Source organism: Arachis hypogaea, chromosome 15, assembly GCF_003086295.3.
Source record: "Arachis hypogaea cultivar Tifrunner chromosome 15, arahy.Tifrunner.gnm2.J5K5, whole genome shotgun sequence".
Taxonomy (NCBI): Eukaryota; Viridiplantae; Streptophyta; class Magnoliopsida; order Fabales; family Fabaceae; genus Arachis; species Arachis hypogaea.
In genome coordinates this window covers 1,719,287-1,780,234 of record NC_092050.1, presented here as the reverse complement: position 1 = coordinate 1,780,234, position 60,948 = coordinate 1,719,287, and the positions used below count along the sequence as shown (strand labels likewise).

The following is a 60,948-nucleotide window of genomic DNA, read 5'->3' as shown; positions in this document are numbered from 1 at the left end:
CTCAATGTCATCTTCGGCATAGCCATCAACAACATGAAGAGACACCTTGCCACTCATCGTAGTTAACCATGGACATGTTGATGATTTCCTCCACACTGTTGCTTTTATTCTGAAATATTCTCCTATTTCTTTCTCTTTAAATGTTCCATGTAATCGCACAAAAGCACCTTAAATGCTGCTTCCGGTCCTCCTTTCTCCGTGGCTCTTCTGTCCAACTAAGAAAGTGGTCTTTCAGCAAGCCCGGAAAAGACCATAGACGGCCAAGCATAGATAGCCAAGCACTCCACACTTCCCAAGTAAAATCACAGCCAAGAAACAAGTGATGGACCTGCTCAACCTCCTTGTTACATAACACACAACTCTTATCATCATGGTTGAGTATCCCAAATCGACTTAGCCTCTCCTTAGTATTCACCCTGCCTGTTAAGACAAACCAAACAAATAGCTCCACTCTTGGCGGAACTACACCTTTCCAAATGGACTTAGTGAAGCTGTAACTGGTTATATCCTCTGGTAGCGTTCCTTCTTGTATCACCTGCACAAAAGAGTTAGTCGAAAAAATACCAAGTCTATCATATTTTCACACCACTCTATTCTCTCTATTATATACTAGCCTCACAGGTCTCAGAGTCTCATGTAATTGACTCAGAAGATCCAACTCTCACTGAAACAGCTCTCGCCTCCAAATAAAATTCCAAATCCACTCTAACCCATCCCAAAACCCACAATCCCCAATAACCGAACCACACAGGTTTGAAACAGAGAAGAGCCTGGGGAACCGATCTTTCAGAGATCCATAATGTAACCATACATCTTCCCAAAACCTATTCCGGCGACCGTCACCAATCTCCATGGATAGACCTGTAATTATCTTATCCCTTATATGTTGCTCCTTTATTTGTAACTGACATATATCCTTCAAAGATCCTCCTCTGGTAGGTAGCACTTGAGTGGACAGTAGCTCATTTGGCTTCAAATTATTACAAGAGCAGACCACCTATTTTCACAAAGGGCACTCTTCCTTCGCAAAGCGCCACCACCACTTAAACAAAAGGGTGGTGTTCCGGACCATAGCATCTACAACTCCTAAACCACCTAATTTCTTTGGACCTGCACCAAATCCCATCTTACCAACGCCATGCCATTCTTCCCATCCTCCTTGCTCCAAAAAAATCTTCTCTGTAAAGAGATCAATTTCTCTGCGACCGCCTTTAGCATCTTATACAAGCTCAAATAATACATCGGCAGGCTGTTTAAAACTTATTTGATGAGCACCAACTTCCCAACTTTGTTCAGCACCTTAGCTTTCCATAGACTTAGTTTCTCTTCTACCTTGTTGATTATAGGCTTCCAAGTCTTTATCAGTCTCAGATTTACTCCTAAAGGAACTCCAAGATATTTAACTGGGAGGGTGCCTGCCTTACAACCCCATAAGCTACACATGCATTAAACCCACCTCTCTTCGCAGTTGATTGGAATCAGACTGGACTTATCAAAATTAATGCTAAGTCCGGACATCAACTCAAATCACCGTAGCAGCCGCTTGTAGTTCTTCATGGTTTCATCTTCCGATGGGTAGAACAGAATAGTGTCATCAACAAACTGAAGATGTGAAAGTTCCACCTTGTCTCTACCAACCATCAATGGAGATATACGCTTGTTTCTGATTGCCTCCCCTACCATCCTATGCAGAACATCCACAACCAGCACAAACAAGAAAGGAGAGAGAGGGTCTAAAGACCTTAAACCGTTGAATTTCGCTTTGCATTTAGAGAGCTGCACCGGGCCTATTAGCAAGAGCAGAGAAAGGCCCCAACAGTGCTGCTAGATGCAGAAGGTTATTGCCAAACTCATCGCGCGAGAAACAACTATCTCCTTGCGACCATGAACACTATGTAGGAGGTTAAACATTTTTTTTGTTGCTATTCAAAATAGGATGGAAGAATATGAATCTCTTGTTTCTATCAGTAGCCCACAAGAGGTCTAGATTAGCTTTCCTTATCGACTCTATGAACTCAATAGTTCCAAACTTCGCCTGCAATATTGCATCATATGCAGAAGTGTAGCTGCGATGCATCAAAAAGAGCAACTCTAATGAAAAGAAAAGGGGAAAGGAGTGGAACAAGTTGGGTGAGATATATACAAGATAACTACTAGTACTAAAAGAGAAAGTTTAGGGGCAGCAGATTTATTAAAATTTGGCCCGCACTTAGCCAGCAAAAAAAAAATGAGTGATTCTCTACCATTAAATGAAATCTCACACCATTAAAAATATTATTGATGGCTAATTAATAGCTACAACTCACAAAATATACTATCTCTAACACTCCTAGTACTAAAATATCTTGTGTGAAATTGTAACCGAAGTTAGACTATTTTTTATTTGTATTTAAAGTTAGTTTAGGGAAGAGGCGAATTTGCTTGTAGTGCACCAAGTTGGCACAAAGTTTGCACAAAGAACAACTATTTTTGTATTCCTTCATTTTTCATTATGTTTTACCCTCCTTATTCTTCCATTTTATACCATAATAAATATTCATTACATTATAAAAAATATTAATAAATATAATAAAATAATTTTTGTATTAATATTTTTTAAGTGAAATCAGCAGAGCGAGAGCCGTAAGTGGAATGGTTGCAAACACCATAGCAAGTATTAGAAACAGATGATCTTCTCTTAGCACTGAAACAAGTGCTGCACAAAACGCAACCATCACGGATACCACGGACAAAAAGAGCGCAATTCCACCGCAGATCCTGAGGAAATCTCTCTCAGCATAATTGCCGTCATTAAGTGGATGGATTATTATAAAGAGCAACCAGTGACTGCTTCCTTTGCAGACCTGTGTCTCAAGTATGGGATTGTGGTGTACATGTTAAGTTTTGTTTAATAATCAAGCCTCGGTTTGTCATCTCAATTCAATGACGCTGGAGTCTGTTCTGCATCAGTAGATAGTTAGTTAATTAGGAAGCTTTTGCTCTTTTTAATAAAAATAATTTTTAAATTGTATTCAACTAACAGTTCTTTTTAGATAAAAAGAAAAATAAAGGATTTAGTTAATGAAAAGTTTATCATTATTAGTAAAAAGTTTTAAATGTTTTTTAATTAATGAATTGGGGTTCGGGGATGGAGAGCGAGGAGGTCTCCTCGGCCCCAACCTGCAATGTGTCCACCTGGAATAATCAATTGTGCTTGTAAACAACCACGATGTGCAGTGGTTCTAGTTTTACCAAGATCAAAGTTACAAAGTTATGAATTAGGTGCTTAACGCTTAGCGTTTTTTCTTTTTTAATGGAACTGCAGACATTAGACCTGATAGTAGAATCGAAAATCCCGACGAAGAGGCGTAGCTGCGATGGGATAAATACAATAATAGGAATACTTGCAAGTACGATGGCACCTATCAGCAGCGGGTGATACGCTTTTCCTTTGAGCATGGCAAGAAGTGCTGCACAAAACGCAACCATCATGCAGACCACCGATAAGAACAGAGCCACCAGGGCTGCTAGCAGTTTCCATGGCAGCACCTGCAGGAAATCTTTTTCCGCATAACGCGACGTGAGGATACCAATGAAGATCAAGACCGAAGTTGAAGAAGCAAAGAGTGATATTGCATCTGCTACGATGAAGACATTAAATGCCCAGTCATGCAGGAACATGGGCTCCCCGTTGTGCTGGTTGTTTCCACCAGGGAGAGTGAAGGCCGCGGCAAAGAGGATTGTAGTGATAAGAGTACCAACAATGGAGAAAGCACCAGCTGTCTCTTTCGCCCACTTCTCCCCTTCTTTCGCCAGCTCCTTGTGTTGTTCCATAAATATTTCACGAGGCTTTTTCCCATCTTGGTTCTTCGCCTCCTTACACTTGGGATGCACAATTTCCTCCACGGCCTGCACTTGCAATAATAGGTGCTTAAGAACCCAAAAAAGATATAGTGCTATTTTAGATTGGTTTTTTTCGAAATTTTTTTTAAATAAAATAATTTTATCCAATTTAAAATTTATTTAGATACATTAAAAAATAATTTTTTAAGAGTTAATAATATTTTATTTTTAAAAAAATAAAAATAAAAGATATTTTTAATACTTAAATTTTTTTAAAAGAAATCTATTTAAATATAAAATAATTTGTCCATTAAATTTTTTTATAAAGATAAAAAATAAATATTTTTTTAAAAAATCAATTTAAACTTATTCATTCTTTTTTATGTTAAGATAATAAGTGAAAAATATATATATATATATAATATGGTGCCTAAAGGTGGCCAAAGATTGACCCACAAATTAGAAGTTGACATGTGAATTGATTAAATATAGTAGAAAACATTTTAGGAATATGTTTTGTGAATTACATTAAAAATGAGAAAAACTAAATTATAAAAAAATATAAATGCATGGAAGAAAAAATATAAAAAAAGTTGTGAAATTAATAAAAATGGGATTTATTTAAATAAATTAAATAAATATTTTATTTATTAAAATAAATAATTATAAAAATTATTATAAAAATACGTCTCTCAATCTTATATCATTTATTTACACTGTAAACGATATAATTATAAATATATTTTATGTTTATTGTAAAAGATATATATGAAATTTGAAAAAATACACATATTTCGTTTATCGTGCAAATAAGATATGTGTATTTATAAATATAAAAATATAATTTTTAAAAATAATAAAAAATATTAATAATTTAAATTAGACCAAATTCTTAAAATGGAACGTTTCAAATAATAGGGAAAACATATTTAAAATGGAACGTTTATTTACATTACCTTGATATCTTCTTAAGCTAACATGTGAAAATATCCAAATTTTCAAGACTCCAATCATTATTTGACATGGTAAAATTCATTTAAAAAAATATAACAAGAATGAATTCTTTTCTAAAACTAAAGCATAACTATAATCAATACTAATATTGTCTAATAACACTAAATATTTAAATTAATACAAATAACATAATATTATGCATTAATTAGTCTAAAATCTTATGCATTTTAAACATAAAACATTAACTTATAGTCTTATAATAACTACTAATACAAAATATTAAGGTTTACAATACTTAAATTCCACATAAGAATAGCCATCATTCATCACTAATAACACACAATATTAATTGTTTATAGGCCATCGGCCGATTTCGGGTGGCCCGAGCCATGGTCCGAACCCGATCCAAAATAATGACCGGGTCTATTTTTAAGACTCTTACCCGACCCCTAAACCCGATAAAATCACACCAAATTAGTCCCTAAAATGTTTGGGACCGGGTCGGGTCTTCGGATCGAGTCAAACCATGCACACCCCTATTCAATATACAGTTCTTTTTAGATAAAAGAGTAAATAGATAAAAATATACGAAAAAGAATTTGGAGTGAATAAAAATACACATGAAAAGTTATCAAGTTATAAAGTTGTGAATTAGGTGCTCAATGCTTAGCGTTTCCTTTCTTAATTGGATTGCACACATTAGAGATTAGACCTGGTGGTAGAATAGAAAATCTCACGGAAGAAGCGCAGCTGCGATGGGATAAATGCAATAATAGGGATACTTGCAAGTACTATGGCAACTATCAGCAGCGGTTGATACGCTTTTCCTTTGAACATAGCAAAAAGTGCTGCACAAAACGTAACCATCATGCAGACCACTGATAAAAACAGAGTCACCAGGGCAACTAGCAGTTTATATGTCCACGCTTTCAAGAAATCTGTTTCCGCATAACGCGACGTGTGGATCCCAATGAAGATCAAGACTGAAGTCGAAGAAGCAACGATTGATATTGCATCTGCTACGATGAAGACGGTAAGTGCCATGTCATGCAGTAACATGGGTTCCCCGTTGCTCTGGTTGTTTCCACCAGGGAGAGTGAAGGCCGCGGCAAAGAGGATTGTAGTGATAAGAGTACCAACAACGGAGAGAGCAGTAGCTGTGTCTTTCGCCCACTTCTCCCCTTCTTTCGCCAGCTCCTTGTGTTGTTCCGTAAATATTTCATGAGGCTTTTTCCCATCTTTGTTCTTCGCCTCCTTACACTTGGGATGCAAAATTTCCTCCACGGCCTGCATTTGCAATAAGGGGAATGCTCCCACACAGTTGCAGAAAATGTCTTTTTATAAAGACACCTACGTGGCGTCATATTATTGGGTGAATTGGTTTTTTTTAATTTTTTAATTAACCAAAATAAAACCAATTTCAATATTTAAAATCTGGTCAGACCGACCGGTCTAACCGGTTCAATCAAAAACCAACTTGTAAAAAGATCTGATCCACTTTCCAAACCTACCCCTTCCCCCTAACAGCCGCCCATTTTCCCTAACACCCACCCATTTCCCCAATACGTGAATCATACATATATCACTATCACCTGAAGCACCTTCCAAACTCACCCTACCAAAACCCTAAGTTCTCCCTGCAACTGTTCTGCCGCGGTGCCGCCGCCGTCCGTGCTGTCGGCGCCTTTGCTTCCTCTCTCCTAGTTCGGCGTCCTCCTTCCCCCTGTCCCCGTCCTCTTTGGATTCTCTCAAACTTGGAGCAGCTCGCCGCTGTGTTGCCACTCGCTGTCGTCTCGCCGGGCGCCGTCCATGTCGTTGTCGAAGGTTAGTGGCACTGCCTTCACTTCGATTCTTCTCTTCCTTTTATGCCCTGTTGTTGATTTTTGAATGTGACGTTGTTGATTTTTGAATGTGAAACTGTGACTGGGTTAATGGAAAATCAAATAATTGATTTTGTGTTGTTGCTCTTTTTTTAATTCCTGAAGCTTTTGTTGAAATTTTCTTGCTGCTGTTAAAAATAGAAATCAAATCATTACTGAAATTTTTGTTTAGATTTATTGATTTTAGGTTTAGTGTGATTAGGGATTACTTGTTACTGATTTGTAACGATTGTTGCTGAATGCTAAAAATGAAAAATCAAATCAAGTGTTGTTTGCCTGAATCTCTTGGTCTCAGTTTGTATGTCCATGAAGGGCTTCTTCTCCATGTTTTCTTTTTCGCATTCCAAAATCCTTTGCCTCCTCACCATCGCCATCGCTGCCACCTTGTCCTTTGGTTCTTGGTGTTTCGCCTCTTCCTGCACGAAACTTCTGTATAAGTTAGGGAATGTTCCGCAGTGTGGACTCCAAATTTTAACTTTGTAGGGAGTACAAGGCTGTCCAAAAGATTTTACTCAGGGACCACTTATTCAAAACGCAGTTGAAGCATAAAAAAGTAAATAACTAAACAAAGCATGAAGCAAAGATCATAATAAACCACACTCAAAAGCCTTCAAATATAGGGAAAAAAATAACACAGGAAAAAGAAAATCTATGAATAAACTATAACAACTAAGTCTTGTCCAGTAGATGTCTAGATGAGTCAGTTTTGGCCCGATTTGATAAAACTTTAACTTTTCAAGATTTGTATTAGCTATGTTTGGTAAATCAAAATAAAAGTAACTTTTAATATGCATAAGCTACAAAAAAAAGCATTTGGTAAAATTACTTTACCATTAGTGAGTACTACTACTCGCAATGCAACAGTAGTTATAATCAACATATCACAAATTTTCACCCCTAATTTTTATCAAGGAAAAAAAAAAGGGGATAAAATACTTAAAAATGGATTAATAAAAATATACATGTCTAACTCAAACCTATCGAGTTATGTTAAGACGACATAACCTTTTTAAACTCATCTTTAACTCCTTATTCATTCACTAAAGGATGGATGAAGAGTGAATCCACCATCAAAGCAAGTTCCACACTCTATCTTATGATGATGTAGTGATGAGTCAAAGTATGAGTTTTTAAAAATTGTCACCCCAACATTTATCGTAAATAAAATACTACTTAACCTTGAGGATTACGACTTCTATCTTCAATTTTTTCCAGCACAAAGATATAATCCCTTGTTGTCCCTTCCAATCCTCATGGTGTCACCAACATATCTATGAGAAAGATTGAAATAAGAAACAAGAAGAATTTTCATCAATGATAGAATAATGATAGAATAAAAGACAGAGAAAAACAAGCGTGAACTTGGAAAAATCAGACAAATATTCAAATCCGATTAATTAGGATAGAGAAAAAATGCAGTATCTAATAGCATTACCTGATCAAGAGTAATGGTGGAGCTTTCAAAGTTAATGTCAACCCTATGTGAATTTCAAGTATTATCCAATTAGGTAGTTACTCAGCAGCAATAGTTATAGATTACAGAGAAATAAATTAAGATTGGTCAAACAAGAAGGTAGAGCTTTAACTGTTGTTGAAGCAATCTTGAAAGAAGCCTCAATATTAAGTTGTCCTGACAACAAACTCAACTCCTTTGCACTGAACTCGACCACGTTAACCGCTTTGCTCTCCATTTTAGAATCAAATGACCAATGCTCAAACTCAGTAGATAAAAGTTACAAAGATGAAATACTGGAAACACAGTTTGCATCTTCTAATGTCAAAGTTATATACAATCTCTCTACTCAAAATTCTGTAGTTTGTACCTTGGCTATGTCAATGGTTTGACAAAAACTCATCCAATGAGATAAAGTCTCTGAGGCCTATCTTGGTTCTCTTTGATCCCAGAATTATGATTGTGCTATAAACAAGCCTCCAGCACCCAGCCACCTTCCATGTAATAGAAATTATTGATAGGGATAGATCATAAATTGCAATCACAATCAGATATCAGATAATTTAGGCAGAGTTAAAGTTACCTTGTCTAGTTCTAGAGTTGGCTCTGGAGTTGATTCTGAGATTCTAGCTGCTGCACCAAACTCTCAATTTCAAATTTCTTGGCAGATGGGAGTCCAAAAATCCCCCTGTTGACTCCTTGAAACATATTTTTTATTGCATTTGATTTCAAACATATCACATACCCTTTCTGCATTGCATTGTTAAACAATGCTAAAAGCTTATAATGAAAAAGAAAAAGAAAAAATAGATTCAATATTGTTGAAATGGGATACCTTCCACTGCCTGGTAAAGCTCCCTTTTCTTCTCAGCAAGTGTGTCATCCTTAACCAAGCCTGAGCCAAAGTTTATTTCCCCAACTTTAACTATGGTGAAGGGTCTAAACCAGAGAGGTCTGTCACCAATTCTCATAGTGTTCATCCTTGAAAGATTCTCAGGCGGAGCCAATATTTGAAGCTTCATTATATCCATGGTTCTAAAAATCACAGGACTCACATGACAAGCGGCCATTGAAGAAGAATTAACTATAAGAGACAGAAAATGAAGCACAGGATATGATCATGACCTGACCCTGCACGCGCCTCTATCTTGTTTTTGTTGATAAAGACTGTGGTTCCTATTATTAGTGCCATCATTTTTGCTCTATCGAAACAGTGAACATGCATTTAGAGCAAGGTTGCGGTTTGTGGATAAGGCTCTTGAGACATGTGGTTCAGAAATCAGAATCATTATATAGCATTATGTGGTCCACGAGATACCTTATCCTTTGGTCTCTCACTTGCCGAACTCATTAATTAGTAATATATATTGAGTTATTAATTATTTGGCTGATGAACTTTAGGTAAAGTTATTATAGGAAGTAATAGATCTAAATTAAATTTAAAAATAGTGCACGGTGTCTCTCTTATTTCATAAAATGTAGTTATCAATGACAGCTTGCTTAATTGGACCACACATTCTGAAACATAATGTAATAACTAATAATATCATCAAGACATTGATATGTATTATAATGTTGATGATCACTTTACGATGATTGTGATACATATAGCATATATTAGGCATGCATTACTATATTTTTTCATGGCCTGTATCCAACTGTATCACGCTTCTTACTTACCCATTTTTTTTATTGTGAATTAGAAATTAAAGTAAGAGAGAAACCTCTTCAATTGCTTGTCTCTTTCTACGTGTACATTATTTGATACAACATAGTAACCCAATCTTCGTGATGTCTCCTCCTAACTCCTAAGTCTTAACTTTTATTTATACCATGCCTTGCTCTTCTACTTGCTCATATATATCTAGCTATAGTTACGAGTTATTACTTATTACTATATCATTAGAGTGCAATGGATGTTGACTCGGAACCACTCAGTTCACAAGACAACGTCGAAGATCCCATGATGACTAGTGTGGAAGAAAATGTTAACTGCACTTGTGATTGTGGTGGCAGCAGTAGTAAGTGTGTGACTGTGACGGCCGATGATATTATAAACCAGACTTTTGAAACATTAGATGCAGCTTATAACTTGTATGTACGTTATGCGAGGTGTCTCGGGTTTGGAGTTCGCAAGGGTGATACAGCACGTGGAAAAGATGGAACACAGCGCAGAAGGAGGTTTTTTTGCAGCAAGGAAGGAAAGAGAGCCGAGAAATACATATCTAGTTTGAGTAGGAAGCGGGAGCATAGAGCGCTGACTCGCACTAGTTGTGAAGCCATGCTTGCGGTGTATCTTGACACTAAAACTTCGACTTGGAGGGTTAAAAAATTAGTTGAGAAGCACAACCACGATCTTGTCCCACAATGCTTGGTACACCTAATTCCAAACCACCGAGGGTTGACTGAGCCACAAAAAGCTCAGGCGAATACCATGCATGATCATGGTCTTCCAACCTCTAAAATAATGGGACTAATGGTAGGCCAAGCCGGTGGTTATGCCAATGTCGGGTTCACAAAGAAGGACCTAGATAATCACTTTCAAAGAGCTCGTCGTGCAATGCTCATTGGTGGGGATTCCAATGCGACGATTAGCTATCTACTTGGGAAAGCAGATGTCGACCCGATGGCCATGACAAGGTACAGTGCTACTGATGAAGGTCGGCTGGCAAATTTATTTTGGGCAGATGGCATTTGTAGGTCCGATTATCAGTGCTTTGGAGATGTGCTTGCATTCGATACAACCTACCGGAAGAATAAGTACAGAAGGCCCTTGGTAATCTTCTCAGGTTGTAACCATCATCGCCAAACATGTATATTTGGTTTTGCCTTGGTAGAGGACGAACGGACTGCAACATATACGTGGTTGTTGCAAAACTTTCTAGAAGTCATGCTGAACAAGTCTCCTAGTGTTGTGGTCACAGACGGTGATGAAGCAATGAAGGCAGCAATTCGAGAAATCTTCCCAGATGCAACTCACCGATTATGTGGTTGGCACATTCAGAAGAATGTAACGGCAAACATAAAAAACAAAAATTTTTCCAACGACTTCAGAAGATGTTTGTATGCTCCATGGCATCCGGAAGAATTTGAAGAATATTGGGAGAATATGATAAAAAAATATGGGTTGGAGGAAAATGAATGGGTTCTGAGTGAATATGAGAAGAGGAAAAGTTGGGCAAGCGCTTACTTGAGGGATAAATTCTGTGCTGGATTTAGAACAACATCAAGGTGTGAGGCGATAAACAACTTCATTAAGAGGTTTATTGGCATTCGCCAAAGTCTTCTAGAGTTGGTCCAAAATCTTGAACATGCTCTTAGGGACTATAGAAACAATGAATTAGTTTCTCAATTTAAGACGCTGTATGGGGAGCCCGTTCTAACTACTGGGCTAGAAGCGTTGGAGCTTTCTGCTGCCAATTTTTACACTAGGGAGATTCTTGGAGATGTAAAAAAGGAGATTCAAGGAGTAGTCGCATTAGATGTAATAAATGAGGAAAACATATCAACCACTGTTGTGTTAAAAGTTAAGGAGTGTGACAGGAGACAACATACTTATAACGTACTTTACGATCGCAATACTGAGCATATGGAGTGTGAATGTAGTCGGTGGAGTAGTGAAGGCATTCCTTGCAGGCACATGTTTTGTGCAATGAAAAGGGTAGGTTTACAGAAGTTGCCAGATAGTCTTCTTTTGAGAAGATGGTCGAAGGATGCCAAGAAGTATCTGGATGAAAGTTCTGCTGGAGGCACTACGCAAGACAGAGAAAGAGAATTTTTGATGCGCTATGGCGCATTGTCAGTGGCAGCTACGTGGATGGTATTCTTAGGAGCTCAAGATGGTCCTTCTTTCCATGACACTATGAATGAAGTATATCGTTGGACCCAAACACTAGAACAAAAATCTGACTTGAAAAGACAAACAACAGATTCTACCACGCCAAACTTTGTTGGTGACCCTTCGGTGGTCAAGACAAAAGGAGCACCCAAGGGGAAAAAGGAGAGGGGTAAACGGAGGTGCACTAAATGCAACAGTGCTGGTCATGTAAAGAATAAATGTCCTATGAGGAATGATGATGACAATTTGGGGGATAAGACTGGTAATGGCGCGCAAGCTAGCTTTGGTACCAAGGAGGTCAGTGAGATACAATATTGCATTAGTTGTTATTTGATTTAAAATAAACTGGTGACCTCTATGTTGTAGTTATACTTGATAGAATTTTTGACTCCATGTATTAATTTTTCATAGAAGCTTCCCAAGGACCCTATGGCTTTTCAAGAGACATTAGCAGTGCCAAATACAGAAGTAAATGTACCTGTGCAGCAAGAGTCTGGGCTAGGTGATTCAGGATTGATTAATGGCCATGAGAATCCCATCCCACCGTATGGAAGTCATCAGTGGCTATTACAGGTATAAATTTAAAGAGATGAATAATTGCATCGAGAGAAACTTAGTGTTTTTATTAAGTCTTAAACTATTTGAAATCACATTATAATTCGCTGAAGTCATTTTTAATTCTCTCAAATTTATTTGTGATGTGGAGAACAGGTTGTACAACAAGGACATTATTCGAAGTTCAATGGGATGCAGTAGCATGTACTTGTATATACTCATGAGAGTATGGTTTAAGATGTTAGTTAAATTCTTGGATTTCAATTAGACTTTGCTTTGAGGTTGATAAATTTTTAATATTTAAATTTTTAGATATTTATCATAACTTGTCATTGTTACACTCGGCTGAAATGTGCAGAAAGTTTCAATAGTTTTTTATTTATATAAGTAAAATCTTATTGATTCTTATTCATGCTAAAATTCAAAAGGGTCTCTTGTACAGTTGCAAAATCTACGACTAGAATAGTCTATGCTATACCACTGCAGGTAAAACTAGTAGTGAAATCAAATTCTGAACCACAAATTAAACCTCTTATGTCAGCTAATAAATTGCAACATTATTTTTTCCTTCAGGTAATGTCTGTCTAATATGTTAACGTTGTTCAAAGAAGCTTAATTGTGTTCACCTGTTGATCATCCGGTGTGATGTGTCTACGCGCTAATTGTTAGACTTTTCCCTGTGCAAGAATCTGTGCAATATTTTGATGATTTGGGTGCATGACACATTATTTTGTGCAGTCATCTGTGTGCTTGAAGCAGCACGCTTTTGACCTCCTTGAGCTGCTCCTGTTGCAAGCATTTCCAGAACTAGATGATGTATTCAAGAAAGTGCATGAAGAAAAGCATAGATTTGGGGAATTCATATCACCAAAGTGAATAGTATAATTTTGCATGAGGTCCGGAGACACAATTGTACATGGAGATATAGCAAGCTGCTGTCTGGTGACCGATGACAGGTATAAAGCACTTACACAAGATATAGCAACATAGTTAGTTATTCTCTTCCTTCTATCGGTCACTCAGCTAAATACAATTATCTCTAATTCTCTATAATTATTATTTTTATAATAGGTGACCTGTTTAATTGAAAAATTTTCAAATATACTTTTAGTCATTTTTAACTGTTAATCTTAATTAGGGGTGATCTTAATTAGGGGTTTTTATGGCCCGTACTGAACAGGATTTAGTTAGTTCAAATAATTCTAATACTTTATAAGGCCAATTTTAAAGTTATAATTTTATAAGTTTTATATAACATCATTAAAATGTTACTATTAAAGATTAAAATTTAATAAATATTATATAACATTTATATCAAAATAAATTATTTTAAAATAAAAATAACATTATATAATATAAAAATATAACACTATTATAAAACATAACTTCACCCAACCAATCTGAGTCAATTCGACAAAATCTTTTGGTTCCAGACTCTTGAATGCCCTATATTCAATATTGTAATTAAAAAATTATAAATTCTTTTTAAAAAAAAAGTAAACTACATTTACATGGTAATATTACATACAATAGTTTATTCTTTGGGGCTAAAATCTTAGTTTACTATGTAAACTCCAAAAGGAGCCAAGTTTATATACCATTTACCAAGAACACCCAAAAGCCTAAACTCATTTATCGCTTTCCTTTCTTCTCTAGGTAATACGATTGGATTTCATATATTAACTTGGTTGCTGTGCATTTGGACTTAAGTTTCTAACTTTCTATGCCTAGTGGCCTGAGCTTGTTACAACCAGGTTCTCATTTCTTATATTAAAACCTATGTTGGCTGCTTTAACTAGAGAAAAAACAAGTCAAGCAAAGTAACTAGTGCAGAGGAAAAATATTAGCAGCAAATAAAACTCCGAGACACATAGCTCCACCTGAAATAATTCAATTACACAAATATGCAAAGACATATTACTACAAAATCTAATTATAGATTAGCCACATTCAACATTAGAGAATTTACATTATATGAATCCGCATTGAATCAATCAGTAATCACTTAGACACTTAAGAAAGACTGATCAACACAGTGGAAAAGCGAGGCCTGCGGGAGAAACTACTATGCATGTGTAAGATCAAAGCAGATAAATCAACACAGCTTTACCATACTTCAGAGCAAAAATTTGGATGTAAAAAACTCTCATTAAACAAACAAAAAGTCTTACAGTATTGATATGTTGAAGAATTATAAAGGTCTAAGGAAATCAAAATTGATAAGTAATGTCTCAATGAACTTTGCCTCAATATAAGTAGCAGACCAAAAAAATTGATATATGGCTAGAAGAGTTACCATTGAAGCAGATGCAGAAGAAACCCTAACCCTAAAATGTGGCTGGAAGAGAAACGGCGAAAATAAAGATTGTTTCTTATATTAATATATGCGAGTTGACGATGACGACAATGAAGTGAATACTGCGAAATACAGGGTCAGTGTAGGTTAGTTTGGCATCAATTTTAGGGTATTATGGTAACTATACACATGGTTCATATTGTCAATGGGCTTTTCTATGGGCTGAGTACAAGAAAATTTCAACAAAAATTTCTTACTTAATTATATATATATATATATATATATTCAGTACCAATCGGCATGTTTGTGTTGGTGCAGTAACGAGCCATGACTCTGCCTGATAGATATATTGAGCATTATATTGAGCATTGATCTCAGTAGGAAACTCGTGGGGTTGAGTAGGAAACTCAAGCAGTGGGGTTGAGTTCAAACCATATCGCAGCTACTTCTTTGACGTTAACCAATGTTTTTTTGTGTGTGTATTTTATTATTTTTTATCTAAAATATCACTTTATATTAGCCAAGTTATACCACATTATTTTGATATATATTATTCTACTTTTATCAATGAATCTGCCAATAATGAGATGTATACACTTTGGTTGCTCTGTGTTCAGGTAAATGTCACTAACATACCAAAGTGAACTATTCCATGAATCGTAGATTATACACTATAAATATCATCTCACGCACCAAATTTTTCAAGATAACAACAAGAATAAAAAAAATTCTAAGTGCAATATATAAATCATTATAAATAATAAAAAATCCATATATTTAAAAAGTCAAAGAAATAAGATGCAAGATATAAAGTTAGCTTGTATTTTAAAGAAAAATAAAATAGCCTAATTCAATCCATAATTTCTAATAAAAAAGTTTTTAACGTCTTAAGTTTGCATGACAGACTGTTGTATCTTTTTATTCCAGTCAATGACAGCAAGCTTCTCTATGATATCCCGCTTTGAATTATTTTCGTCATTCACCAAATCCACAGCTAGACACATCCTTGTGTAATCAGAAATAACCTAACAGACAATAACAATGATATTACAAAATGGAACAAACATAACTTCATTAATAATGTTATTTTTCTTACCCATGTCTTATTACCGAGGCTCCAATAGCGAGTGAGTTGCATCCATTGAGCGACCCAAATACCACAATTATTCCTTTGCCACAATTCAATGCACATATTAACAAAAGAAAAATAACAAAATAACAAACCGCCAGAAAATTGAATTTTTACTTTGATAAATGGTAAATTTAAACGTACGATTCGGCAGATTGTTGCGGGACATCTGGTTCTCTGACTTTATACTTTGAAAATTGAATGTTTCTAAAGGAAGGTGTTTCACCAAAATTCTTTTCGGACAAAAATTTCTCTAGGTAATTTAACAAAGTGTTAATAGCACTCATACGCTCTGTCACCAATGTGCCCTTTTTGAAAGAGTCCAGATATTTCACGACCTCGTTAAGTAAATCAACCACTATGAGAAACCAATGGCTATTGAGGTGAATTGGCACAAAAATCTACAACAACATCCGGAAATAACCTTAACTAAAAACAGTCATGAAATATTATTATATGAATTAATTGAAAGTTCAATAAAATTAACGAACTTGATGTAAAGTGGCAAGGTCTCCCATGAAGTTATCCTTGATGTATTTCATTGTGCGAACACAGTTCTGTTTCGGGCTTAACACAATTTGCTGCCATGAATATTAAACTAAGTTAGGAATCTTATTATGTTAATTTCTAGTCTACCTGGGAAGATATATTAAATTTGACGACTAAATTTCGATATGCCAAGGACTTACAGAAAATGTCGGTGGCAGAAACCATTGGTTAGCATATTTGTATCCTTTTGGCCCAAAATATCCTTTGGTGAGCATCGAACAAACTAAGGTAAGGACCTATGGAGTACAAAAAATCAGAGTTATTCTGCACCAATTCAAATTTAATATTTTTACAAGGATAATAAATAAATAAATGTTACAAAACTAATTCTTACATCACCAATTATTGGCTTGCCGGGCATTATAGTTAGAAGAGTTTTGCGTGTGCCATTACAATGATCGTTTGGAACAAGCACTTCCCTAAATTCATAAAATTAGAATATTATACTATAGTGGTATGGTAGATTATAAAAAAATTATATGACAAATTAAATATTAATTAAAAATAAGTTAATTTTACTTACTCTGGATCCATATTGTTTCCAAATATGTAAGCAGCAATGGCCAATTCTTTATTAAAAAATTTCATCTCTTTAGTTGGCCGAAATAAAAGGTCCAAACACTAAAAAAAATAGCAACAAAAAAAAGTTTAGTACTCATTTATGTTGATCAACAAAAAGTAAAAAAAAAAATACAATTATAAAATAATATAAATAATTTATAAGTTCAATCTTTTTTTATTACCAACTATGATTACTAACCGTCTTTACATGTCATTTGTTTAATCTTTCGTATGTTTTAAAAAGTTTGACTATGTCTATATACTCAAAGTGTACACACAAAATCGGCCAAATATTTTTTTGCGTATTATAAATGAAAAATTTTTCATAGACTAACGGTTTTCAAATAGGTAAGTACTCACACGTGGCATATCATCCCCGTCCATATTTGGATCGTGGTTGTCGTAGTAAATCCATGGAGACCCCGGAGGATGCTTTTCCGCAAATTGCAATTCTTTCTGCAACTCCAAAAAATATGATAATTATTTTAGACGCTGTTACTTATTTGTCAATAATATCATCTCAAATGACACGACATCAATAAAATTATTATAAATACCAGCAAATAAAATTTAGCTCCCTAATATTAACTAGGGTTCTAATCAACCTTCTAATGTCACTAATGGGCACAATTTGATGACCAAAGAAAAAATCGGTACTCACGAGCCTAAAATACTCAACAATGAAGCTAGACATCATGTCTAATGAAAAGGAGATAAGTTGAGGAAGAGATTGTATTTAATGACTTAACATTAATATAGCAATATGTGAGAATACTAAAAAGTTTTTCACCCCTAAATGGTATTTAATGGTTGTTATTTAAAAATAAAAAGATAAAACCTTAACTGCGTTGACCGGTAATCCACGCTTTTTTCCCTTGCACCTCCAAGTACTCTTCTTTGTGACTGGTTCGTCACCCAAATACATTGAGGGATTGGCATCAAGTATTTCTTTCAAAGGGTCTGACAGTGGAGTAACAGGAGTATTTGAAAGCTTTCTGCGTTTCAAAGTATCCGACGGCGATTTAACAATTGGAGTAGTAATTGAAAGCTTTGCACCGTCACTCCCACTTTTTGGTGAAGAACCAACCGTTTTCACAATTTCTGGGAGAACTGCTGTTATCCCTTGCACAACAGCTTCGCGAATCATCGTCGACAATGCCTCGGCAACACCCTTTCCAAGCTACAAGATGCCATACAATAAGACGCGTTACTTGTATACTAAGGTTACAATACAGCAACTATAAACATCACAAAAGATAATTAAAGACATGTTAAATAGAGTATGCCAAGAAAGTAACGCATATTCGAGTATTGTAGCCCAAAAAATGGATTACCTTCTCATCCAAGACGGATAAGTCCATGTCTGATTCTTCCTTATAAGTTACAAAGGTATCCAGTGAGAGCTGCTTAAGCCAAATAAATTTCAGTATTTTTATTAGACTAAAAAAACTACTAAAAAGTGTTGGATTTAAAAGATCACGATAAACACTGTTATTTATAGAGATAACTAACAAAGATAACGAAAAATCTTTTTTTTGGAAATAAGGATATCCTAATAAATGCGAAAAGATATCTAATTTTCAAATTAAATCCAATTTTCTGTTAAGATATTGTAACAAATAATTAAGATATTTAATTTTTTTATTTGATATTCAAATTTAAATTTAAATTCAAACTATATTTTTTCAAATTGTTTATTCTTATAAATAGAAAATGTATGAAAATTTACTCCTTTTTATTTTTTTAGTAAATGATTAAAAAATAAAAAATTTGTCTTAGCATTATTCTTGGAGTATATGATTATAATATTAGAAAAAAGTAAATATTCTCATTTATTACTGTTATACCTTTTTTAAATTATACGATAATTTGATAAATTATTTGTTTTTAAATTATAAATTCAAATAATTGTATTATTAATGAATATTTTTTTTCTATTAATATAAATATTATTGCAATTATTTTATGATAGTTAGTTAAAATTTTTTTACCGAAAACATCTCTATAGAAAAGTTAGCAACTTTGCAAATTTTCGTATAATAAAATCATTGGAGCTTACGATTATACATATACGCTAGATAACACTCATATTTTTTGTTATTTTGAAGAATGTTATTTTTTTGTTTTCAATTTATCCTTTCATTTTTTTGTTAGATTTAATCATATTTATGGGCATTTTTTTAAGTTCACATTAATAAATGAGTTCAAATTACAGTTCAGAATCCATCCCAAAGATCATAACCTTAAATAAAACCAAACAAAATTCGATAGAATACATATACGCTAGATAACACTTATATTTTTTGTTATTTTGAAGAACGTTATTTTTTGTTTCGAATTTATCCTTTTGTATTTTTTATTAGATTTAATCATATTTATGGTCAAAATTAATAAAAAATCACATAAAATAACAAAATCATATTCTTTCTCGTAAGATTAAAGTATATTAAATATTAAAAAAAACAAATATTGAACGTAACTATATTGAACGTAACTTAGAAGTCTGTGGCTCTTCTTTATATAATTCGAGACAATTATTTTATTTTATCCATCTTGTATTTTAATATAAAAAAATATTTAATTTCAAATGTTGATTTTATTAAATATTTATCTTTTAAATTTATTATATAACGAAGATTTAAAAACATAATTTAATTTAAATATTGTAAAATTAATATTAAATATAATTTTTTAAATATCTATCTTTTTGATAAAATTTTACTTGAAATCATTAATATTTTATTTTAGACTTGGTCTTGATAAAAAAATATTATCTAAATTTATTTAACACTATAATATTGTATCATAAGTAGGCTAACAAATAACATTAAGTAAAAAAAATAATAAATTAAAAATATTAATTTTTTTCTGCTACTTAGATTAATAGTTGGTGTAACAATTTTTTTTTGTAAGTATTAATATACTATTAATATTTCTTTTTCTTCCAAAAACCTTTTTACTTAAATGAAATTATCTTTACAATATACTATTAATATTATGTAAAATAATATATTATTATAACTATTTATTATACCTTGAATTTTTTATCCTTATTTTTTATAACTAGTAATATTTTTGTGTAAGTACACAAATATATCCTTAGCTTCTTTTTTTATTTATTTTTTTCTATAAACATATTACAATTGTTAGTTTCCTATCGTAGTCAAGAAGATGGTCTGAATTTGAGTGATTTTTGTACATTCAGTCTGGTCAGGGTATTTTTACTGTTTGTAATTACAAACACAATGCTAATGTATAAATATCTAAGGTCTAGAATTCAATATCATAAGTATTATTTAAATAACTAAATTCTAATATTAGGATTATATTAGTTTAATCTCCAGAAAACCTGTTCTAATTTAATACTAGTTGCACTTCACTAAATTATACTAGTTATACCACAATTATACCTAATTATTTGTTTTTAGCCTAAAGAATCAAAGGAAAAAAGACAGATAGGTCCTTGACTTATTAAATTTTTGACAAATACATCTCTAACAAAATTTAAATACAAAAAAGTACCTGACTTTAATAAACGGAGGACAATTTAGTCCTTCTGTCTATTTGCCTCTCATACACCAAACAAAACTAGCTGAAGAACGTTATTTTTTGTCATTTTGAAGAACTGTATTTTTTGCGTCGAATTTATCCTTTCATTTTTTTGTTAGATTTAATCATATTTATGGTAAAAATTAATAAAAAATCACGTAAATTAAAAAAATTATATTTTTTCGTAAATTAAGGTATATTAAATATTAAAAAAAAATAAATATTCAACGTAACTTTTTAGATTTGTGGCTCTTCTTTAAATAATTCGAGACAATTATTTTATTTTATCCATCTTATCTATTAATATAAAAGAAATATTTAATTTCAAATGTTGATTTTATTAAATATTTATCTTTTAAGATTATTATATAACAAAAATTTAAAAACATAATTTAATTTAAATATTATAAAATTAATATTAAATATAATTTTTTAAATATCTATCTTTTAGATAAAATTTTACTTTTAAAATTTGTTATATATAATTATTTTAAAGCAGCTCATTTACTTTGCGCCAAAAATTAAAATTTTAGTCAAAATCGCCTTTTAATTTCCGAAAATTTCAACTTTGGAGTGTCTTCTCCCTCGTATCACATCTAGCTAGCTAGGTTACCACGCCAAAAACCCAATCTTTTTTCAGAACCTAAATAGTTGACTTATATTTTGTTTAACACTATTTCAAATACAGCCTCTCAAACACTTGATTAGGAATAGGATTCAAAAGCTTCACAATTTCCTTCTTCTTATCCGGATTCTTAACAGCATCATTCTTGAGCACTGCAAGAATCTCATCAGTCGCGCCGCTAACAATGCTGAGAGGCTGCTGGCCAAGATGTTGTTGAATGACACTCAGCATGCCTCATAGGCAGCCCTAGTCTCTTTGCTCTTGGGCTGATACACGCCTTCCTCAGTGGCAGTGAGGACACTCTCTTCCAGGAGGCGCCGGCGCTTGCCCTGTCGAGACAGGGGCTCGGTCAAAGGGTCACGCTCCTAGTCATCACTGCATTCTTTTCCCGTTTCTCTGCTTCAAGAACCCTAGTCATCACCTCAGGTTCTCTCTTTGCTCTGCTTTCTAGTCTATTTTCTTTAATTAGTTAGTTAGTTAGAATTTGCATGTTGTTAGTGGATTTAAGCGGTTAAGATAGGTTAGGATTAGTTTAGTAGATCTTTGTTAAGTTGCAAGTGTTGGATTATGGCTATTATGGATTTAATTCCACTGAAAATTGCTTGATTATGCTGAATTTCTGCATTGCACACCACATGCTTGATTGAATGCCTATGTAATGTTTTACATTTTATTTATGTGTTGTATCTACTATAAAGATTAAATTGCGAAAATGTTAGGCACACTGTTCTTGGATGAGGCACTTTTGGCTATATTTTGATGCTTGTTCAACTTACAATTCATTAGCACATTGATTTTGTTTTGTTGTGTCAACACCTATAGGATTTCTTTTTGCATAATTCTTGAATTTTGGGTGAATCCTCAATTTGTGTGCATTTAATTTGTTGTTTTCTACAAGTAAAGAACCTTCACCGAGAAAATGTTATCTACTAAAAAAAATGAAAATAGCTAACAACTTTGAGTATGCTTTATTTTTTGTTCTGGAAAAGAAGGATGGTATTTCAAAATTTATATAGGTTCCAATGAACAACGTGTTCTGATAGATAAAGCATAATCCTAAGATGTAAGCTTATGACAGTACTGATGTAAGCATGGTATGAGTAAATTGGTGCCATCTTCATTTGTCCACTATAGACATTTTAACATAGAGCAATACTTGAGATGCCAAATTTCCAAGGTCCCATCCACTTTAGGTAATTTGGGTTTGTAGCTTCTATCTATTTCTTTCCAGTAGCCCACCACTTGCCAATAACTGCTGGATGCCCCTCATAATTTTTTGTTCCTGGAGTCTTGAGTTATCACAGATAAAACACTGTCTTTGTGATGAAAAAAGAAAAATTTTAATAATTCCATTTATTTATTCCTTTGAGAAACTGCTTTTAGATGGACTTTTTGCTTTGCTTCTAGTATATTTTATGTTGGTCCTTGTTTTCAAGTTTGGATATGATCTTGCAGGGAAGATGATAAATGCTGTCTTTTTTCGGTCATCCTTTTTCTGTTCAAGTCGATACAAGCTCGCTTTGTCAATTGGCACATAGCAAATAGAGAAATCCACGATTTTTCTCTCTTTTGTCCGGATTCAGATGCTTTTTGGGCTCATGAACCTGGTTTATGATAGCAAATAGGAGGAAAGAAGTATTAGAATGTGAACATGGATGTTAAGCTTTTTGACAAACCCATTGCTTAGAAGGAGGCTTTGTTTCGTCGTGGTTTTGAGTCATGCTGTGTAAATACATTTAGAGATATGTATAGGAGAATCAATCAAGTACAAATCTGTAGCTTTGCTTCATTGTAAAAAATGAGAGAGTACAGCTTCAATGGATAATGCCAACAAAGTCTTTAATTGTAATTAACTTTTTTATGACTTTATTATGTGTTTATAATTTCAATGTGTTTATCTGACCACTGACAACTCCCATTTTGCACCAGCACCTTGCTTGACTTTGCAATAGCTTTACCACTTTCTACCGAAACAACATTAACAAAGAGCTTCCCATCCCTTGGGTACCTACAAACAAGAGAATCAGCATTTGTTATTATTAACAGAACCATCTATTTCCTTTATTTTCCCGCACACTGAATTACTATTGAAAACAATTCTAAAATCAACATACAACTATTTTAGCAGCAAAATTTGGATAAAAAGAGTATAATTTTGGTGATTTAGACATTTCCCCCCATTGATTACAACTACTTTAGAACTTAAAGATAAATCATTTTTGCTTACTTTTAACATGTCACTGTAGTCATTCAATATTATGGAATGTGGCCTTCTGATATTTAAACCATTTGACATGGAGTAGATAATAAGACTTTTTTTTAAAAAAAAAAACTAATTAATTTACGTATTGTCATTCAAGAGAAAACAAAGTACAATAAAGACCATAGAAAAACTAGAAATTGATATAATACTTGTCTAAGGTTTATATATGAGTAGTTTGTTGACAAATCTCAAGTTGAATGAATGATGAATGATCACGTTTTCTTTTTCTTGGTCATGTAATGTGTATCTTTCTTTTCTTTAGCTTATTAGGTGCAGACTAAGCAAAAATTTTTACCTAACAGCAATCTTAAGACATCGTAAAAATAAATAAATAAATAAATAAATAAATAAAACATTGTGCTTATTTTGCTTCTTTACGTTAACCAAAGAAAGGCTTTCATTCCTCATCATGTAATATGAAAAAAATTGACAGCTGGATTTCTTCTATGAAAATGTCCTCAATAATATAATCAAGGAGTTTAAAAAGAATTACTAGATCACAATCATATGTTCATCAATTCATTTATGCTCTGATACATTATTTACATCAATCATATAATGTGATAAAATGATCAAAAAATTCATCACCTAAACACATCATCTCCATAATTGCGTTGATGGGAAAAGATTCATCTACACTCAACTACAGATTTAGACCAAGTAAGAGACATTGAAGAAGTATTAGACTGGCGAATATCTTCAAATGTTGGGTGTGTTGAATAGCTAAATAATTAGAATACTCAGAAAAAATATCCCCAGATTTCAACTTTAGAAGCAAACAAGTATCCGCATTCTCATTCTCTGATTCTTCTCCTCCCTCATTGTTCCCTTCTAAAATACTCACAACTTGTCTCATGTTTGGTCTTGATTTTGGTTCAGGGTATGCACACAACAATCCCAACTGAAGAACCTTCTCAACTTGTTGCAGATTGAAGTCTCCTTTAGCACTTAACCTCTCATCAAGTGCATTCATTAGTTCCCCTTTAACCATTAGTCCCCACACAAACTCCACAAGAGGTGGCTTACCTTCTTCCATAGGCCTCCTTCCACACATGACCTCTAAAATCAAGATTCCAAACATGAACACATCCGTGCGAGTCAAGGCTTGTCCGGTCTTGATCACTTCTGGAGCCATGTAACCAACTGTTCCAACCAACTTTCTTGTGCTAGCAACTTGGCCATGGCTATGCATTCTTGCTAATCCAAAGTCTCCAAGCTTTCCATTCATATCCTTATCAAGTAACACATTGCTGGCTTTGATGTCCCTATGCAGAACTTGTTCTTCCCAACCTTCATGCAAATACAACACAGCAAAGGCCACACCTTTGATATTTCTTATTCTCTCTTCACAGTTCAGCATCATGCTCTCATCACAAAACACTCTCTTATCCAAACTCCCATTATCCATGTATTCATAAACTAACAAGAAATTTCCCATGTCTTTCTTGCACCATCCTCTCAGAGCAACCAAGTTTCTCTGCTTCAATCTTCCAAGGCTTGAAATTTCTGCTAGGAACTCTCTCACGCCGTCATTCTCTTGTGATATTCGCTTCACTGCCACCTCTGCGCCGCCTCTTAGAACACCCTTGCATTTGATAAAACATTCAAGTCTCAAGGATTCTATATTATAGCCAAACAGAACAACTTCACTTTAGTTCACCTTAATTAATTATCATCCATTTCCAAAATACTAAACTTCTTCACATAATAAATTTCCTCTTCTTTGATAAAATTCAACAAATAAAGCACTAGTTTTCGCTGTTTCCAAATTACAATAGTAGGATCTAAGATTCTGAGGTTTGCATTGCAAATTCCGCACCAAACGCATAATTAGTTCATCACCGCGAATCAACAATTGCGAACATACTAAGCGTATTAAGCTAACGTGAAAAAAAAAAACAAAAACAGAACTCTACTTCACACACTATTGCATTAGCATTTATCAACGTAAATGGAAGAATAAGGGAAAAATAAAAATTAAATTAAATTACCTGAAGAGCCTTAAAATGAGAGAATCAGAACTCAAATCTTGTATCAGCTGCAGATTTCGAAGAAGCCTTGTTCTTACTCAACCGAAATATCCTCTCGTCTCTCTTCTGAATCACACTCACGTTCGTAATTGGTAACTGGTAAGGTTTCGTGTGATTAATCGTAATGAATGGAATACAATACTACTTACCATTCCACATTTCCTGGTGACTGCTTGTGCTTCGGTTCAAGGGTGTCGGAAGAGTACCCGTATGGATTGTGCGTTACAGCCACACCAGGATTCACCTGTGTTGATTTGCTTGAAATAGCTCTATGTATGTTCCTATGGCTCCAGAGAAACATCTTGCACCAAAGTCTCTTACTTCCATAAGGAAGAACTTGGCTTGAGGAATGCCTTCTCAACATAACTCTATCAGCACTGCAGTGAGTCATCACAGACCTGGGGCTTTTAAGATTAGCAGCCACTTTACCTGCTGTAAGTTCCTGTAAATTCTCGAAAGATTGCGACTTTGAATCTGGAAATTGATGAATTGTATCACCGAGAACATCCCTTCTTTCCAGGTTTGAGCATGATCGAGTGAGTTTGGGAGAATCCCAGGAGGCTGCAAATTACTTCACCATTTCACCGTTAGCCTTGAATTTGGGCTTGGGCAGGATAAGGGATTAGGGTTAGAATTTTTTTTTAATAGGAATTTAATTGTATTTTTAAATTATTAGAGATTTAGATGTTTGTAAAATAAAAAATTAAGGATATATTTGTCTTTTTATAAAAAATTTAAATATAATTCAGTTTATATTGTGTAAATTGATCGGAACAAACCGAATCTAATAATTATAATACGAATAATTAGGTTTATTATTTTTCTCTAATAAACCGATTTTATTTTGAATTATTAAAAAATAGCTTATTAACCGGTTTAATAAAAATATCCAATCATATTATGCCACGTATGAATGTCTTTAAAAAAAGACATTTTTTGTGTCTTTACGTAAGTGGCCTCCTTGCAATAATAGGTGCTTAAGAATCCAAAATAGATATATACCTTGCTAGTTTGAATTGGTTTTTTTTAAATAATTAAAAAAAATAAAGTATTTTTATTTAATTTAAAATTTATTTAAATATATTTTTTAAAAAAATATTTTTATTAAAAAAATTTTTATTTATTTTAAAGTTAACAATATTTTATTTTAAAAAAAATAAAAATAAAAGATATTTTTAATATTTAATTTTTTTTAAAAAATTATTTAAATATAAAATAATTTTTATCTGTTTTTTATAAAAATAAAAAAATAAGCATTTTTTTAAAAGTCAATTCAAATTAATCTATAAATTGATAAAAAAAACTCGATTACTCAATTTTTTTTATTAAGATAATAAGTAAAATGTTTTCGACTGCTATTTTGATGAAACTCTTTAAGTGATTAGTCACGTAACAAATTTCAAGTGAGAGTAATTAAAGACCTTAAACCATTGAATTTCGCTTTGCATTTGGAGAGCTGCACCAGATCTATCAGCAAGAGCAGAGGAAGGCCCTAACTGTGCTGCTAGATGTAGAAGGTTATTGCCAAACTTGTCGGTGCCAGAAAGAACTATCTCCTTGCGTCCGTGAACGTCGTGTATGAGGTCAAACACGTTTTTTTTGCGATTCAAAATCGCATGCGAGAATATGCCTCTCTTGTTTCTATCAACGGCCCATAAGAGGTCTGAATTTTCTTTTTTCATCAACTCTATGAACTCAATGGTTCCATTCTTGGCTGCCTCCAACATTGCATCATATGCAGAAGCATTTCGAAGCTGCGATCCATCAAGGTCAGTAACTTTTTTCCCCAAGCAACTCAGAATTTGATCAACCCTAAGGTGGGTCTTTTTCATTTTGTATATTTTTTTTATTCCTATGAGATATTCAATGAGATCAGTTACTTTAGAGACTTAAGTTGTTTCACAACAAAAACTCAAAATGAAAATTTGAAGGGGGAAAAAAAACATACCTGGGAATTTTAGTAGAGAATTTTGAATGAATAAGTGAATGGGTGCAAGCAGTCGATCTGAGGGGAAAAGAAAAGAGAAAAAAATTTCAACACTTTACATGCCTTTTGTTCATTAAGCTTTGCACTGATAATGCACATCGAGGGATATTATGCTGATAAAACACATCAAATATTTATTATGAAAACTATGTTAGTTAAGCATGCATGCATATATACACACACGTTAACACGTGTATATATATATATATATATATGGTGTAGAATGTTAATTGATAAAATTAAGAGGAAATTTTTTTTGTTATAATTTGAGGCAATTCAATTCGATATGCATTCTATGCGTTCTTTTTGTTTATTTCTTGCTGTCTGTAATGTAGTTTTGACCAGGCATGATTCAACTCATTTGATGAGAAAAAAATACCTTCCATGAATACATACCTGCTAAAGTTCTCATAGATGGTCCTTTATCCCGGGGAACACTTGATACCTTCTCGTCGTGTACTTCTAAATCTGGGAATGAGAAAGCTTGCTTTGCTAAAATTTTTATTTTTCAGAAATAATTTTTAAAAGACAGCATTTTAAAAATAGTAATATTTTAGTAAATTAAATTAAAAATAATTTTTAATAAACACAAATATTAATAAGTATGTTTGATAAAATAATTTTTAAAATTTAAAAATATTATAATAAATATTAATGTAAGAATTGAATTTAAATATTAGTTAATGTACGAAATTAAATTATATTAAATTTTTTAATTTTGATAAACATAAATTAATTTTAAAAATTTTTTTTAAGTGCTTTTAAAGGATGTAAACACAAGTTATAAATACATGAACTTTTGATTTATTAAACACAAAACAAAATAAACACAAACATTCTTCTAAAAAATTTTACCAAACCAAGTTTATAAGTTTATATATGTAGTTAGGTGAAGAATATTTATATTCTTAAAGAAGAGTATTTTTTCACGTGCATTTTTCTTTATCAAATTATATTTGATCCTATTACTACTTTAATATTTGGTACGTCCTAACATAATAACGATGCTTGGATTCAAAATTGAGTTAAGAAATTATTACTACTACTATTATATTAAATGAAAAAAATATTTTTATGTAAAAATAATAATCAAGATGTTAATACTACTATTTTGAAAAATTTAGTTAAACATATTCAACCATCTAATTCTTAACTATAATCTCGCTCATAAGAATATTTTAATGTATATAGTCATATATAACAAGACAATACTCACAATCGTAGATCCAATGTAGAATCCCAAATCTAGTGCCACTGGGGAATGCAGAAGGCTTGTGAACCAATGCCTTTAAGGGTCGGAGACACTCTAATTCATGAGTAAGGGGTAGCTCATCACCCGGATGTTGTAGTAGTAATTGCAAAGCAACATCTACCATATCAATCCAACAATAAATTAAAAGAGCTCATTTTAAAGTGTACTGTAAATTAAATATTAATCCAAAACACAGCTAATAAATTACCAAATATTTCAGCGCTGATACATCGTGAAAGGAGCAAAACTGCATTGTCGGCATTGTCCAACATATCCCTGGGTGTTTTAGAATAGAGGTAGGGAGTCATTTTCTTGCGACCCATAGCGGCAGCAAGAAGAACAGGTATCTCGCCGTCTCTGGTCTCCATCGTAAGTAGCACCTGTGCGCAACCACCAACACTACTTTCTTCTACCAAGCACTTTGCTATGCTTTTGTCGCCGGTAAGATCAGCAACAAGGGCGAGAGCCGTGTAACCGCGGTTGTCTTGCATTTTAAGTAATCTTTCTCCGCCTTCGTCTACCAATTGCTTTACCATGTCCTGGTGCCCCAAGATTGCCGCCGTGTGGAGCACTGTCCTACCAGAGTGGGAAGAATAATATATAGCCATGCTGTCCCGTTTCAGGATTGTCTTTAGTGCACTCCAGTTATTCTTTTCCACATTCATGAACAACTCGCGATAGTCAGGATCATCCATTACACGACCTGCAATTTTCATAATTCAAATTAAACATACATGAACTACGCACCCAACGCAATAATAAATCAATCCCGTTAGGTGAAGAATCAGAAATACAAACAACGCGAATAATGGATCGTATTTCAGGTTCACTACAAGGATTATATTTAATTAAATTAAAATTTAATTTTTAAAATTAAAATTAAACTTTTTAACCTATTATTTACATTATTAAAAAAAATGTTGTTTTTTTTATATTTTCTCTATATAATTATTTATGTGTGTTTATACTTGGCCATAAGTTTTTGAGAAAAGAAGTTAATAATGGTGAATAAAAATACAGAAATAGAAAATCTATTAATATTATAATTGTAAATGAAGAGTAGAGGCGTATAATAATTGACAAAAATATTGTGTATATATAAAAAATTAATAATTAAATTAGTTGTTATATATATATGTATAAATAATTATATTATTTAATTTATTTTTTATATATATTTTATATTTTAATATATATATTTTAGTTAGTGGTATTTTTTTTTTTAAAATAGCATATTTGTAATTGGATCAAGTTTTTTCAAATGTTGATAAAGTAATAAAATAAAAAATATATCATTCTTAAATTAAGATATGAGGATACACATTTAACAAAAATTACATAATTAATAGTGAATTAGTAATTAATTTTTTATTTTTAATTTTATTATTTTATCAATTTTTTTCAATTTTAGAAGAGAAATTAATTGTAATTAATAAGACAGGTCTCGCATCCTTCATATCCAGGTAGGGGTGGCAAGCGGGGAAGCCCGCCCCGCCTCGCCCCGCCTAGTGAGGCGGTCCTAAAATCCTAGTCCGTCCCGCCTAACTGCGGGCTGGCGGGCTAAGCCCGCCAAAGCTTCTTTTTTTTTTTTTTTTTACTATTAACTATTAAGTAATATATATAATTTCACAACCATATTAATAAATTTATAATTTCTAATGGCATAAAAAATTATATTTTTTATATTCACAAACATTAAAGTCTTTGTAATTATAAATATCTAATAAATATAATTATAAACCAAATTTTCATTCAAAATATAAGTATAAATATTTTCTCCAAAGCAAAATAAATATAATCCAAAACACAATTATAAATATTATCTCCAAAATAACATAAACATAATTCAAAACACTCAATTTTTATCTTCATACTCTTGTAAGTTAGGTTGGGGGAAGTTAGGTATTGGCAAAAAAATTGCAAAAATACCCCCTCACTAATAAAAACCTTAACCCGGCGGGGAAGCCCGTTCCGCCCCGCCAAAGCCCGCCAAAACCCGCGGTTTAAGCGGTGCGGGTTAGGCGGGCTTTTGCTATTTGGCGGTCCCGATTTTCCAGCCCAACCCGCCTTTTTTGACAGGTTACGCGGGCCGACCCGTTTGCCACCCGTATATCCAGGCGAGTGGCGTTCATACCTTGTTCAATATCTATGTGGGCTAGTGAGTTGGACCCAAAAGACGCACTCAAGTGGTTCCAGGCTTCTTTGGCGGTTTCAAAGCGTCTAATCTGAGCAAAGGTATCTGAAGTGCATGAGAGTTGAATGATGTGCAACGCATTTGCATTCTGCCTCTTCCATTTTCTTGATCTACCTTCCACGGCAGCAGCCACCGTAGGAGGAGAATTACTTTCCACAACGTCCCATAGACCTCTTCCCATGAGACAGTTCCTCATCAGAACACTCCAGTTTTCGTAGTTATCTTCTGTGAGTGCTTCACCAACTATTCCGTGGGATCCAGCTGCCGCCATTGCTTCACAATCTGATGAGAACCGGCCTTTAGTTTGAGAGGTGAGGAAGCTAAGGGGAGGAGCTACTTCTGTTACTACTTCTACTCTCTCTCTCTCGTATTATTTGGATGACCAACCGAAGGAGAAACGTTATTTGGAAAAGCTTAGTTAATTCTAATGTGAATTCACAATATAAAGAAACCAAGAGGGTCCTAGAAAAGGTATTTTTTCAACAAAATTTTAAATGTTGTGAAGTGTTGTCTTTTATTATATAATCTCTAAGTGGGACTCTTTATGTAGTCTAAGTCTCTTCAATTTCTATTTGGATTTTTGTGAGAGTTTCAACTATTAAAAAATTTAAAAGGAATTAAAAAAATGAATTTGGATCCTCTAAATTTTAAATTTTTAATTTAAAAGGTAAAGTGCAATCTTTTACCTTTGAATGATTTATTTCTCATATTTTTTCTTGGTCCCACCTATAAAATAAATAGTAAAAGATCAAACTTTACCTTCTAAAGTGAAATTCAAACTTTAGAGAATCTAAATCCTAAAAAAATATATGAAAATATATTTCTTTGCCCTAAAACTTAAAGTCAAGTCCAAAATAGATGAAGTATAAGATCTACAAAATTTACACAACCGACTTCGTCTACCTAATTTCTTGGCAGGATTGTAACTGTCTCTACTAACAAACTCATATTCAAAATATGAGTTCATAACAATCCAACAACTCCTAAAAAAAGGAAAAAAGATAACCACTCGATAAGATAGGAGGGAAAGTTACAAAGGTGGCTCCTAGGTCACCTTTCCAACTGTATAAATACACCTTCATCTCAGGTGTTTCTTAATTCTAATATACTAAAAATCTGCCTAAAATCTTTGTTAACTTAAGTATTAGAGTCCCTTACAAGTACCATCCCCACTTTCACCAAGACATCGAATGGCGGCACCTTCACACCAGAACGTCAGACTCAACCTCAAAAGGAGTTTGGACCTCACATTTAGACCCAAATAATAGTTTCAGGTAACACCGGAACATTGGCACCATTGTTGAAGACCTGGTAATTGACACCGTTCGATAACATACGACATCCCAGAAGACGGTCACATGGCTTCTGATTCAGAGGCCTATGAAGAAGAGCAACATAACAACATTCGCACAATCATTATACCTCTCCCACCTGACAAGGGAAAAGGTTTTGCTGGAGATACTCATCCTACAAATCAAGGAGGACGAAGAATAAGTTTAGAAGTCCATCAATCGAGAGGGTCGGGAGAAAGAGAACCTATAGAGTTCATAGGACTAGTTCACAGGCATCAAGGTCAGCTAGAGCAGCTTGAGAATGAATTAGAACGACAACGTGAATTAGAACGAGCCTTATGAAGGGAGGTACGACGACGAAGAGAACTAGAAGAAAAACTCAAGAAGTTGGAATCCGACCTCAAGGGTAGGATATCCTGAGCTAATCGAGAAGAAACGCCTTTAGAAGGCGAAGATCCATTCACAAACGAGATCTTGTAGGCTAAAATTCTTAAAAACTTTAAAAGCCCAGACATGGACTTCTATGATGGAACGACTGATCCAAGACATCATTTGATTAATTTCAAGAGTCGCATGTACTTGGCTGAAGCATTGGATGCAGCTCGCTGCAAAACTTTTCCAACTACGTTAACCAAGGCGGCGTGAAGTAATTCGACAGCTTACCACCCAAGTCAGTCACCTGCTTTGACGACTTGGCAAGGATTTTTCTTACCTGATTCTCCATCCATAAATATGAGGCTAAGCATGCTCCGAGCCTCATGAGGGGTAAAACAAGAAGTCAAGGAATCTCTCTGAGCCTATATGAAAAGGTTCAAGAAGCATGTTTGGAGATTTAGAACCTACCAACCGAAGCAGTAATTATGGGGCTAGTTAATGACCTCAGAGAAAGACCGTTCTCTCAATCCATATCAAAGAGACACCCAATATCTTTATATGAGGTGCAAGAGCGGTCTGAGAAGTATATCAATATAGAAGAAACAACAAGACTAAATCTGACAAAGTGAATTTTTGCAATAGAAGCAGGAAAGTTCTTGGGATACATGCTCACTCAAAGAGGTATTGAAGCAAACCTGGTAGAGATGAAAAGCCCAACCAGTTTAAAGGAAGTCCAGCAGTTGAACAGCAGGCTGGTAACCTTGTCTAAATTCTTGGAGGGATTAACCTTGAAATCTCTACCCTTGTTTTGAAATCCTCAAGAAGAGAAATCAATTTTAGTGGACTCAAGAATATGAATAAGCTTTTCAAGACTTCAAAACTTTTTGAGCCAGCCACCTATACTTACTTGACCAGAAGAAGGAGAAGAGCTCATATTGTACTTAGTAGTTGTAGACAAGGCTGTAACCTTAGCCCTTGTCTGAGAAGATAGGGAGGTGCAGCGACTTGTCTACTTCACGAGCAAGGTATTACAAGGGGTAGAATTAAACTATCAAAGAATAGAAAAATTCACTTATGCCCTCATTTTAGGCTCCAGAAGACTACGACCTTATTTCCAAGCCCACACCATTAAAGTTCGAACTAACCAACTCATGTAGCACATCCTCCAAAAGACAAATATTGTAGGACAGGTGTTATAATGGGCTGTGGAATTGTCCGAGTTTGATTTGACGTATGAAGCTTGGATAGCCATGAAGTCGCAGAACCTAGCTGTTCCGAGGGTTACCTGAAAATATAGGTCGATCTCGGTCGAGATCGTCTGTGTTGGTCGGAGCTGACGTGTCCGTCAGGTGTATAGCGGCCGGAGCTGGTGTGTCCGACTTGTGGAACTGAGAATGCTGCTGATCCTTTGTCACCAAAGGGTGGGGGGTACCTGCAAGGGACTCCGATGATTAAGTTAGCAAGGGTATTAAGCAGGTATTGAGTAGAATCAGAGTATGAGTTATACCTAGGTGCTCTAGTGTATTTATAATGGTGAGATGTGACCTTCTGTGGATAAGATAAGTTAGTTATCTTATCTTATCTTATCTCTTGTTGAGGTCAGCTTATCTTCCATGGAACCATCTTTGTCTCTATTGGCTTGGGCTGCCTTTCGGATCTGGGTCGTATTCCTTGAGTTGGGCCCTTCTTTGGGCTTTTCTATCGCTTTGGCCGACTTCTTTACAAAGAAGTCGGTCCGCTTGACCCTAAGAGGTCGGTAGCTTTGTTTACTGAACATCCCGGCTCGGATAGCTCGACTCAGGGTATGAACAGTGCCCCTGCTTGAGCTCGGTCTTCTTTTTTGAGGTCGAGTCCTTGACTTCGGTCCTTCTTTGGTGAAGCCGAACTCAAGCATTTTGTCGATTCCTTTGTAGAAGCTTTTTGAATGTGGAACGTTTTTCTCTAAAAGCGCATGCTTTTATATCAGCGCTTTGGGAACGTGCAAGGGTTTAATACCTTCATTAATTGGTATTAATTACCCCGTTTTTTCTTGTGGCCTTTTATTTTGAATTTGCGATCAGAAAACGGTTTCCCTTCTTCGCTCCTCTTCGTAACTTCTCCCTTCGTTCTCTCGCTTTCTGTCTTTCACCCATATTTTGCTTTTCTTGCGTTGCGGTGTCGTTCAGTGATCGGTGATTCCGTCTCTCTATCTCCAACTTTTCTGAAGCTTCCTGCTTTTTTCCAGGTTGGTTCCATTTTCTTTTCGATTTGCTTTGTCTTTAATTCTCTGGTAAATTGTTGATATTTGCTTGAATGTCGAAAAAGTTTGAACCTTTCTTATGATCTTGTGTTTTCTTGTCGCTGTAATGTGTTTTTTCTTCTTCGCGTATTCCTGGTGTTTCTTCTTTGCGGTTTCCCAAGGGTTTGCATGTTCTATTGTTGCTTCTGGCTATTATTTTTGTGGGAGATAATGATACCTATAGTTTGCTTTTTGCTTGGAGTGCATTTTCTTGACTTCCTCTTGATACTTTTTAGGGTTTTTGCTTGAGTCTGCAAAAAGTTGTGTTTTTGATGATTTTCTGCTTGGTGTTGTTGACAATGCTCTTTGTTGGTAGACTGTAGAAAGATAGTGGCTTTGATGATTTTTGTGTTTCTACTTTCCTTTTTCGAAATGCTTTGTTTGTTTGAAGTCTTCTTTTCTTGTTTGAGACATGCTGGGATGCGAGCTGTAGATTTTTCCTGAAAACCTTGCTTTGTTATTGCCTCCAAAGGATGCCCTAGAACTTTGGTTTGAGTCTTGGGGTTTTCCTTTTCTGTTTGTTCGCCTGTGTCGTATTAATCGAGTTGTTTTGTCCTTCGTCCGAGATGTTTTTAGTAATCCCATCTTCTTTTCTTATTGTAGGATTTGTTGGCCTCATGTCTTCTCGCAATAACATTGTATAGATGTCTTCCAGAGTTCCCGAGGGGATGTCCGATTGGCTGGACTCCCTGGTCTTGATGTGCGTTTTTGTTGTGGATGCTGAATTTTGTGTAGAGCTGAGGAAGCGCCATAGGATCTGTGGTAATAGTGCCCGGGAGAGGGATTATGAGCTTGTCGCTCCTGATTCTGATGAAAGGGTTTGTTTTCCTACCTCCATCGAGGGAGAGCGTCCCTTCTTCTATGCCTATGAATATTTCTTCAGTCAGTTGGACATTACTTTTCCTTTTACTGCTTTCGAGACCGACCTGTTGTGGTCGTGTAACATTGCTCCATCCCAGCTTCACCTGAATTCCTGGGGTTTTATCAAGATCTTTCAGCTACTTTGCCAAGAGTTAGGCGTAACACCTTCTCAGACTCTTTTCCTTTATCTGTTTATTTCTGCCAAGCCTGGTGGTTCTTCCAAAAAGAAAGCTTCCTGGGTTTCTTTCAGGTCTGCCCAGTGCCATAAAGTTTTCGCCATGTATGACGAGTCTTTTAAGGATTTTAAGAATTAATTCTTTAGAGTTCGTGCTGTCGAGGGGGCCCGCCCCTTTTTTCTTGATAAAAATGATGAGCCTTCTTTTCCTCTAGAGTGGCAGAAGGATGTGAGAGTGTCTCGGTATACATGGGAGATGCTTGACGAGATTGAGCGTGCTTTTGTTGTTGTTCTTGAGGATTTATGGGGGAACAACCCCATCTTGATACAAAAAGATTTTTGAATGACCCATCCTTGGTTCAGACTGTTTTGGGTACTTGTCTGACTTGTTTTTGTACTTGTTTTCTTAGTTTTGCTTCCTCTTCTTGTGATTGTAACCCTTTACTATGGCTGATTCTGTATTTGCAGAGATGTAAAAAAATAATGACTCCATGAAGGCCTTCAAAAAGGCAAAGAAGGCAACTGCTGCTCTGAACATCTCGGCCAAGGTGTCCGGAGAGGGGTCTTCTCAAGTTCCAGTGAAGCCTCCTGTGTCGAGCTCTCCCGGGCCGAGGAAAGCAATTCCTATTCCTCGGGTTCGTCTGGTCGATCTTCCACAGAGTTCTGCCGCTGCTTCTGGCGCTCCTCCTAGTAAGAAGCAGGAAACAATTTAGCCTTTCAACCTTGATGCTCCTGACTTTGATGCGATCGAGTTTGTAGATCAACAAATCGGTCCTTATGGTGTCCTCCCTATGGATGACATGTCACTTCTTCATCATTATAATTATATAACTCGAAGTAGTATCAAGATGGCACACATGGGAGCGGCCCTGTATCGAACTGCTCAAAGTCTTCCTCTCCATGCCACCAAAGCTTTTATGGAGGAGGCCAAATGGGAGTTTGATCGGATAAAAGGCTTGAAGGAAGAGCTTGAAGTGAAGGTGGCCAAGTTGGAAAAAGATCTGGCGAATGAGAAGGCGAGTTCCCTCTCTTTGGCTGCCTCTGTAAGGCTGGCTGAGGACACGGCACTGAGGCATAAGGATAACTATGTCATATCTTATCGGGAGGGAATGCGTCTGAAGGAGGAGTTAGAGAACGTCCGAGCTGATTACTCTGAGCTCTAGGGTCATCTTGTTGGCAGTGTAACTGCTGCCTATGAGAACCTGAAGGAGCAGGTTTGGGTTATTGCTCCTGAGGCCGACCTTACTCTCTTCAGTCTGGACAATGTTGTGAGGGATGGTAAGATTGTCCCTGATGACCAGGATGATGATGATGCTGAACTTCCCCCAGTGCCTTCTGTCAAAGTGTCAACCTCCTCGGTTCCTCCCGTTATGTCTGATCTGGATTGCCAGATTCTGAACCGGGATGATGGAACTGTAGATGCTGTGCCTATTCAGACTTGCCCTCCTTCTCCCCGTACTGATGCTGCCGGGAAGGCTCCCGATCTTTGCTGATCTTATTTTTAAGTATTTGTGTAAATAGACCGGTTTGTGGGCTTTTGAACTGTTTATTGTTTTGTTTAACTGCTAACGCTTTTTAGTTGCCTGCCTGGCAACTTTTATTTTGAAAACCAAAAGTAGCTTTCTGAGGTAGATTTTGGTGGCCTCTTGAAGCTTTATCATACTATGCTTTTATTGAGCTTTAACATGGTATCGCTTCTGGTTTCTAAGAGTGTTGGAATCTTGCTGCTTGACCTCTTTGGATTGCTTTCGTACTTATTGTTTGTAACTTGGATCCTTTGAGGCCGTGACTGTGGGGGTCCAACTTGTTTCTCGGTTTCCTCGCGCTTGCTTGTATTTTTAGCGCCCCATAACCGATTTCTTTGTGTTGGTCCCCTTCTAAGTTATTTTTGTAATCCTCTTTCTTGGACCTTTGTCAGGTCTCTTTCAGGGATTTGCTGATAACTTGGGTTGACTTGGTCCGACTTTTTAGTGTCGGCCAGTTTTTTTAAGTTATTATATAGCAATCCATAAGACCTCGTCAGGTTCTTTTTGGGATCACTTTCGATAACTTCTTGCATTATTCTGTGTTATCTTTGCCGATTTGTAGATGGTGGTTTCTGTCCCGGTTTGATCGTCCTTTAGGTGAATCGCGTTTTCACCTTTGTCGGACGATCATTCCTATCGAGATCGTACAGTGAATCTGTTCTTCACTTTCTATCGATCTGTTGCTTTATAATCGGACGATGAATGCTTCAGATTAATGCATCTTGGGAGTTTGTAGAGTATCTGAAATGTATTTTATTCAAAGAAAGTGCAAATATATACATGCAGGAGTTTTTCGTACCCTTAAGTCGGATTAAATCTCAGTCTTGATGCCTCATTAAAAAACCTTTTCAGGAAAAAGAGTGTATCTTGTGATGAGATCTTTTACCTTTCCTAGCTATAATACCTTCTTAGGTTACAGGCGTGCCATGATCTGGGGAGTTCTCGTCCCTCGAGTTCGGACAGTCTGTAGTAGCCCTTCCTAAGTACTTCTATGACTCGGTAGGGTCCTTTCCAGTTGGCTGCCAGCTTTCCTTCTCTGGGTCGAGTTGTTTCAATATCATTTCTTATTAGAATGAGATCATTCTCAGCAAAACCTCTTGGCACTACCTTTTGATTATACCTGGAAGCCATTCACCGCTTTAGTGCTTCTTCTCTGATCCGAGCTCTTTCTTGGATTTTCGGAAGTAGGTCAAGCTCTTCTCTTTGAAGTTGAGAGTTGGTTTGTTCATTGTAGTGGACTACTCGGGGAGACCCTTCCTTAACTTCTATTGGAATCATTGCCTCCACTCCGTATGCTAATCGAAATGGTGATTCGTTCGTAGTAGAATGGGGAGTTGTTCGATACGCCCATAGGACTTGTGGAAGTTCCTCGGCCCAAGCTCCCTTTGCTTGTTGCAGTCTCTGTTTCAGCCCGGCCAATATGACTTTGTTGGCCGCTTCGGCTTGTCCATTGGCTTGGGGATGTTCGACGGAGGTGAACTGGTGTTTTATATTCAAGTCGGCCACTAGTTTTCTGAAGCCTACATCTGTGAATTGGGTGCCATTGTCTGTGGTGATGGAGTATGGGACCCCGAACCTTGTAACGATGTTCCTATATAGGAATTTCTGGCTTCTTTGAGTAGTGGCATTGGCTAGGGGTTCTGCCTCGATCCATTTTGTGAAATAGTCTATCCCTACTATGAAGAATTTGACTTGTCCCGATCCCTGTGGAAAGGGTCCGAGAAGATCGAGTCCCCACTTTGAAAATGGCCAGGGTGAGGTCACGCTGATGAGCTTTTCCGGCGGGGCGATGTGAAGGTTGGCATGCTTCTGACATGGTGGACATGTCTTTACAAATTCTGTAGCTTTCTTTCGTAGAGTTGGCCAATAGAATCCCGCCCGGAGTACCTTTTTGGTGAGAGCTTGCGCTCCGAGATGATTACCACAAATGGCGCTATGTACTTCCTCCAAGACTTCCTTTGTATTGGAGGTCGGTACGCATTTTAACAATGGTATTGAGATCCCTCTTTTGTACAGGGTGTTGTTTATGATAGTGTAGTACTGTGTCTCCCTTTTCAACCTCTTTGCCTCCTTTTTCATCTGTAGGGAGCACTTCTGTTTTGAGGTAGTTAATTATGGGGGTCATCCAGCCTTGATCCTGACCTGTTATGGCTAGGACTTTTTCTTCTTCCGAAATTGACGGGTTCTGCAGTATTTCCTGGATGAGGCTTCTATTGTTGCCCCCTGGTTTGGTGCTGGCTAGTTTTGAGAGTGCGTCAGCTCGGGCGTTTTGCTCGCGGGGTATGTGGCAGATCCTATATTCCTCGAGTTGTCTGAGTTGTTCCTTGGTTTTATCCAAATATTTTTTCATGGTAGGATCTTTGGCTTGGTAGCTCCCTGTTATTTGTGAGGTAACGACTTGTGAGTCGCTGTAGATGTTGAGTTTCTGATCTCCAACCTCCCTAGCCAGCTTCAAACCAGCTAATAACGCTTCGTATTCCGCCTGGTTATTTGAGGCCGGGAATCCGATTTTGAGGAAAAAGCTCAAGTTGGGTTCCTTGGTTGATTTCGATTATCACACCTACACCGCTTCCGGTTTTATTCGAGAAACCGTCTACCTATATATTCCACTCTATGGGGATCTCCAGGGTATCTGTGAATTCTGCAATGAAGTCGGCTAGGTATTGTGATTTAATGGCTGTCCGCGCCTTGTATTGGAGGTCGAACTCGGACAACTCGATTGCCCATTGTAGGATTCTTCCTGCTAGTTTTGTTTTCTGCAATATCCCCTTTATGGGCTGGTTGGTCCAAACCTTAATGGTATGAGCTTGGAAGTACGGGCGAAGTCATCGGGATGTTAGTATGAGAGCGTAGGCAAACTTCTCTATTTTCTGGTAGTTCAGTTCTGACCCCTGCAGTGCTTTACTAATGAAGTAGATGGGTTGTTGCCCACCCTCGTCTTCTCTAATTAGTGATGAGGCTATTGCTCGACTTCCTACTGCGAGGTACAATATGAGTGGTTCTCCTTCTCATGGTCGAGATAGGATAGGTGGCCATCCCAAGAATTTTTTGAAGTCTCGGAAGGCTTGCTCACATTCAGTTGTCCACTCGAAGTTCTTTCCCTTCCTTAAAGTAGCGTAGAAGGGGAGGGATCTTATCGCTGACCCTGCTAGGAATCTGGACAAGGCCGCCAATCTCCCATTGAGTTGTTGTACCTCTTTGACGCAGGTTGGGCTCTTCATGTTGAGTATGGCCTGGCATTTATCTGGATTTGCTTCGATTCCTCTTTGTGTGAGCATAAAGCCCAAGAATTTACCTGCTTCTACTGCAAAGGTGCATTTAGCCGGGTTAAGTCACATGCCATGCTTCCGTATGGTGTCGAACACTTGAACCAAGTCAGACAGTAATGTCTCTTCACTTTGTGTCTTTATCAACATGTCATCCATGTAGACCTCCATGATTTTTACGATGTGGTCTGAGAAGACCTTATTCATTAGCCTTTGATAAGTAGCTCCCGCGTTCTTAAGGCCGAAAGGCATTACGATGTAGTAATAGTTTGCTTTGGGTGCTAGGAACGAGGTTTTTTCTTGATCCGGTGGATACATTGGGATCTGGTTGTACCCTGAGTATGCATTCATAAACGAGAGATACTTATATCCTGATGAGGCATCTACTAGAGCGTCGATGCTTGGGAGTGGATAAGGATCTTTTGGGCAGACTTTGTTGAGGTCGGTGTAGTCGGTGCACATTCGCCACTTCCCATTTGACTTTCTCACCAAGACCACGTTTGCTAGCCATAGTGGGTATTTAACTTCTCTTATGAATCCTGCCTCTAGCAGTGCTTGCACTTGTTCTGCTACAGCTTGAGACCGTTTTGTCCCGAGTTTTCTTCGTCTTTGTTGTACCGGCCGGGATCCCGGATAGACTGCCAACTTGTGGCTCATCAGTTCAGGATCTATGCCTGGCATGTCGGCAGCTTTCCATGCGAAGAGATCAACATTATCTCGTAGGAACTGTATGAGTGATTCCTTTACGTCTCCTTTCAGGATTGTGCCAATATTAGTTGTCTTATCCGAGGTGTCTCCGATCTGAACTTTCTCTACTTTACCTTCGGGATGTGGACGGAGTTCTTCTCGCCTCTGAACTCCACCAAGTTCGATTGTGTGGAACTCTTCTCCTTCGCCTCTGAGGTTTAGACTTTCGTTATAACAGTGACGCGCCATCCTTTGATCTGCTTTTATTGTAGCTATCCCTTCTGCAGTTGGGAATTTTATACATAGATGTGGAGTTGAAACTATTGCGCCGAGTTGGTTTAACGTTGTCCGACCTATTAAGGCATTGTAGGCTGAGCTTACGTTGACCACGATGTAGTCTATCTTGAGTGTTCTGGATTGGTTCCCCTTTTCGAAGGTTGTATGTAGCGATACGTATCCCAGTGGTTGTACTGGGGTATCCCCAAGTCCGAACAGGCTGTTCGGGTATGCTCTTAGCTCTTTTTCTTCTAAGCCGAGCTTGTCGAAGGCAGTTTTGAATAAGATGTCGGCGGAGCTTCCTTGGTCAATTAATGTACAGTGGAGGTTGGCGTTTGCCAGTATGATAGTGATGACCATGGGGTTGTCGTGTCCTGAGATGATTCTGGATGCGTCTTCTTTGGTAAACGTAATTGCTGGGATGTCTGGCGCCTCCTTCTTTCCTTCGACATGGTATACTTCTTTGAGGTGTCACTTGCAGGATGATTTGGAGATTTCTCCTCCCGCAAATCCGCCGTGTATCATGTGGACGTGTCTTTTGATGCGTGAAAACTTGTCTCTCAACAAATTTTCCTTCGGCAAGTATACCGAATTGTCGTCAAATAATAAAGAGTGAGGTCGAATCCCACAGAGATTAACGGATTAAGCAAACAATGATTAATTGATTATCCTAGTTAGACGAATCATATTGGAGTGATAAGTAACAAGGAAATGTAAATGGCATAAAAGTAAAGAAAAGCTATAAAGTGCAGAAGAGTAAAATGGCAAGAAAAGTAAATGTAAGAACTAAAAATAAAATGAACATTGGGATCAAGAGATATTGCAATCCTCCAGATCAAGTTCATTCTCATCTCTTCCTCAATCAATGCATTCATTGATCTCCTTGGCAATCTTAAGTGATTGGATCCCAATTCCTTGGCAATCCAATCTCTCTAAGCTTGAACAATTGTCCAATTCCTTGATTTAATTGCTCATGGGAAGAGATGAAGTTTGGTCACTGATTATACCACACACATTCATAGATCAAAGTATTGGTAGGATTACATGTCACAATATCCATCCAACCCCCAACCTAATCCAATGTGAGAGAGCATTTCTAGCATGATTTCCTCATTCCTCTTCCAAGGTTCAGAGGAAATCCAAGTATGAGCAATTTCTCTTCCAAGACAATTACCCAATTGGATGAAGATCGAAAGCTCTCTAGTAAAATCAAGAGAAAAGAAAGAAGAAGAAGAATAAGAACTACAATTGATCCATTGAATCACAATAGAGCTCTCTAACCCAATGAAAAGAGTTAGTTGATCATTGCTCTACCAAAATAGAAAAGAAAGAAATTGCAGAAAAATAAAGATAAAGATTAAACTGAAATTAAAACTTCAAAATTCATAAATGGAAGGTACAAAGAAAAGAAACTACTCCTAAGGAAGAAAAGAAGAGAAAAGGAAGAAGAGTGGTTGAGGGGAGGGGTCCGAAGACCCACTGCCCTTGGAGTGTGCCAATTCACAGAAATTCGAATTGGTCTTCACTCTCTCCCCCTTCCTTCAATTCTATGTTTCAGTCCCCCTTGAATGTAAAGACTAAGGCCTTTATATAGACTCTCCTAAATTACAAAATGAAATTAAAAGCAAATTACAATTAAATGAAAATTCCTATTCTAGATGCTTCTTGTGGCCTTGATTGGTTGACAATTGTGGGCTTGCTTGCTTGAGCTTTGAAGTGGACTTGAGAGAGAAGTGAACCAAGTTGAGGTCCAGGTGCAACGTTAGTACTGTCGTTAGCCACACTAACGCTACAAGTGTGGCGTTAGTGCCAAAGTTATTGTGGCTAACGTTGCACTTGTTACCAATTGGTGTTTTTGGGGCTTAAAAGATGCCTCTTGTTTATGCTCCAATTACATGCCCACTATAGAGTATTATATATCGTTGGAAAGCTCTGAATGTCAGCTTTCTAATGCAACTAGAATCACCTCAATTGAATCTCTGTAACTCAAGTTATACGCCTTTGAAGTGGACATGGTTGCTGGCATAGTCGCTAGCGTTAATGGAAAACGTGAGTCCCGATAACGCTAGCGACCGGGGGCTTAATATTTCCAGGTTCTGGAGCTCAAAATCAATTTCCACCCCATACTATTATATATTGTTGGAAATCTCTGGATGTCTACTTTCCAACGCCTTTGGAAGCGCATCATTTGGAGCTTTACAACTCGAGTTACACTTCTTGGAAGGTGAAGAGGTCAGTTGGCCTTACTACAGGTTGATACCATGTTCATCTTTGCACTTTCGGGGCAGTTTTTCTACCTCAAATTTAGTGTCAACCATGTAGTGCCATATATGATTGGAAATCTCTGGAATCCTACTTTCCAATGCCGCTAGAATCACCTCATTTGGAGCTTTGTGGCTCAAGTTATGCGTGTTTGAAGAAGGCATGGTCAGGCTGCCAGGTGGGACTTTTGCCCACGTTAACTACCATGTTAACTTAGTTAACGTGGAAGTTAACGTGGGTCTTTTTTTGCTTTGCCAACGTTAGTGGCACTCACTTTTTTCATTAACGTTGGCATCTCCCTTTCCTTCCACGTTAACTACCACGTTAACTTAGTTAACGTGGCTGTTAACGTGGGTCTTTTTGCTTCGCCAACGTTAGTGGCACTCACTTTTTCCACTAACGTTGGCATCTCCCTATCCTTCCACGTTAACTACCACATTAACTTAGTTAACGTGGCTGTTAACGTGGGTCTTTTTGCACCTTCGCAAACGTTAGTGGCACTCACTTTTTCCACTAACGTTGGCCCTTCTTCAAAGTTAATGCCATTAACGTTCCCACTAACGTTCCAACTTTCCTTCCTTCCACGTTAGTGCCCACGTTAGTAGCACTAACGTAGCCACTAACGTGGCTCTTCTCTGCTTCTTTTGGCCTAAAATCAAACAAACGAAGTGCATCAAGGTAACATACAAGATGATCTTTAGATACTAAGTGTGCTAATAATACTCAAAATCAAAACTTCACTTAGTGTGATCTATTTTATCATATTTACCCTGTATATTAGCTAAAATTCACCTATGCTTAAGATTTTGTTTCATGCAGAGATTTTTCATGCTATTACTCATATATTGGCAATATTTGTATGAAAACTAAACAGAAATCTACTGAAATGACTACTAAAAGTAGGCAATGATGCACGTGCGTCACCTTTCTGGTGTTCGAGGTGATCGCTCAAACTGTCCGACATCTTCATCCCTTCTTCGTTTTCTTGGCTCTTCATCCCGGTTGGCCAAAAATCGATCTAGTTTTCATTCTCTTACTAATTTTTCTATAACATTTTTCAAGTCGAAGCATTCGTTGGTGGAATGTCCTCGGACTCGATGATACTCACAGTATTCGTTCCGATTTCCTCCTCCTTTTTTGCCTTTGAGTGGCCAAGCTGGGGGTATTTTTTCCGTATGGCAGACTTCTTTGTAAACATCTACCAAGGATACCCTAAGAGGGGTGTAGTTATGATATTTTTTGATTTTCTCCCCGGAGCGATCTTCCTTTTTCTTGGATTCTTTATCTTTGTCTAGGTAGACAGAACCGAACCTCGAGGCTTCCCCAAGTCGAGAATTCTCCTCCACGTTGATGTACTTCTGCGCCCGTTCTTGTACTTCGTCCAGGGATGCAGGGTACTTTTTAGATATAGATTGGCTAAAAGGTCCTTCTCGTAGGCCATTTATGAGGCCCATAATGGCAGCTTTTATTGGTAGACTTTGTATGTCTATGCATATTTTGTTGACTCTTTCCATGTAGTTATGAAGACTTTCCCGATCTCCTTGCTTGATTCCTAGTAGGCTGGGGGCGTGTTTAGCCTTATCTTTTTGTATGAAAAATCTGGCCAGAAACTTTTTGGCCAGATCGTCGAAGCTCGAGATGGACTTTGGAGGTAGGCTGTCGAACCATCTAATGGCTGTCTTGGTAAGAGTTGTTGGAAAGGCTTTGTAGCGAACTGCATCTGAGGCGTCAGTGAGGTACATTCTACTTCTGAAATTGCTGAGGTGATGGTTGGGGTCTGAAGTGCCGTCGTACAGAGTCATATCCGGAAGTTTGAAGTCCTTTGGAATTTTGGTCTTCATGATTTCCCTGGTGAATGGATCTTGATCCTTGCGAGAGCTATCCTCTGGAGTGGATCGAGTAGCTTTGGTTTTGAGATCGGCTTCGTGTTTTAGAAGCTTATCTTCTAATTCCTGACGTCGCCTTATCTCCCGATGTAGATCCTCTTCTTTTTCGCGTTGATGTTGGGCTTCTTTCTCGAGTTGCTTTAATCGATCTTGAAGCGTCTCTATCACTCCTGGATTTGTTGAATTTTTGTCCCCGTTAGATTCCGGGGTATCTTTCAGTGTAGTGTCCGCGTTTTTGTGCGGCGTTCTATCCTCTAGATCTGAATCGTGGTCATTGTCATGGTCGTCCGCCATAGTGATGGGATGATTTCCAGGTTCCCTGGAAACGGCGCCAATGTTCCGAGGGTTACCTGAAACTATAGGTCAATCTCGGTCGAAATCGTCTGTGTTGGTCGGAGCCGACGTGTCCGGCAGGTGTACAGCGGCCGGAGCTGGCGTGTCCGACTTGTGGAACTGAGAATGCTGCTGATCCTTTGTCACTAAAGGGTGGGGGGTACCTGCAAGGGACTCCGATGATTAAGTTAGCAAGGGTATTAAGCAGGTATTGAGTAGAATCAGAGTATGAGTTATACCTGGGTGCTCCAGTGTATTTATAATGGTGAGATGTGACCTTCTGTGTATAAGATAAGTTAGTTATCTTATCTTATCTTATCTCTTGTTGAGGTCAGCTATCTTCCATGGAACCGCCCTTGTCTCTATTGGCTTGGGCTGCCTTTCGGATCTGGGTCGTATTCCTTGAGTTGGGCCCTTCTTTGGGCTTTTCTGTCGCTTTGGCCGACTTCTTTACAAAGAAGTCGATCCGCTTGACCCTAAGAGGTCGGTAGCTTTGTTTACTGAACATCCCGGCTCGGATAGCTCGACCCAGGGTATGAACACTAGCCAACTTCCTAGCTGAATATCGGGGCAGGAATCATTCTTGAGAATGAAGAAGGAACTCGGGTAGAGTTTTCACTGAAATTTGAGTTTTGAACCTCTAACAACCAAGCTGAATACGAAGCCATGCTCGTTGGCCTAAAGCTAGCCAAAGAGGTCGAGGCATCAAAAGTTATAGTGTTTAGTGACTTCCAAGTAATAACCTCTCAGATAAATGAGGATCACCAAGTAAAAGATCCCATCATGAAGAGGTACTTGGAGAAATCACTAGAATAACTAGCCCAATTTCAAGAAGTTGAGGCCAGGCATATAACTTGGGAGCTCAACAGCCAAGTTGATGCCCTCTCCAAACTGGCAGCACCAAGCCAGGGGCAATAATAAAAGTCTGATCCAAGAAACTCTCCACACACATCAATGGCCAAAGAAGTAAAAAAGTCGGACACATTGGCGATCTCCAATCTAAACTTGGGATGGATGACTCCTATCATCGAATATCTCAAGTTTGATGTCCTCCCTAAAGAATAAAGGGAGGCAAGGAGACTTACAAGGGAGGCACATAATTACACTTTGGTTCACAACATCCTCTATAGAAGAGGAATATCTACACCCCTACTAAAGTGTGTTCCAACCTCTAAGATAGAAGAAGTCTTAGACGAAATCCACAGTGACATTTGTGAAAATCATCTAGGGGTAAGATCACTAGCTAAGAAGATGTTATGAGCTGCCTTTTATTGGCCGACCCTACAAAAGGATGCAGCCGACTTCGTCAAGAAATGCCACCTTGGAAAATTCATGCCGACTTCCATGTGACGCCACCAGAAGTGATCATCAGCATTACTTCACCATGGTCCTTCGCAAAATAGGTTTTAGACTTGCTCAGGTCGTTTCCTCAAGCACCCGGGCAGGTGAATACCTTCTAGTACATATTGACTTTTTTACTAAGTGGATTAAGGCAGAACCTTTGCCATCCATCTATCACAGCTCAAAGAAGTAAAAAATTCTTCTACAATAATATTGTCACCCAATTTGGAGTCCCATACTCCATCATTACTAACAATGGTATCCAGTTTACTGATTCGACCTTTAGGAGCTTGGTGGCAAGCCTTAAAATCAAGCATCAATTCACATTCGTAGAGTATTCTCAAGCCAATGGACAAGCAAAAGATGCAAATAAATTCATATTGGCAGGGCTCAAGAAAATGCTACAAGATGCGAAAGGGGCATGCACTGAGGAGCCCCCTCAAGTTCTATGGACATATCGAATAACTCCCTATTCTACAACTGGAGAATCTCTATTCTGACTTGCTTATGACATCGAAGCCATAATTCCCATAGAAGTCAACGAAAAAAGTCCAAGGGTGAGATTCTACAATGAAGTTGGAAACATCCAAGCTCAAAAGGAAGAACTCGACCTTATTTCGGAAGTCCAAGAACAAGCCCGTATAAGGGAGGAAGTGTTGAAACAAAGGATGTCTATAAAATACAACAAAAAGTCATCAGAAAATTTTTTGCCACAAACGACCTTGTCCTAATAAAAAATGACATCGGAGCACAAAGATCGAGCAAAGAAAAGTTGACTGCAAATTGAAAAGGACCTTACAAGATCATCGAAGTCTTAGAAAAAGGTTATTACAAAATGTCCGACCTAAAGCTTCCTCGGTCGTGGCGTGCATGCAATATGAAGAGGTACTACATCTAGAAAGCGAATCTTGCTCTGTGGTGTACTCTTTTTTCCTACTTCATGAGTTTTTCCCAAAAGAATTTTCATGAAGGGAGTTTTAACGAGGTATCATAGCAAGGGCTAAGAGTTAAAATAGGAAAACTCTTAGTAGCAAATAACACTTGTCAATCATTTTTTACTAATGATATTCATTATTTTTATGATGTTTATTCTACTATATGCACCAATTTAAGCTTGACAAAGCGCGAAAATCATTGTCCAACCTCTGTGGTCGGCAAGATAAAGCGACGAGGTCTAAATTAGTGTAAGTTATATAAGTAGATCGTGGTCCAGTCTCATCAAAGTCACAGGTACAAAAACAAGTTGGTAAGAAGCTAATCTAAAATGAATCGCAAAAGTAACTTGATAAAATAAAGAACTAAAACACAACTGACCTCTTAAGGATGACGTGATCATAATTGTGCCCAAAGATGAAGAGTAGAAGAAAAAAGTCTTGACCCAACCTCAAAACTTGAAAAAGGAGGGTGATATGTAAAAAATACCTCCTCAAGCTGAGAGGTAAGTGTTCGATCTCACTAGGTCGGAACAAATGCCCATTTTAAAACAAGTTATCTAATCTCATAGAACAGCTCAGTCAAATGAGTTGAAAAGAGAGTCCAAAATTACTTGTAAAAATTTCATAGCAATGAAAAAGCACCAACCTCACATGGTCAGAACAAATAAGAAATAACTACAAAGATGAAGCAAGACCTCCTCGACCTCTAGAATAGCTCGGAACAACAGAATTATGAAAAATGTCTTGCGAAGGCAACAACATCTTAATTACTAAAATGTTTGTTACCAAGCGATATCCAAAAATCACAAAAAGCAAACAAGACTACAACTACTAAATGCAAGTCAAGCAAAAGCTATAAACACTTATTATTAACTACAAAATTAAGTGTGAAAAGTAAGACAGGGTTAAGGGCTTGAAGGATAAGCTCGACGCCAAGGTTGCAAAGCTGGAGATTGATGTGGAGAAGGAAAAGGAGCGGGCTACTAGGGCGGAGGCTGCTGCCAACTTGTCTGATGAGGCTACCAAAAAGTATAAGGAGAGCTATACCCGGACCTATGGCGAGCTATTAGAGGCCAAGGACAGACTTCAATCAGCCCAAGATGATTATGCTGAGCTTCAGGGTCATATGGTGACTAGTATGACCGATATGTTTGAGATCCTGAAGGCTAAAGTTCAAGTTATTGCTCCTGAGGCCGATCTCTCCTTGTTTAGCATGGACAATGTAGTGGTGGATGGCAAAATTGTGCATGCCTCTGATGATGACGATGAAGGTCCTCTGCCTACGTTGCCAGCCAAAGCTTCTGTAGTCTCGACTTCTTCAACTCCTTCAGCTGAGGTCGACCGTCCCGAGTCTGAGCCTGATGTTCAAATTCTAAACCGACAGGATGGGACTGTGGATGCAACCCCCATTTTGATCGTTCCTCATTCTTCAGCCAAGGATGCTACTACTGGGGAGACTTTGGACCCCTTATGATTTCTATGCATTTGTAAAGTCCGGCTTGTGGACTTTTGAACTTTGGTTTTTTGTATCTTTTTATGTGGTTGACTCTTCTGATACTTGGTTGCTTCTATGCAACTTTATTTTGCAAAAACAAACATTTTTAAACTCTGAGGCTGCCTTTTAGGTGGCCTTTTGAGTCTTTAATGTTTTATCCTAGGTTTTTCTGATATGTTAATCATACCTTTACAACCTTTGCGGATTTTTATAGAGGGTTGGTACTTTTCTGTTCGACCTCTTTTGGATCATCTCTTGTTTTGTCTATTTTCTGTTTGGGCGAGGTGATCCTTGGAGCTAACTTGTCCGACAACTTTTTAGTGTTCTTATAGAACCTTTTTAGTTTGTTCGAACGATTTTGATAGCCTCGTCTTGGAATCATGGCTTTTTTAGCAGAGTTGTGTCCCTTTTAGCGCACGTTTTTGGGCGTTAGGTTGTTTTTCTACCTTCTTGGCCTTCTCCTTTCTTTGAGGTTGTACCTGGGCTCCTTTGATTGCGCGACCTCTTTGTCTAAGCTTTTCAGTCATGTTCCAACAACTTTTTAGGTAGTGTTCCAAATGGAACCTTTTCTTTATAGTTTAGTTGGATGACTTTTTAGCCTTTGTTTTGTGCGTTTGCTTTTTAAGTAGTGTCTTTTTTCAAGACTTCGTACCTTTCAGCAAAGCATTCCTGGCCTTTCTTTGGCCTTTGCAAGATGTCTTTGTCTCTTTTTAGTGATCCTTTCGTTGGTTCGACTTCTTCTGTCGGGCCTTGCTAAGTTATTTTTAGTAGTCCATTTTTAGTCAGACCTCATCAGGCCGCTTTCTATGGATTACTTTTTATAACTTCTTGCATTAACTTGCTACTACCGCTTTCACCTTGCCGACCTCTTTGTAATCGGGCGATGAATTTGGTTTTCACCTTACCGACCTTCTTGTAATCGAGCGATGAATTTTTGCGTTTTATGAGCTTAGATTAATGCGTCTTGGTAGGAAACTTTTTAGGGAATCTGAAAACTTTATTTAAATAATAATAAAAAATAGAAATATGAACAAGGGTGTATACATATGAGTGCTTACCCTTCTATGTCGGGTAGTTTTTGTAGATCTTGGTCTGGTGCCTCATTAAAAAACCTTTTCAGGAAAAAGAGTGTGCCTTTAATTTAAGATCTTTTGTTATTTTCTAACTATAGTACCTTCTTAGGTTACAGGCATTCCATGACCTTGGTACCTCTCGCCCCTCGAGGTCGGACACCTTGTAGTAACCTTTTCCCAGTACTTCTACAACTCGGTAAGGTCCTTTCCAATTAGTTGCTAGCTTCCCTTCTCCTAACCGACCTGCTTTGATATCATTTCAGATTAAGATGAGATCGTTTGCGGCGAAGCTTCGCTGGACTACCTTCTGATTATACCTTAGAGCCATTCGACGCTTTAATGCTTCTTCTCTGATCCGGGCTCTTTCCTGAACTTCTGGAAGTAGGTCGAGCTCCTCTTTTTGAATTTGGGAGTTGGCCTCTTCATTATAGAAGATCATTCTGGGGGATCTTTCTTCTATTTCCATTGGAATCATTGCCTCTGTCCCATAAGCAAGTCGAAAGGGTGATTCTCCTGTGGTGGAGTGTGGAGTTGTCCGATATGCCCATAGGACTTGCAGGAGCTCTTCGGCCCAAGTTCCCTTTGCATCTTGTAGTCTCCGTTTTGACCCAGCCAGTATGACTTTATTGGCTGCTTCTGCCTGTCCGTTGGCTTGTGGGTGTTCTACAGATGTGAATTGGTGCTTTATTTTCAAGTCAGCTACCAAATTCCTAAAGCCTATGTAAATGAACTGAGTGCCATTATCTGTGGTGATGGAGTAAGGGACCCCAAACCTTGTGATAATGTTCCTATATAGAAATTTCTAACTTCTTTGGGTGGTGGCATTAGCTAAGGGCTCTGCCTCAATCCATTTTGTAAAATAGTCTATTCCTATAATGATGAATTTAACTTGTCCTGACCCTTAGGGGAAGGGTCCAAGGAGGTCGAGCCCCCATTTTGCGAATGGCCAGGGCGACATAACACTGATGAGCTCCTCTGGTGGAGCGATATGGAAGTTAGCATGCTTCTGACATGGTGGGCACGTTTTAACGAACTCTGTTGCTTTTTTTTGCAAGGTTGGCCAAAAGAACCCAGCTCGGAGTACTTTTTTAGAAAGAGCTCGTGCCCCTAGGTGGTTGCCACACATACCACTGTGTACTTCTTCCAGGACTTCCCTTGTGTGGGAGGTCGGCACGCATTTTAGGAGGGGTGTTGAGATCCCTCTCCTATATAAGATGTCGCCCACTATGGTGTAGTACTGTGCTTCTCGTATTAGCCTTTTTGCCTCCTTCTTATCTGTGGAAAATGTCTCTGACTTGAGGTAGTTGATTACGGGGGTCATCCATCCTTGATCCTGACCTGATATAGTTAGGACCTTTTCTTCCTCCGAGATCGATGGGCTTTGCAATGTTTCCTGGATGAGACTTTTATTATTACCCCCTGGTTTGGTGGTGGCTAGTTTTGAGAGTGCATCAGCTCGAGCATTCTGTTCCCGAGGTATATGTTGGACCTCATATTCCCCGAATTATCCGAGCTGTTCTCTGGTCTTGTCCAGATATTTTTTCATGGTGGGATCCTTAGCTTGGTAGCTCCCTTCTATTTGTGAGGTAACTACTTGTGAATCGCTAAAGATGGTAAACTTTTGAACTCCTACCTCCTTAGCCAACCTCAAACCAGCCAGTAGTGCCTCATATTCAGCTTGATTATTTGAGGCAGGGAATTCAAACTTTAGTGAGAGCTCGATTTGGGTTCCCTGATCACTTTCTATAATTACACCTGCGCTACTCCCGGTTTTGTTTGAAGAACCGTCCACGTAGAGATTCCATTTTGTGGGAGTTCCCAGGGTGTCAGTGTACTCGACAATGAAGTCGACCAGATACTGTGATTTGATGGCTGTCCGAGCTTTATATTGAAGATCGAATTCGGATAACTCGACTGTCCACTGTAGGATTCTTCCAGCTAAGTCTGTTTTCTGTAGGATGGCTTTTATGAGTTGGTTGGTCCGAACCTTGATAGTGTGAGTTTGGAAGTATGGGCGGAGTCATTGAGAAGTGAGTATGAGGGCGTAGGCGAACTTTTCTATCTTTTGATAGTTTAGTTCGGCCCCTTGTAGAGCCTTGCTGATGAATTAGATGGGTTGTTTCCCGCTTTCGTCTTCTCTGACTAGTGCTGAGGCTATTGCCCGACTTCCCACTACGAGGTATAATATGAGTGCTTCTCCTTCCCGTGGTCGGGTATGAATAGGTGGTTGCCCCAAGAATTCTTTGAAATTTTGGAACGTTTGCTCGCACTCTATTGTCCATTCAAATCTCTTTCCCTTCCTTAATGTTGCGTAAAAGGGGAGAGATCTTATGGCTGATCCGGCTAAAAACCTGGACAGGGCTGCCAGTCTTCCATTGAGCTGTTGTACCTCTTTGATGCAGCTCGGACTTTTCATGTCGAGTATAGCCCGTCATTTATCTAGGTTTGCCTCGATTCCTCTTTGTGTGAGCATGAAGCCCAAGAATTTGCCAGCCTCTACTGCCAACGTGCATTTTGCGGGATTAAGTCGCATACCATGCTTTCTTATGGTGTCGAACACTTTGGTGAGGTCGGACAACAATGATTCCTCACTTTGTGTTTTTACCAGCATGTCGTCTACATAAACCTCCATGAGATTCCTGATATGGTCAACAAAGACTTTGTTCATCAATCTTTGGTAAGTTGCTTCTGAATTTTTGAGCCCGAATGGCATGACAATATAGTAATTTGCTTTTGGGGTTAAGAATGATGTCTTTTCTTGGTCGGGTGGATACATTGGGATTTGGTTGTATCCTGAATAAGCATCCATGAAGGAGAGGTACTTGTATCTGGAAGAGGCATCCACTAGAATGTCTATATTTGGGAGTGGGTAAAGGTCTTTTGGGCAGGCCTTATTGAGATCGATGTAGTCAGTGCACATCCACCACTTTTCATTTGACTTCTTTACCAAGACAACGTTGGCTAGCCATAGTGGGTATTTGACCTCTCTTATGAATCCTGCCTCCAGTAAGGCTTGTACCTACTCTTTCACAGCTTGGGACCTTTTTGGGTCGAGCTTCCTACGCTTCTGTTGCACTGATCAAGATCCAGGATATACTGCCAGTTTGTGGCACATTAGCTTGGGATCTATCCCGGCATGTCTGTGGCCTTCCATGCAAAGAGGTCGGCATTGTCCTTTAGTAACTGTATTAGAGGCTCCTTTAAGTCTCCTTTTAAGGTTTCCCCGATATTTATTGTTTTATCATGGGCATCCCCGATCTGGACTTCTTCGACCTCGCCTTCAGGTTGCGGTCGAAGTTCCTCACGAGCTCGAACTCCCCGGAGTTCAATAGTGTTGATTTCCTCTCCTTTGGGGTTGCCTTTAAGGTTTAGACTTTCATTGTAACAGCGTCACGCAATCTTTTGGTCTCCTTTTATCGTGGCGATCCCTTCCAGAGTTAGGAACTTCATACACAGATGTGGAGTCAAGACTATTGCGGCGAGCTGGTTCAGTGTTGTCCGACCTATTAGGGCGTTATAAGCTGAGCTCACGTCGACTACAATGTAGTCTATGTTGAGTGTCCTTGACCGAGTTCCCTTTCCAAAGGTTGTATGCAGTGAGATTTATCCAAGTGGTTGGATTGGGGTGTCTCCAAGTCCGAACAGGCTATTCGGATATGCTTGAGCTCTTTATCCTGCAAACCGAGTTTGTCGAAGGCGGATTTGAACAGGATGTCTGCGGAGCTTCCTTGGTCCACCAATGTTCGGTGGAGATTAGCATTAGCCAGTATGATGGTAATGACCATGGGATCATCATGCCCTGGGATGATGCCCGTAGCATCTTCTTGGGTGAAGGTGATATCAGGGAGGTCGGTCGACTTGTCTCTTCCTTCAACATGGTACACTTCTTTAAGGTGTCTTTTGTGTGACAATTTAGAGATCCCCCTCCCGCGAATCCTCCATTAATCATGTGAACATGCCTCTCGGGGGTGTGATGGGGACGTTTGGCTCATCCGACCTCTTCATCCCTTCTTCTCTTTCTCGGTTCATCAGTTTTACTGGCTATGAACCGGTCTAGTCGCCCTTCTCGTGCCAATTTTTCTATGATATTTTTTAGATCAAAGCACTCATTGGTAGAATGCCCGTAGATTCGGTGGTATTCGCAGTACTCTGTCCGACTTCCTCCTCCTCTTTTATGTTTGATCCGGTGAGGCGGTGGAATCTTCTTCGTGTTGCATATCTCTCTGTATACATCCACAAGGGACACCCTGAGTGAAGTGTAGTTGTGGTATTTTCTAGGTTTTTCAGTAGGCTAGTCTTCTTTTTTTTCTGGACTCTTTATCCTTATCCCGAGGGGGGGTAGGAGAATCCGGATTTAGAGGTTTCTCCTAGTCGAGAGTTCTCCTCCATGTTAATATACTTCTCTGCCCGTTCTTGTACCTCGTTCAGGGATGTTGGATGCTTTTTTGATATGGAGTGGCTAAAGGGTCCTTCTCGTAGACCATTGATGAGACCCATGATGGCTGCTTCTGTTGGCAGACTTTGTATGTCTAGACATGCCTTGTTGAATCTTTCCATGTAGTTATGGAGGCTCTCCCGATCTCCTTGCTTAATCCCTAACAGGCTTGGGGTGTGTTTGGCTTTGTCTTTTTGGATGGAGAATCTGGCTAGGAACTTCTTGGCGAGGTCATCAGAACTTGCTATTGACCTTGGTGGCAAGCTGTCGAACCGCTTTATTGCCGTTTTGGTTAAAGTGATCAGGAAAGCTTTACAGCGGACTACATCTGATGCATCCGTGAGATATATCCTATTTCTGAAATTGCTGAGATGATGGCTTGGATGTGATGTACCGTTGTATGGGGTCATGTCAGGAGCTTTGAAGTCTTTTGGGACTTTAGCTTTCATGATCTCTTTAGTGAATGGGTCTTGATCTTTGTGGGAGCTTTCTTCATGACTGGATCAAATGGTTTTGGTTTTAAGGTTGGCCTCGAGCTTTAGGAGCTTGTCCTCTAACTCTCGACGTCGTCTTGTTTCCCTCCAGAGATCTCTTTCGGCTTCGCGCTGGTGTTCGACCTCTTGTTCGAGCTGCTTGAGACGATCCTGCTGTTCTCGGAGGGCATCTAAAATTTATGTGTTTGGAGAATGCTTGTCTCCGTTTGGTTGAGGTGTATCTTTTGGTGTGATGTCCGCGTTCTTATGCGGCGTCCTGTTTTTCAAATCACAATTGTGGTCGTTGTCAAGGTTGTCCGCCATGATGATGGAATGACTTCCAGGTTCCCCGGCAACGGCGCTAATGTTCCGAGGGTTACCTGAAACTGAAGGTCGATCTCGGATGAGATCTGTTGTGGTGGTTAGAACTGTCGTGTCCGACTTATTGAGCCTGGAGGTGTTGCTGATCCTTGATCACCAGAGAGTGGTGGTACCTGCAAGAGACTCCGATGCTTAAGTTAGTACGTGCTTTAGGCAGGATTTTAATGGAATCAGAGTATGAGTTATACCTGGGTGCTCCAGTGTATTTATAATAGTGTGGAATGTCCTTTGAGATAAGTTAGTTATCTTATCTTATCTTTTTAGGGGAACTGCCTTATCTTCCTAGGCTTTACCGCCTTCAAAATGGGCAGTGTTCCTTCGTTTTGGGCCTGCTTGGGCCTCTGTGACGATTTGGCCGAACTCTTTTAAGGAGAGGTCGGGGGCGACCCAACCTGAAGAGATCGGTCGCTCTTGTCTTTAATCAGCCCAGGTCACACAACTTGACTCGGGGTATGAACACTAACCCTCGGAAATCGGAACACTTATGATATTAAATATTTAATTAAGATTTTTTTTACTTTAAGTTTTAGAAATTAATAAAGTTATATATATATATATATATATATATATATATAAAGAAACACATTTTAAAAATAAAAATGTGTACGTCAATTTTATTTTAATTTTTCATTTTATATATATAAGAATAATATAAGAGTAAAAGAATATCTCTTTTTCTTTTGGACTATTTTTCATAACTGATGATATGTCTTGTTGGCTTGTAAGTAAGAGAAATGATCCACAATTATAAAGTTATTTGCATACTCAAAACTACAATCAAACTCTCAGAACTTAACTTCGTAGAGTGGTATTGCATAATAAATATATCTTTTTCCCCCGTAATATGGCTACAAATAACTCTTAATAAAATTAAAGATTTAGTTGTAATATTTGTGTGTAGGAAACTTGGGTTAACTAATGCAAGGAAGTATATAATAGTTTATTTTGTAAAAGTTATAAAAGCAATATAATAGATATGATTATACTATGTGTACACTAAAATTAGCTATTAAAAATTAATTATCAATATAAAATACATATTAAAATATAAATAATATACATTAAAAATAAATTAAACCACATATATATTTATAAAAAAATATATTAGTAACTAATTTTAGTATACGAATAATATTTTTATAATAGATATATTTAATAAATTAAATTAAAAATAATTTTAATAAGAATAAATATTAATAATTATATTTAAATATAAATTATAATAGATATAAATATAATAATAAATTTAAATATTTATTAATATATAAAATTATATTAATTTTTTTATTTTAATAATTTTAAAAAATCTTTTTTAAATATTTTTAAAAGTATTTCTAACTTTCAAAAATTTTAAATATAAAGACATAATTTTCTTTTACTAAACATAAAAAGGGGGTGCTACATATATAATGCTTTTATCTATGCAAGATATTCACGATTTGTCATCAATTTGAGGAAAATTAAATCCAATTTATATCAATCTATAAATTCTAGTCACCAAAAAAATCTATAAATTCTGTTTCGATTAGGCTTTTTTTTTTGTGACCGATTAGGCTTAATTTGATTATATTTAAGAATAAAGCTCAATATCCAAGTCATAACCCTAACTAAGTTTAATCAAATATTTTAAATTTATGCACATATATTTTACTGCTGTCGCTTCTTTTTCTTTTTCTTTTAAATTCGCGTACGTAGGTTCTTCTTCTTCCTTCCTCCTCCTCTTTCTTCTTCTTCTTCTTCTTCTTCCCTGATGCTGCATCTTCTTCTTCTTCTTTTCCTTTTTCGTTATCTTTCTCTTTCGTTATTATCATCACTAACACCACCAACATTTGCTAACATCTTTATTGGTTCTGATTTTTTTCGGTGTCATTATTAAAGAATTTCAGTTCATTTCTTAGTTTGTTTGAGGTTTATTTAGATTCAGAAATGAATGTGATGTATTTTTGTTGATGATTAAATCTTTTTAAATACTTGTTCAAATCTGAACTAATTTCGGTTCATTTACGAATTAATTGAGGTTCACTTGATGCTGTTGATAAGTATTGACCAAAATTTTTATTCCTTAAGTAATTTCGGTTAATTTCTTAATTTAATTGAGGTTCTTTTGGATGTAGAAGTGAATTCGATGTATTTTTGTTGACGATTGAGTCTTTTTGACTGCTTGTTCAAATCTGAACTAAGGCTCAATTTGGATAAACAGCTTAATTAAGCTCCTTTTGAAAGAATAGCTTAAACAATAAATACTTATATTAAAAATAACTTATAAATAAGTTATTTTGTATTTGGTTTTTTAGTTTTAAAAGTGCTTATTTTAAAAGAAACATGATAAAAACTTTTTTATTATGAGAGAAGTCATTTTTTTTTTACTTTTCTATAAGCATTTAAATAGCTTCTTAGAAAGCTACAATTTGGTTTTGAAAATTGCACCAGACATTAATACTACTATTTTTATAAGTTAAAAGCTCAAAAAAGTAACTTTTGAAGCTTCCCAAATGGGACCTAATTTCGGTTCATTTGAGTGTTAATTGAGGTTCACTTGATGCTGCTAATAAGTATTGACCAATTTTTTTATTCCTTAAGTAATTTCAATTCATTTCTTAGTTTAATTGAGGTTCATTTTGATCCAGAAATAAATTCAATGTGTTTTTATTGATGATTGAGTCCTTTTGACTTGTTGTTCAAATCTAAACTAATTTCGGTTCATTTGTGTGTTAATTGAGATTTATTTGATGCTGCTGATAAGTATTGACTAAATTTTTTATTCCTTAAGTAATTTCGGTTCATTTCTTAGTTTAATTGAGGTTCATTTGGATCCAAAAATAAATTTGATATTTTTTTTTATGATTGAGTCTTTTTGACTGCTTGTTCAAATCTGAACTAATTTTAGTTTATTTGTGTGTTAATTGAGGTTCACTTGATGCTGCTAATAAGTATTGACCAAATTTTTTAGCAAAGAAGAATGAAATTATTCATTATCACTTTATTCAATTACATTAGATTTTATTCCATTCCATTCAATTTGTCTTAAAAGTCATCCCAACCTTTGGGACAAATTGTTTATCAACAACACACCTGGACTGCAAATGAACCAAAATATTATCATAACAACACTATTTTGTAATAACAAATGAACCTAAAATTGTGCATTCTATAAACTCAGAAACCCTTGTAATTTCGATGCATTTTTGAGTTAATTGTATTGCAATCTCTATGTAATTCTGGTGCATTTGGTCTCGTTGTCCTGAACAATTTAAAACTCTTCTTCCTCCTCTCCTCATCTTCCGCTTCGTCTTCTTTTTTTTATCTTTTTTTCTTCATCTTCTCCTTCTTATTTCATTTTCTCAAAATTCTTCTTGATTTACTCTTTTGAGAGGAATAAAACCAAGAAAAAGAGAAAAAATATCAAATAAAAAAGAAGAATAAATGACTGCAATAACATAAAAAAAAGATGAGGAGGAGAAGAAGAAATAAAAATAAAACGCAGCAACAACATTACCAATGGAAGAAGAAGGATGAGGCGCACGAAGAACAAACGTAAAGTGTGTACATACTACGTATAATGAAAGTAGTTTTTGTTGGGTTTAGGCCAACTTAGTTAGACTTCGTTGCCAAAAATACTTAAATGTGTAGCAGCTCTCTATATTTAAATATAATTTGGCTAGATATATTTGATTAAATAGGTTTTGTATTTATTTGATTTTTAAATTTTTATACAAAGTTATGACTCATTAATTAGAAAGTAAAAATAACTTTTAACTCTTTAAATTTATCATCAATTTTTAAAAATAAAGTTATACTATTATAAAACCAAACAAGTTAAATTAAAATATTCTTCAATATTTATTTTTGTACCAGAATTGTGTTCACGAACTGGAGGGTTTGAAATCAGAGATCCTAACTTCAAAGTGCGTAGAACTAAGTCAGGTAGGCAATCTGCAAGACACTCCAATACTAAAGTCAATAATGTTTTAGGTGATATAGTGCATGTGTCTTTACCTGCCGAGTGATTTTCCTTTTATCTCTGTCTTTTTTGGTAATGCTATTTTTCAGCATTTAGTGCCTTTATGTTTTGTCCTTAATATCATGATTCAACGGTTTTAAGATTGGCAAAATGTTATCATTATGGCACGCTTGGTGTTATATCGTAACGTTAGATTCTCTTTAATCGTCATTTCGTTATGTTACTATTGTCTAGAACAGTGCCTCTAACTCAGATTCTTGGGCCTTGACTCTTTGGTCACGGGTGTCTGAGTTTATGATGTTGGGTTTGTTCTCAAATGGGGATCCTAAAGGGTTCTTTAAGGAAACTAAACAATTTTTTTTTCAATTTCCTTAAAGCAGTTATGGTTCTCTTGTTTTGTGAACCGTTGGCCTCTTTTTTCTCTCCAGCAATAAATGTAACAATAACTTAAGTTTAAATAGATTTTAACTTTCACTTTACCCTGAGCCATCCTACCAAACACAAGAAGTTTTCCTCTCTCATTTTCTCTGCAAAATTCCCTTGTTGGGTCTGCTTCACTCCCATCACCGTCGCATTCCTTGTTGTGCTAAGGAGGGTCAGTGGCGTTTATCAAATTTTTCTTGCATCAATCGTTATTTAAGGTTAGCAAAGTTTATGTTCCCCCCATTTCGTGTCTTTACCAGAGGAATTTCTTTGAATT

The 60,948-nt window shown here is 36.9% G+C and overlaps 3 protein-coding genes and 1 long non-coding RNA gene across 14 annotated transcripts; 1 reads left to right on the top strand and 3 right to left on the bottom strand.

Moving 5' to 3' along the window:
• Nucleotides 1-6,382: 6,382 nt before the first annotated feature.
• LOC112747453 (protein FAR1-RELATED SEQUENCE 5-like) lies at nucleotides 6,383-14,273 on the top strand. 8 transcript variants are annotated; one of them, XR_011872653.1, is made up of 7 exons: nucleotides 6,383-6,600; nucleotides 10,016-12,244; nucleotides 12,359-12,520; nucleotides 12,659-12,742; nucleotides 12,945-12,988; nucleotides 13,076-13,458; nucleotides 14,159-14,273. XR_011872653.1 is itself a non-coding variant. In XM_072217431.1 (5 exons), exons 1-4 carry the CDS (start codon nucleotides 6,586-6,588, stop codon nucleotides 12,701-12,703), a joined length of 2,448 nt encoding a protein of 815 aa, XP_072073532.1. In that variant the 5' UTR covers nucleotides 6,383-6,585; the 3' UTR covers nucleotides 12,704-12,742; nucleotides 13,076-13,594. The 8 variants fall into 8 exon arrangements, 5 of the variants coding, with proteins under 5 accessions (XP_072073532.1, XP_025651268.1, XP_025651267.1 ...); XR_003174886.3 differs by lacking the exon at nucleotides 14,159-14,273 and having other exon boundaries at nucleotides 13,241-13,594; XR_011872652.1 differs by lacking the exon at nucleotides 14,159-14,273 and having other exon boundaries at nucleotides 13,076-13,594.
• A 72-nt stretch (nucleotides 14,274-14,345) lies between these two features.
• LOC140179054 (uncharacterized) lies at nucleotides 14,346-14,907 on the bottom strand. The gene is made up of 2 exons (XR_011872655.1): nucleotides 14,799-14,907; nucleotides 14,346-14,382 (listed from the first exon to the last, which is right to left on the bottom strand). It is a non-coding gene; the product is annotated as an uncharacterized lncRNA (long non-coding RNA).
• Nucleotides 14,908-22,932: 8,025 nt separating this feature from the next.
• LOC112747454 (uncharacterized) lies at nucleotides 22,933-31,429 on the bottom strand. 4 transcript variants are annotated; one of them, XM_025795485.2, is made up of 7 exons: nucleotides 30,878-31,429; nucleotides 28,952-29,446; nucleotides 28,708-28,860; nucleotides 27,888-27,959; nucleotides 27,453-27,509; nucleotides 26,926-27,356; nucleotides 22,933-23,219 (listed from the first exon to the last, which is right to left on the bottom strand). In XM_025795485.2, exons 1-7 carry the CDS (start codon nucleotides 31,206-31,208, stop codon nucleotides 23,190-23,192), a joined length of 1,569 nt encoding a protein of 522 aa, XP_025651270.1. In that variant the 5' UTR covers nucleotides 31,209-31,429; the 3' UTR covers nucleotides 22,933-23,189. The 4 variants fall into 4 exon arrangements, with proteins under 4 accessions (XP_025651270.1, XP_025651271.1, XP_072073533.1 ...); XM_072217432.1 differs by lacking the exon at nucleotides 22,933-23,219 and adding an exon at nucleotides 25,466-26,065; XM_025795486.2 differs by lacking the exon at nucleotides 26,926-27,356.
• On the bottom strand, nucleotides 23,919-25,805 carry LOC140179559 (L-type lectin-domain containing receptor kinase VII.1-like). The gene is made up of 4 exons (XM_072218428.1): nucleotides 25,654-25,805; nucleotides 25,466-25,474; nucleotides 25,294-25,354; nucleotides 23,919-25,059 (listed from the first exon to the last, which is right to left on the bottom strand). The coding sequence occupies exons 1-4, from the start codon at nucleotides 25,803-25,805 to the stop codon at nucleotides 24,118-24,120; spliced, it is 1,164 nt and encodes a 387-aa protein (XP_072074529.1). The 3' UTR covers nucleotides 23,919-24,117.
• Nucleotides 31,430-60,948: the final 29,519 nt, after the last annotated feature.

Excerpts from the sequence above, each read along its gene's own strand:
- LOC112747454 (XM_072217432.1), bottom strand. The coding sequence starts at position 31,208 with ATGGCGGCAGCTGGATCCCACGGAATAGTTGGTGAAGCACTCACAGAA. Across the intron at positions 28,861-28,951 it reads TATCAGCGCTGAAATATTTG|ATGTTGCTTTGCAATTACTA; the intron begins GTAATTTATTAG and ends TTGATATGGTAG. Across the intron at positions 27,960-28,707 it reads TCTACATTGGATCTACGATT|ATTTAGAAGTACACGACGAG; the intron begins GTGAGTATTGTC and ends TCTCATTCCCAG.
- LOC112747453 (XM_025795483.3), top strand. Across the intron at positions 12,245-12,358 it reads CTAGCTTTGGTACCAAGGAG|AAGCTTCCCAAGGACCCTAT; the intron begins GTCAGTGAGATA and ends AATTTTTCATAG. Across the intron at positions 12,521-12,658 it reads GTCATCAGTGGCTATTACAG|GTTGTACAACAAGGACATTA; the intron begins GTATAAATTTAA and ends TGTGGAGAACAG.
- LOC140179559 (XM_072218428.1), bottom strand. The coding sequence starts at position 25,805 with ATGTTTCTCTGGAGCCATAGGAACATACATAGAGCTATTTCAAGCAAA. Across the intron at positions 25,060-25,293 it reads ATGAACTAATTATGCGTTTG|GGTGTTCTAAGAGGCGGCGC; the intron begins GTGCGGAATTTG and ends ATCAAATGCAAG.